The sequence below is a fragment of the Cinclus cinclus genome, chromosome 8 (assembly GCF_963662255.1).
Source record: "Cinclus cinclus chromosome 8, bCinCin1.1, whole genome shotgun sequence".
NCBI classification, from domain to species: domain Eukaryota; kingdom Metazoa; phylum Chordata; class Aves; order Passeriformes; family Cinclidae; genus Cinclus; species Cinclus cinclus.
Window position 1 is genome coordinate 12,337,727 of NC_085053.1, and position 72,089 is coordinate 12,409,815.

A 72,089-nucleotide genomic window follows, 5' to 3' on the forward strand; every position below is an offset into this window, starting at 1 on the left:
CTGTTAGCAAGTAAGAAAATCAGAACACTAAGAAGATGTCACCTGTCAATTTATTTGATTAATTTTAAATTAAGGTACCAGTGGAATGTAAACAAAGAGTAATTTTACAAAAGGCTCCTTATCAAATATACATGCAGAGGTCTGAGTTCCAATGTATATATTATTACACTTCTGCTCTCTAACGTAATATAATTTGATAAGCCATTATTAAAAACAGTAGCCTTTGGCACTTTGAGTAAAAAAGAATATATCAATATTTATGTATAGAACATAAGTTTAATGATTACACAAGAGCTTTAAAATCTTTTCTTAAGAAATAGGAAACTTTAGGAAAAATATCACACTGCACTTGAAATAGTGCAGCAAGTTTTAGAGTAATAAAAGCAACATATATGCCAATAGATATCTGACTAAAACCAAGGAATAAACAACAAACACTCCCACCAGGAATCCTGCTGTTTCCAAAACAGCTAAATTGCCAGAGGGAACATTTTCTAATCTTTGCTTTATTGCCATTATTCTCCATTTCAATTTTCCTTTATTTCCAGGTTCATCTACTAATGTTCTTTTCCCCTGCACTTACAAACTAACAAATGATTGCGTCTTATTTCCCTGCATTGATAGGCCAACAGTGTTTGTGTCTTACCCATTCCTTTAAAGCTAATCCTACCTGCTTTATCCTGTACCTAGACTAAACTAAATCCAAAGGGTTTTGTTCATGACAATCCAAGTGTTTGTAATTCCTTGGAATCTTATATAAAATTTCATATTAAATACCAAGGACTAAAGATACATCCCTTTGAAAAGAAAAAACAAATCCTGACTTGTAAATACTAGCGTCTGAGAACTTACTTCTAAAAAAATTACCTTTTTTTTCCTTTTTCTCCTGGTATCTATGATTATTTTTCCCAGCTGATGTACCTTAAAGTGTGTCTTCAACATACAGTGCCTTTATCATAGACAATATGCTGCAACCCTACTGGGTAGCTTCTTACAGGCAACCTGCAGAATACTTTCTCCCAGTCATCCTAAGTATGACGGGGTCATTTTGTATCAATAGCTGGAAGAGTGTGGTCACTTCCTTAAGGACTGACACTCTTCCACAGCACTGGGTAATGGGCAGGTGAGGGAAGCATTGCTTGGCACAGTTGGCTTGACAGCAAGTATTCAGTAAGCCTGGAGCACCTGAAAAACTGGGAATTATATATAAAGCTTTCCATTGACTCACAAACACCATCCTCATCCTTGTGAAATTACTTAGGTTTGGGGTTGGGTTTGGGATTTCGTTTTGGTTTGGAGGTCTTTGTTTTTGGGTTTTTGTTTTGTTGTTTGGTTTGGGGTTTTTTTGGTGTTTTTTGGTCTATGTTTGTGTTGTGCTGTTGATCTTCTTGAACAGGATGATTCTTCCTTCTACTTCCTACTTGGCTGGGGTAGGGTGGGCTTTTCCTTAGAGTTCTGTGGGGTAGGGTCTGTAGACAGGTTCTGACTATAGAGAATGCATCTGGTTTTCTGATACCCTAAATGAGAAAAGGACTTAGACCAAAACACTTCTCTCAAGAAGCCAGAGAACAGACTTGATCTGCTATTTCTTATTCAGTGAGAGGACTGCTAAGCCATTCCCTTCCCCTCTTAGCAGGGGAGCTGGCAGGTGTCTGAGAGTAGTTCTCTCTCAGGTAGATAAGGAGAGAATGAAGAGCTGCAGTGGGTGAACACTGCCCCTGGCTTTCTTCAGGGTTTAAGTCAGAGCCAAATGAAATGAGGCATTTCTTCTAGCAGGCCCATTCTAGGACATGCCATGTTTATTCCCTTCAGAGCTTATCCTTTCAATAATTTTTTGGCAATAGAGATTTTTAGCAGACAAGTTTAATCATTATACCCAAAGCTTGGTTTACAAAAATAATTCATGTTCTCTCAGGTGCAGAGGCCTTTTATATTCTTAAGTGGCAGTGGTGGGAAAAATATCATGCTTAAGAAGGCTCTGGAGGGTGTCTCAAGGGAGATGAACTGTAGTAGTGGCACAATGCAATGCTTTTTCAGTGATTCTGCAATACCAAGGCATTCCATTCTTTAAAGCAAAGCACAAATCCCCTACGTGAAGTGATTGGGGTGAAACTTGTGATTGTTTTTGTGGCATACTAAGCAAGTGAGGTGAATGACTGCTTCTAAGTGTGAGCTATGACATTAATTCCTGTCTCCTTGGAAGCTGGTCAGGAAAGTTGCCATCTATTTTTATTTATTCATGGCTCGCCTTTTACATTTGCACATCTTGCAGTTATAGGTGTCCTGCATTATTTGTTTAAAAACTAATAGAAAAATGGAAGGGTCACTGAAGGACAGAATAAGAAGTTTAAAAATGTGAAATCTGAATTACTTGTAGTACTTGATAAGACCCCTTAAAAAACGTAATTGAAAACAATTCTACAAGTTAGCCCACTAAGAAGCAGCCTCTTCATTAGTAGCACCTGTTCTTGAACAAAAGTTGAGCAGTAGCAGCAAAACTATTCAAAATAGATAGTCATTCCATTCTAATGGAATGTCACCCACACATTTTTTGTTGCAGTAGACATCTTAAAGAACTACACAAAACCTTTGCAATCTTTGAATGTGACAGATCCACTATAACAAAGCTGTAAATATTTCCTACGCTAAATGAATGCAGCCAGCATCATCATAGTATTAGCAATATTACTTGTAAAGTAACTGCACATCAATATGTCATGTTTGCAGAGTCTAATAATTATGTATTTTTTCAAAACATGTAAAGTTATCATCAGCACCATCCTGCATTAAAGATTTGGTGCAAATTCTGCAAAGGTGAATATATACCACTGATACAGCCTTTGCTGTGAAAAAGTCAGTCAATTTTGGACACAAATATAAAATAAAAAGTTGGCACATTCAGGAAATACAGTGTCTGTGTTCAAGACCATTCTTTGAATTGACATCATCGCCCTCAGATAAATGTTTTGAATCTGAAGAAACAAGTTGCATGAAAATGTTTCACATTAGTTCTGGCATTGTGCTTTTCCTCCCACCACATGCTTTTCACAGGCTCATGCACACTGCACATCAGCAATGCAGGGCTGCTGGTCAATAATTTGGCACATAAAGGTAAATATCAGCTCAAAACAAAGAGAGCAGAACCTGTGTCAAGATGTGTTTACTTTGTGGTGGTATGGTCCAGCTGATACGTCTCCTCTCAGTCCTTGTACGCTCGCGTGGGGGATGTGCCTTTATAGAAGATGTTTCTGGTGTTCTCCGGACTGCTCCCTCTCTCAGGGATTAAAATGATGTTACCTTTTCTTCGTAGAGTTGAGTCCCGGCTAGAAGAAATGGACAGAGTCTCTGAGCCAATCTCACTTCCCTCCACTGGAGTGACTCTTATCGTGGTGATTCCATGATGGTGATGCTCGGTGTTATCTATGTTGCTTCTTTTCCTGTCACCTGACCCATAACTGTCTTTTAAGGAGTCACAGCTCTCAGAGTCTCTGTTAAGATCATTTAGCTCATATGTTTGACGAAGAGTGACTTTTTCGGGACCTTTCCATTTCCATGACCCACTTCCTTCACCTTCTGATGGCATCTGAATTACAGGTCTATTATTTTCTGGATGGGCCTCAACTCTTACAATGCTACTTGGCTCATGGTCTGTTAAGGTTTTATATCTGATGGCTCCTGTACAGGTCACTGTGCTTCCCTCTGAACTCTTTGGACTGCCCTGAAGCACTCCTTGCTGCTTAGACATGGCTATTACTTGCATGATTCTTGGCTGGCTATTACTCCTGCATGCAACACTCTTCTCAGCAGCTTTCAGCCATTTAGCTCTAGCTGAACTACTTTTGGGTGATGTGTTCACGTTCTCCTGAGTCTCTTCAGGAATGTGTACTAGCTGGGATGAGCCAGGACGGGACTGAATGGAGACCCTTGGCCCGCCAGTAAGACCTGAGTTGTTACAACCTGGTACACTGCCAGGTTGGATTTTCAGGTATTGGCTAGTTGGGCCATGATGATCACCATTTACACCCACTCTGGAGGGTTCTGAGCTTGACCTCATTTCAATAGCCCTTGGTGGTGACTGGCCAGATTCAGTCTCTATTACCTGCAGTGACAACTTTCTACTTTCATTCTTGTTCTTCCACTGGGACAGCAATTGTTTGGAACGGGCAGAATCCATCGATGCATGTATTGTTGCATTTCGTCTTGCTGGATCTTCCAAGGATGGTGTGTTGACTCTTGGCAAAGTGTTGCTGAAAGTAACCATGTTTTCCTTTCCCATTGGGCTTCGTGGTGTTATTATTTCTACATCAGCATTTGCTCTCTTGAGATTGGTCAGAGAGCCTGAATCTCTGTGGTTTCTATTCAGGATACTTTCTGTACGGTGAGAGACAATTCCATCGCTGCTGCCACCATTTTTACCTGGCAGGATTCTGTTGGCATCTTGACTGAGGTCTGTCAATGACCTTAGAGGTTCTCTGTGAAAATTTGGGTGAAACACATTCTCGTCACTTGGTAAGAAGTTCCCCACGGCATACAGGCCCTGATATTTGGACAGAAGCATCAACAATCAGTTCAGTTAAAAAGGACACATTTTAAGGTACTTTAATTATATTCTTTTGCTTTTAAATAGAATTCAGTGACATAAATACTCCATTGCTAAAGCAATGGGTATTCTCACTTGCCTCTCCTTGCTAGTATAGCCTTAGTCTGAATTCTGTCCTCTATCTGGTACCTCTAGGTATGTATGAAGAAGTCTCACTAGGATAACTAGGGCATATTATTCATGGCAATAAACAGTTGAGGTATGGATTTAGCCTCCATGAGCTTTCTTTTTATCAAGCAACAGATACAGCTACAGAAATAATGTTTTTTTAGAAAAAGAGTAAAATAGATGTTTGCAGTCTGTTAGGCAAAGCTATTTTACAACTACACTACCATCTACCCTGATTTACTGAATCTTGTTACAGCTTGAGTTGTTCTCTGCCATTAGCAGATTCTGCCCTTTCTACTGCACAATAACCATGTAATACAATATCTACATCACAGAAAAACATATCAACTTTAAATCAATTGATTTCCAAGCTGTGCAGAACTTTAATAAGATTTAGTTATAAAACACCTTCCTAATCAGTAGACTCACAATAAAATGCTGTCATTTAAAAAAGACTCCACTGAGGGTATTCTGTGAGAGGGTCAAATATCTTACTCAATCACTTGAGTTACTTGTTCTTTACACTCCTTTCAGAATTATTCGTAGTTTCACATTATTTCTCCTTCCCATCCTCCTATTGGTGTGTAGTTTTGAGGGCAGATTTACTGAGCACTGGGTATCCAGGACAATATACTATCTGCTGTATAATGTCACACAACAGTATACTAACACCTAACAAAGCATACTTGTTTGTGTATTTCAAACATGGAGACAACAGCTCCATTTAGGTAAATCTGTAGCAGAGAATAATTTAAAATAATATTCTCAACAGAATGCTTTCTGCTCAGAGTGCAATCACAGAAGCACTTTAGTAGCTCATGGGGTTTCTGTTATTACCCTGACTGCTCTTTCTTCTGCCACTGTGAAAGGCATTTTTCCCTGGTCACCTTTGCAGACCATCTGCAGGTACCTCAGGTTATGTTATCACAGAAAAAAAGGAGCTCAGGAAATGAACTTATTTTAGTATTATACTAAAATTCATCATAGGCTGCTTGGGGTTAAAACCATCCCACTGGCTGTTACAACCCTTCTGTTCACCTGCCCACACTCTAGCAGTGGTGACAGCAGAAGCTCTGATTGCTCCCAAGCACCTGTGTTGCTCTCTGAGCAGCCAGGACAGTGAATTCCTGCTGGAGACATACTGAGAGCAGCAAGCAAAAGCAATTGCTTGATGAGCTTCCTACTGATACAGATACAATCAGACCTGACCTACGTGTTTCCTTACAGGACCCTTCCAAGGTGCTCCATCTCTTTCGACACAGTACAAAGGAAGAGCATAGGAATAACCTGATCTGAGCATCCTTTTTCCCCTGCATGGTTTCCCTAAGAAGTCCAAATAATCACAAGTGTTTAATATTGCCTTTAATTTCCCGAAGATTCAGCAATTCACTCAGCTGAGTTACTCATACTAATTCAATAATTTTTTGAGATCATAAAGCGAATACTGTCAGTATCAACTCAAGTCAGCAACAAATACCAATTAATCAAATATTTTTCTTGTGTTATGCTTTTAAGTGTAGATTAGAAAATATGAGTATTTAAAAGTATTTAATAAAGCACATAAAGTTAGAACTGCTTCTGTATACAGTGCCAGATGATTATATTCTACTTTATGCACTGTTCTGCAACTTCACATTGAAATGCTTGTTTGCTTTTTCCTGTTTGCTTTTAAAGTCATTATCCATAATTCATCATCTCCAACACGTATTTATTTATACTTATAGCATGTGAACATGGTGAAAAGTTTTCATAAAAATACCCAGTACTCTTATTCCGCCTTATAAGTTTAATTTGCTAGAACTTAATCACAACTATTATATTTACCAAATAGAGAGCAATTCCTCCTCCTATGAGAAAGCCACAGTAAACATCAACTGGATGATTCTTATACTGGGTGATACGAGTCAGACCGCATATAATTCCACAGATGATAAAGGCAAAGACCAAGAGTGGTTTAAGAAGTTTTGAGGAGTCTGTTAATGTAGAATTGAAGTACATCTTGAAAAATAAAGAAATAAAGAAGCAGTTGAAGACACTTAAATATACCTAAGTGGATGTTAATTTCTAATATTCGGTGTTTCTTCTATATATAGATCACTAGTACACAATAATATTGCAAGCAATCCATTTAATTTTACTTTACAGCCCTGCTGAAATTTGCTCACTTACTGCAGAAAGATCTGAAATCACAAGGAATGGATTTCTAAAAACATAGGCAGAGTTGCTTATTGACATCAATTAGGATAAGTATTTTGTGCCTCAATACTGTTCCAAATCAGCACCTAAATGTTCTAGAAAAAATGACTAAGGAGCCACCGCTTGTGAAATACAGAAGCCAGATGTCATGCCAGATGAACGCAATAACCTATTCCAACAAAAGCTACCACCAGATGCTTTAGAGAGCCATTTCTCAACTGCGGGCCATAATATCAAGGAGGTCACAAAAATTAAGTGGAGGTGGTTCATCAGTGTTATTCCAAATTCTGGCCTTTCTCTGGGCAGAATAAACACTGGCAAGCTCCCACTACATACACAATACTATTATCTAATGTCATTAACTGGTCCTTGCTGTTGTTTTCCTCTGATTTTTACAGCACAAGTAATGGAATTACTTTTTAAACTTCAATTAAGTTGTCTACAGTAGAAACACTGTGGGCTATAGTGAAGAAATGTTACTGCTCAGAGGTGCAAAATCAGCTGTGATTGCTGCAGCATGTCCCACAATTCTCTGCTAGCGACTGATGGGTTTTATTCACTTGCTTTACAGTAACACCTTGAAGGCCTCTGGGAGTGATTATGCCATTTCATCCATGCTGCTAATCTTTGGAGGTGAAACCAAACTACATCACATGAATGTACGGCCCTTTACGCTTCAAGTTCAAAAGCAGCAAATCAAGTGAAGACAGCAACAAAGAAAAGGAAGCATACATAATGGTTAAATTGACTGGTAAGTTAAAATATCACTCTGTGAGACAGATAAACACTGCATTTTATATGAGGATAATATGAGGCATCAAATATACTTTAACATAACACTTTTGTTTGCTTCTTAACGAAGGATATGAAGCAGTTGAATCTTTTCCTTATTCTTTAACAGCCACAATAAAAACAGCTTTATTAGTAGCTTTATTTTGCTTTCAGATTGGTAGGATAAAAGCATCCATCCAAGATATCCAGGCAACACATAATTTTACAATATATGGCAAATTACTTTATGACTTTTGTCTTGTATAAATGAAACTGAACCATTGGTTACTCACCGAAATGTACACTGCTGCAAAGGCTGCGAGGGTGGCATGTTGAGAAGGGAATGACTTTCTGCCAAGGAAGGACACTCAGATTATATTTCTCAGTTCAAATGTACAGTGCTAGTGCTCATTGAAAAAAACACTGGGTGGTACAGCCATCTTATACTTCCTAAGCAATATGTGATCTATCGATAACATTTGTCATTGGGTGACAATTTTCTCAGAGAGAGGCTAACTATATCTTTATTTGCTATGTATATAGGTTTATTAAAAAAATTCAGAACTTTACATCATGACAGAAGCTAATGGAAGACAACAACATGGGGAGGGTGGTTTAAGAATTACTGGGCCCCTTCTTGATGGCCAGAGAAAGAGAATAAATGAAAACATGTCCAAACTCTGGGACAGTAGGCAATATCAAGTTTGCTCTTGAAATTTTTGAGGGCCTTCTGCTCCAATTGAAAGCCTGGAGACTTAAATTATGTGGACTGGGTCTTGAGTTACAAGCTTCAGATATGAAATTTTAAAGTGACATCTTAGCTTCTACTTCTCTGACAAGAAAAAGAGGTATTGTGCAAGCAGGAGCTACATAGAACCATCACATGAGGCTCTCCAACATTTTAGTATTATTATTCTTCTAGACCCATTTCAGTTCTCTAAAAACAGCTAAAGAAAAGCGATGTGAATGCGAAAGAGGTTTTTACATAGTAGAGCGAAAAAAAGCTGGATTTGAATTCAGTAATACCTGTTCTATGGTGGACATCTAGATCACAGAAACCCTAAAAAAATTCTAGGTCTGCATGTCTTGGTGAAGAAGAGTGTCTTGAATATGTGACCTTGCAGTCAAAACAGCAACTTTCACCTGGGAAAGCTCAGCTTGGGATAAATACTTAAGCTATAATTCACAGATGGGTCTTGCCACCCTAACTGGGATCCACATACAGCCAATTTCCTAACAACACCTAAGTGAGCTAGTTTAAAATAGCAGAGAATTAAACACAGTCCTTTAACTTTAGACAGACATTTGTTCTGCAAAGCAGCAGAGTCTGCTTTCTAAATTTCTTTCCTACGCATTTTGCCTTGTCTGTTCTACATAATTAATTGGCAATTAAAAATGTGCATGTAGTTCACTGTGAATGCCATACTGCTGACCTGAATTTGAGCCTATGGCTCCAGCAGGTTCATGACTCTGGCCAAGATGAAATCTGCATGGTTCCTTTTGCATTTCTGAAGACAGACCTAAATTCTTCTTCATCTCATTTTATTTTTAACCTCCCTGAACAAACCTTTCACAAATAGTATTCCTATGGAACAAGCTCAGGGCTGGGGACAGGAGAATAAAGACATGAAGAAAAAAAAAGGTAAATGTTTATAATAGCTAATCAACTCCTTTACCCTGTGCAGATTTTAATGAAGCATAAATCTCCTTAGAGTCTCTGTGTAGCTAATGAATATATTTTAGTCTATGAACTTTTCTACCACTTAACCTTAATTTGATGGCATTTTTGTAGTATATAAGGTGTGTCACAATGGCACAGTCAATTTTCTCTTTATTCTCTTTTCTATTCACATGCTTTCAGTGCAAACACACTAACTGTACTTTCTAATGGCGTCACTGCTTTTATTCCTCTATTTGTTATCTTTTAATCTAAAATGAAAATAACTCCAGCTAAAAATATATAGGCTTTTTGTATGGCTCTGTATTGAAAAGGTGAACAAAGGTCTCAAAGACAATATGTCCTGAACTCTGATGACAGTATATCACTCTAAATGCTCATGCATAAGGATGTGTAGAGGGGGAATGATGAGAGAGTCCTACTGAGAGAGAGAGAGCCATACTGAGTCAGAACATCAGAGATGACAGAGACCTCACTGGAGAGCTGAACAAAAGTGACTGAAAAGGATCTTTGAAAATAATAGAGGAAAAAATGGGCAATAGGAAACACTGGATATTTGGGGATGTTGCAGAAAAATTATTTTATATAATCAGTTGGATAATTATGTGCTCCTCTCTATGCTATTCACACAGGAGTGCAGAGGCAAATTTCTGGAGCCAAAGTCTCTGGGAAGTACAAATCAAAAATTAAGGCCATTAGCAAACTCATAACAAATTCCTTCCAAACTGAAATTATTGAAGCCAAATTAACCTCCTGTACTGTAGAAGTTATACCATAGTTTCTATATGGGTGACTGAAGGAAGTAGCAAGTGCTACTGAAGAACCAGTAGCAAGTGCTGCTTGCTGTGGGTAAAGTTGAGACTGGCATAAGGAAATAACAACATAATAAAGGAAAAATGCAATAAAATTCAATTAAGGAGAAATTGTGGGTGGTGTCAGAGTATTATAGATTGCCAAATGTATCCTCTGTGATGGGAATAGCTTTGAGATATCAATATATGGTTGTTTTTCTAGGGAAATACCCAAAACCTGATTGCTTAGTCTTAAGATTTTACAATTAATTTCACTGTATTTTTTAGAAGTGATGGTATTTAAACTTTTGGGAACATGCAGATTTTTACCATTGTTGTATTTCCCCTAAAAATGAGATTTTTTTTCAGTGCTGTCAGTATAAAAAGAAAATTAGATAAACAGAAAACAAACTTGTTCAAAAACTCCCAAACACCTGAACTGTAATGTATGTTATACAGAGGTCTCAGACCAAGCACTTGGGAGACTTCTTCCCCTGCTTGTTCCAGGGAACTTACCCGCATACCACTCTGGAAAGCAGATGCTATACATAGTGACAACTCTACAGGAAATTGTCTCCTTTGAGGGGAAAGAACACCTGCTAATGACTGTGCTTTGGAACCTGACAAAGTCTTCCACTGCTAGACTAATATCTTTATGCAGAAAATGGAACATCACAAAAGGACATTTATACATTCACCTTTAACTCATTCAGACTTTAACTAGGAAAAAACATCTTGAAATTGGAACAGAAAATAAAAAATAGAATTAATACTTTAAAAATGTACACAATGAAGAATAGAACCAACCTTCCAGCGTTGATAATATTGAGATCAGCTCCTGAGCAAATATCTTCCACAACATATGAATTCTCTGAGCAGGATACATTTAAGGATGTATAGTTAGGCTTGCAAACAGTCAGGAAATATGGTGCCTGATATCCTGTTGATAGCTGTATAATATCAGTAACAAGAGCAGTTGCACAAAGACCAAACACGTGAACACCTAGGAAAGAAATAAACAGAGCTTGTTAATTTTATTATATGCATTAATTAGGTTAATTAATTGTGCAAACTACATTCAATAGAACTGTGATGGCTTTTGTTATTGGACTTGAGAGAATTTAAATGCAGAACAAAAGCTTACTGCAAAGTTGAATTCTTTATTATAAAAATTAAGATAGTTTATGCTCGTTCTTCCTGTTGATACTTAAAATTTTGTTTTAATGACTTGGTGTCCTCCAACCTCTTTTCATAAAACAGAGCTACACTGGAGCTCCTTCAGTTTAGATAGAAGTTTTCTGAATTGACTAAAGAGTAGCCAACTATTTGAGGAAAGCATATGTGCTTATCCAGGCCTTGGAGTTTCCCACTGGAAGACAGACTTTTACTAGTATGGACAACTGCCCATTAGATCATTGTTCTGAAGACCTGTTCTCTTTTTGCCACCACAGAATCACCAGCTGGTGATAACTTTGGCTACCTCAACACCTCTGATGTTTTTGACTATTGTGTCCTTGTCACTAATCCAAATATTTAAGTCTATTTCATAAGGGATCAGTGCTTCAGACTGATTAATAATGCAAATTCACAAGGCAATTGAAGTAATGCAATTGCTTTACTGAACATTTTCAACTTCTCTTCTCCTAAAGATTTACCTATAATTCCCTACTTTTATTCATAGAGATAAATTTGTTTTCCATCCTAAAATTGAAAGAATGTTAAAGACATTAAAATATGAAAAAACCTTCAAATTCAGAGTGGGAATTGGGGATAAGTTTGTGTGTCTTTGAGTTTGTTTTTTGGTGATGGAATACCAAATAGGAGAAGAAATGAACATGGGGTTTACAGTCCTCCTTGCTCATGGTGTAATCTACAAACCCTCTGCTTTTTTTCCTCACTGCTGCTCTTGTGAAGCTTCACTGGTCACAGACTGCAGAACCTCACTTGTCACTACCTCTTTGTTTGCCATTCTACCAAAACCCAGGGAATAGTTGTCCTACCAGGTTTTCAGTCTGCTGTCCTGCTGGTTGTCTTTGCCTAGCCTGCCTTCTCTAACAAGAGATTTCTGAAACAGAGGAAGCTTCTTCTTTAGCCACTCATTGGGAGAGGAAATTAACTGTGAGAAGATAATCAAAGTCCAGTTGCCTTTCAAAGTAGTGTTTTTCATAAATGACAATTAGAATAAAGTAAACTAAAAGATTTCAACATGTTCCTCTACCATTTAAGTTGCCAGATTCTAGCCCTTTTTGAGAGGCAGATAAACACATTCCAGAAAAAGAATGTCAAACCTACTGAGAGTTTCTGACTAGTGCTCACTGTCATGCTGAATAGTGTGACAGGTGGATTGAATCCTTATGATGCACTGAAGACAGGCAGGGGAAGCTATACACTGAAATTATTAAAAGGCAGCCAGCTCAAGGTGGGCAGGGAAGGAAACACAAATCACTCTTTTAGAAATACTGACAATAGTGCAGGATAGGAAAGGCAAAATGGAGAGTGTAGATGCTCCATTAGTGAGTATGGGGCTGCTCTGTTGCAGTCTGAGTTTCTTCTCACGTTTTCTAGCAGATCTGTGCTAGGGACAGCTCTGCACTGTTCTGAAAGTCTGTTTCAGAGAAGCAAACCTGCATGGTGAAAACTAACGTATGTGGAAATTGTTTCTGTGAGCAACAACTGAAACCCACCAACAAATCTGACAGCTCTTCTAAGAAAAGAATTGAAGTTGCATCCTCCTGCATTAATATTGGCCTCTGTTCCAATCCCATTTCTTCTTTTGGACAGGCAACAGTAGAGAATTCCTTCTCCTATCATTATCTGCAATGACAAAGGAGCCATTAAATTGAATGTAGCACTTACTCAGAAGATCCTGATGGAATTTAAAGGGCTGAAATAAAACTGTAACACAACTGATGTCATCCACTGACATGCTCTCAACTTTAAAAGATTTATATCAGTATGTAAACATAAAGTGATGCAACTCAGCCTGAATGAGGACAGGCAAGAAGATGGCCCTGAAATTAAATGCAAATGGCATACAGTATACAGTGCTCAGTGGTATCCAGGCCTTGATCTACAGCTGAAACTTATTGCTTCTACAATAAAAAAGCAGTAATTATAAAATATCACCTCTAAAATAATCTAGAGCCACTGCAATATCTTAGTGCTCCTGAAGTGGTTTTAGCATTCAGTCTTGGCCACAAGCCTAGCAATCCCGAGCAGCTTCTAATTATGTGACAGCCTGTTCTTCTGTATTTGTTTAATTTGGCTTGGGTTTTAACCAGATCCACAGCAGCAGAAAAAGTTCTGTCCTTATGGTCCTTCACAACACACCAAGCAAAACAGATTATGACCAAAACCCTAGACAAGAGTTTATAAAAGGGAGAATATAAATTAAAAATGGTGTCACTTGCTGGAAAACCCAGACACATTTCTACATTTGCAGTCTCAGATTTTATTGTTTTCCTTGTTCAGTAGAACAACTGTATTTGGAATTCTATACAGGGTTTGTACAGAGTTCAGAGTAAGGGCTGAATCAAAATACTGCAATTAATAAGGCAATTCTCACCAGCAAAAGTAGATTCACTTTGCCTATCCACAGCTGCACTGAAAACTAATCCATGCAATGCACAAAGCTTATAATGCAATGACATGCCAAATCATCTGAATTATGCTGAATATGCTGTAATTACCAGTGGTGATATCTATACTAACACCTCCACCCTAGGAAAAAGGAGGTAAAATGGAAAAGCTTAGTCTAACTCTTTATTAGCTAAAGTCACAATAAATTGAAATTTATTGACCTGGAATATCGAAGTAGTGAAGGTTCTCTTATGACATGGGAAAGCCAGTGGTAAGGGTTATTAAAGGTATTCTAATTAGCTGAGAACTATAGCCACAATTATCTGTCTACATTTGATCATTTTATTGCTGAGGCTTCCCAGAGAAACCAGTAGTATTCCAAACTTAATACGTGGAAAACTCTTAATAGTTTTTAGCCAAGTTTGAGGGAATGTCTGGTACAGGGAAAACACCAGACAGATGGATTAGCTTGTGTGATAGAGCAAAAGACAACAAGGCCTATGTCAAGGAAAATTCAGAGGCTGGCATTTTCACAGAAAAAGACTCCCAGAGTGGAGCAGGCAGTAGGAGTGAAACTGCCAGCAGTGAATTTCTCTCCTTGAGAATTGAGTTCCCAAAGCAATGCGATCTAATGTCCTCGTGGTGGCTGTTGGAAAGGACAATGTCACCTCTAAGCAGGTTTTTAGTCAGTGGCAGATAAAGAGTTTGAACCATCACTGATACCATTCAATACCTGGTCCTAACATTTCTGAATGAGTAACTAGAGAGAAAATCTATCAGAGGATCAGATTCAGAGTTCTTTGAAGCAAATTGAAATCATGCTGCAATTCAGGTGTATCTATGTTCCAGACATAAAATATCTGTCTTGATAATTTCTTCAAGTCCAGGTGTTCCACTCTTAAGTCTCCTGCAGTTTTTGAATACATACACAAAATTTCATCTATGCCACAAGCTAGAAGACATATATCAATAATACAGGTAGTTGTTTTCTGTAACCCTTCAGGGCTACAGAACAGACCTGTTTAAATGCATGTGCTACTTACTAATAATGAGAAAAAAAGCCCAAAGAGAAAAACCGAAATGCAAACCCTCAAAGCCAAACAGATCCTTGTGTAATAACGACTTGGGAAAAGAAATCATAAAATGTTCGATTTTTTTTTTTTTTGTATAAAAAATTAATCTAAAGTTAATAGATTTATATATGTTCTCCAGTCTTTGGAAAATTATTATACCAACAAAAATAACATAGAAAAAATCCTATTATAATATTTATATAAGGTTTTAAAGACGGATTGACACTGGAATTTTCTTGTCTCCTTCCCCATGTACGCTTTTTCTTTTTTCTTTTTTTTCTCATATATACTCTTTGGTAATATTTAAAATGTGGCTCGATCACACCTGTGTTTTACTGAGTCATGATGATCTTCTGCCTCACACTGCAGTATGTCCCCTGAAGTGTGGACAGAGGCCAGGATATGCAACATTACAGGAGTTCCTCAATTCCTCACAAAGCTCATGCTTTTTTTTCTATCTTTTACAGGTTTTATTAAGTGTGTCATCAGTTGAAATGTTTATGCAAACTAACTTACAAAATGCTAAACTCTGCAATATGACAGTGTCACAACTCTAATTTTTAACACTGAGCTTCACTAGTCTGTTTTTCCAAATGAAAAGAGAGGGATTGGCTAAAAATGCCCCCTAATTCCTTACTTCCAGAGTGGTATTGAATAATAAGGACTCAATGCCTTTGGTGCTCTCACTGAAGGAGGTTGTGTATTCTGCACTGTCACTGCACAGCCTCTAACTAACACAGGCATCACATTCATGCTCACACCAATACAAATGAACTTCCTAAGGCTTGCAGCTTTTAGCCACTTATACTTTGAAGCTTTTGGATTTACTTTCTTTATCAAACTTTCTTTTTTACAGTCATGCTCAAGTATGGGTTTGAGTTCCTCACATGGCATATTTGTGATTAATTTTCTATACTGCTGGTAGAATGATTCAAGCAAGAATAACATTTTCTACTGCAAAACGTAATGCAATGCTGAAGGAATTAAGTTGCAATCAAAGCCCTTAACAAATAATTTTAATGAAAAAGGCATCTTTTATCCTGATTTAAGACATTTGATATTACCTAGGCTTAACATAAACTCTCTCAAATAAAAGCCAGGTTTTCCTACCTACTGTGGCCCAAGTGAGCGTAGACAGATTCCTTCTACAGCTGTTTCAGAGAAGTCCAGTTTGTTGTCAGCAGACACACTTAAGAAACCCAGCCAAACCCTAATACTAACATTCTGCCTTAATCACAGTATTTGGTGTTTACAACAATCCTTTGCACCAGGATCACTAAGAGTCTTAGCTCCCAGTTCCTAAATGCATAATTTTTAGCCTGCTAGTTGTGCAAAATCCTTCAAAAATGGTTTCTAAAGCAACAAAAATCAAATGCAGTAAGAACTGTTCAATTAAAAAAAAAAAAAGACGAATAAAGAAAAAACATTCTGGAAAGCAAAGAGAGAACAGCACTTGATAATTTTTATACAGGCATCACATTTTATAGATTTTGTAACTGTAAATTGGATAGTATTATAAAATGAATTAACTGATTGAAGTTAAGGAAATTAAGAGGAGCTGGAAGCAGAGTTATATTTGCAGCTGGCCTTTGAGAAGTACCTAACAGAGATGCATAGTCACTGCTGTCAGGGGGGAGGAGAGATACTTTCAAAAGGGTGATCGTGTTTTTTAGGTGCATATAATCACCCACTCAAGGTGAATTTCTCTCTCTATTTGCCAGAAAGGAATAGTGTGAGAATAAGGCTCCTATCTGAATTGCTAAAATGAATTCCCTCCTATATATACATATATATATATATATACACACATACATATATATCATATACACTTTTTTTTTTAAGTGAATTTCCACTTTTCTTTCCTGTACAATACTGACCCATCTGCTCATTCTAACAGGATATTTCTGTTCTGTTGAAATCATCTCCTCCCTTTGGGTGAATGATTAAACCAGCCCACTTTTGCCTGCTCTTAATGACTAACTTATAATTTAGAGGTGTCTCAGTGCTATTTGAGAAAAAGTAATTGAGTTCACTGACAAGATTGATATACCTTCTCTCTGAATAAAGCTAGTTTTAACACAAGTTGCAAGTTCAGGGCTGTGAAAGGCTTGCATTTCAGATAAAAATTTTGCATTTTTGATGTATCTGTGAGTATGGAGATACCCTGTCTGTAAAAGTTCAAATATTTGTACAGCATAACAGAATGATTCAAGCTATTCTCATCCAACTACAGATGCTGTTTCTTGATGTTAAAGCCCACCATCAAGACAGTGAGAGTAGATGAAGTGCTACTTGGAATGTTCTAAGGAGTGTATCTCCTTTTCTTACAGAAGAATGAAACATGAATTTAAAATCCTAGGGAAACTAGCCTGGATGACACTTTACATCCTAACTGAAACCAAAGGAGCTATTTTTTTTATGCCAACTGAAACTCTGTTCAAAAATCTTTATTAAGTGACAGTAGCACTTCAAACTTACCGTAACTGATGGTCCGGCAAAAACCAGACTAAGCAACATCAAGAAGGGAACAGACTCTTGTGTAGGTTCAATGTATGGCATACTCAGACTCTTGTCATAGCAATTAAATCCAGAGTGAACTGGCTTGAAGACATCAGTAAGTTCAAGAAAATAGAGGCTAACAACAGAAGATGCCAATATGGGCAACTAGAAGAGAAGAAAGCAACAAATTACTATTTGGAAATGGAATAGCAATGCTTTTGCAAAGACAACACAGTCTGTAAATAAATCTCTTTGATGTTTGTTGTTTATATCTCACTGCTCCTTGTCATGCCTCTTTTACTATGTCTAAATAATTAATTCTCTAGAGATACAATACTGTTCAGTTGATATCAATAATCCTGCTGTCTACCAAGCTAGTCAAAACACCCAGCCCAATCTTTAGCACATATCATTTAGCCTTTTCATCTAGGAATCATTAACAGAAAAACTTTGATTTAATTTTTTTAAAGGAAAGTATCTGGACTGCAGTCTCCCCTGTGGGGCCTCAGCACTCTGCTATTCATCAATCACCCTTTGTGGTCCCTTAGAAACTCTCTGTCATGTATGACAGTCTTTACATCAAAGCCATTATGCATTAAGTTTCAAAGTAATAGTTAATGAAAACCAGTATCCAGTCCTTCCCTAGAATCTAAATATGTGATAATGCACATCTATTTCGCAAGTCTATCAAAAAAGCAATTAACTTTGGCAAGACTCAGTCTGTTTAGAACCTTGATGACTATGGCTCACAATTCTTTTATCCTCTAGCTATTTAGTTATCTAACCCTTTGCAATTACTTCTACTAATTTATTAAGAGCAAAGTTGGCCCTTCTGGGAGCCCAAATTCAGCTCTGCTCACCATGTGCTCCTTAAAGCACAGGATCAACCACTAGATCTCTGTGGAAGGAAGCAATTGAAAAGAAGATATAACAAAAAGCATTTCAAAGCTATTGCTTTATAAAGAGAGCAGCCCTGGTAACCTGGCAGATGGGCACTGGGGCACTGCAAGGTGACCAACAGGATGTGAGGTACCTATGGTTAAGAGCATCTGAGATTATGAGGAACAGCAATTGTCCTAAAAGAATTTTGAGCATACTTGATTATTCTTCCAATGCTCAGTTCACATTTACAAAAATAACTGATTGTTTAAAATCAATGTCATTCATCTAATTCTACAATGCAAACAAAAGCAGAGGGAAAATGGGGTCCATATATATTTTGGGAAAATGGTGAATAAAATCTCCTCTACATGACAGAGATGTTAATTGCATTAACAGGCAATTTTCTGATTTTTAAACACTGAGTTCATAAAATTCAGGCTCTTTGTACATAAAGTGTAATTCTGGGTGATTAAAGAAGGAGGGTTCTTGCTAAATTTAATCAAAACATCTTTTAACGTGAGTTTTTGTTTAAAAAAGAATGGGTTATCTTTGATGTGCCGATTTGAAAAGGGTGAATTTTGTCTTCAAAGTGTTCCAGGCAGGATCTGAAGAGGGTGGTGCGTGGAAGAATGTCACTTGTCTGGTTGTATCTGTATTCAAGTTGATTGCATTGTAATATCACACAGTATAGAGGCTGTGATTGTGTACAAAGGGAGGAAATGTGGATTGGCATTGGCATCCTTAAATGCTGTGAGCATAACAGAAGTAAGACATCTAGAAGTAGGCATCTAGGAAGTAAACAGTGTGCATATTTATATATATATATATATCTGTATAACCCAAACATCCACATTTGCACTCACATACTGCACCACACATACATATTATGTACAGCATATAATGTACACAGTAACACATATTATGTGAACACATATAATTATTATATAATCTGATGGAAATATGTATGGAATAATTATATACAATGGAACTAAAGTAAATGCTTCTTCTTGCCCATCACAGGAAGAAGTCCATTTCTTTAGCAGGATGCATTATATAATAAATATTTTATATATATATGTATATGTGTATATATATATATATAATCCTCACTTCGTGCTGGATGCAGCCTGATTGACCATAATGCAAGCATGCATGATTAGTCAACATGGGCTAGACTGCTTCCAGTCATTACATACATGTGCAGGATGAAACAGGACTTCCCTGAACTCTTTATATTCTGGGAATAATTCAGATTGTTGTGGAACTGGGAGTTCTTCTCTCAACGCTTGCCTGCACAGAGACCCTGCTGTCTGGGGTAAGGGGCCTCTTGACCAAAGGCTGCCACAGTGTACCCTGTCCTGGAGTGCAGGGAGCTTTCACTGACTGACTCTGTGCTGCTCTTGCTAGGACACTGGAATTCTGCACAGCATATGAGCTCTCAACTTCCCTTCTGCACTACATTTAACTCTTGAAACATTTGCAACATCTTTTATTATTAACTATTTGAAAGTCATACTTAATGACTTAGTCAAGGTCCATGTCCCATTGGGCAAAGCACTTTACAGGAAGACACAAACTTATTCCAGTGGGCTAAATGGAGAAAACAAGCAGATGCCTATTGTCCCTTCTTTTAAGAAATTATGCTCTTTTATCAAGATGTCCCCAAAGGTTAATTTCCCAGAACAAAAACACAGAGCAGGCCCACTCACGGAACACCTTGTATTAATTTCATCTTCACAAATTTTCCATTTCTCCAAGATCAGGAAGGGAAAGTATCTCTTGAACAATAGCTTATGAATTAACCACAAGGCAAACTCTACTTGGATCACAGTATTTTTAGGCACACAACTGTTTTAAATGGCAGTATTCAACTATCAAAAATAGGCAAATACAAAACACTAAAATAAAAGGTAGTGAGTAACTTTTTCTTCAAGCTACCATATGTATGATGCCACTATTATTAATTAAGAAACCAAGGAATTTTAGGAATTGCATTTTACTGTCTTATGACTTCTTTTATGTGAGTCTCTACAGGACTCACATGTTGTTTCTGACTGCAATTATCCATTCTTCTAAAGAAAAGATATAATTCTAAATAATTATGAATCTCTGACATAACTGCTTACAATACTAATGAATAGGTCTGTAGTAATTTTGCTATATACAGTATGTCAGATCCCAAAGGACATTTTTTCCCCATCTTTTTAAAAATACAAATATAAAATGTGTCCTCTAAAAGTCTAGCATTTGTAAAAGGAAAAGGCAAATGTTTCTAAAGTCTTCTAAACAGTAAAACTGGCTATTTAATATATGAATATTTATGGAGTGTTCTGCTTAAGGCAGCAGCATTTCTGTAATTATAGACTTCGGCGCCCAACACCTTGAAAATGTCAAATATAATTAGGTGGTAGAATGTGTATTGTTTTAATTACAAAATGGAATAGGAATTTTCCTGTGCCTAATTGCAATTCCTGTGCCCCACCGTCAATTCTTGACTAATCCTGACTAATAAGTCTTTATACTCCTACTTCCTTGGATGGATAACCAAGAAAGATCCCCATTTAGCTTTTAATTTAGACCTGTAAATTTAAAGTTTGACCCAAATGGTCAAACCCTATTCGGCTTAGAGTCTTAAAGTCAGAAGGATAATCAGAATAGCTATTGAAAAAGTTTGATTTGTGGTCTACTTATTTTTTAAAAAGATACTTATTTGTCTTTTCCCTCCTTGCTATTTTCTTAAACTGTAAGTTAAAAGCCTTCATTAAACCACAGAACTTTGCTATTAATAATAATTAATGTTATTAATATTTTAAAAGCTTTTGCTGTATTGAGTGAGGAATAGTCCAAGCATCAGAAAAGATGTTCTCTGTTCCCAAGAGCTGAACAAGGATGCAAATACTCAGAGATGCTGTAAGGAGAAAAGTTCCTGTGTTACATAGCGCAGGAGAAACCAAAGCAGCAATCAGCAGCACAACTTCTCTGAACTGATGGGGCAAAAAACCAAATCCTTCTTCTGGCCAAGAGCCACAGGACAGCTATCATACTGATAGATCACAGAGGACTGAAAGAAGAGATGGCTGGGAGAAGAGTTCAGAGGTAGAGGATAACACCTCTCCAAGCTGTTCATCTCTCTTCTGTGGCACGTGCTGTGATTGCTCTGGGGATCATTTTGAGGTGCTTCTGGTTTACTTGTGAAGATTAAGATTGTCCAGGAAGCACAAGTGTAAGCACAATTTGCTACAGGTCATGTGATGCAGCCTATGCACAGAAGCCATGCTGGTCCTGCCCAAAACTCAGAAGTTGGTTACTGCTTAATCTCTGGGCCCAAAATTGCTGGGGCACTTCCAGGTACATGGAGATGCTTTTGTTAAAACTTGCCTAAGTGTAGTTTTCCATGACTTCGGATGTATGAAACAAGGAACCTGTAGAGCTGTAGCCCACTAAATACAGTATCATCACTCCTACCTAACAAGCTACAGGTTTTGTAGTGAGTTTACAAGGACTCAGGGCTGAGGTTCATCAAACAGGCTTTGTCCTTAAACCTTAGAAATCAGGCTATGGCTAGTTTGTTTTACTTTCATAGCTTTCTAAGGTACATCTCTGCATGATTTTTGTATTTATATCTAGCAGTAACAAGAGGTTACTTAGTATAAAATGAGCTGTAATGTGATGCATCCCAAATACTTTCTCAGGAGCAGTATAATGTTGATGGGGATTTGGATTCTTCTTCACTTTAGGAACTACTTTGGTTCATTTTTATGATTGCTAATGCACTTTTATGCCTTCCTCTCTCTTGGTCTGTCTTTTCACATTAAGTCCCAATTTACTATATGTAGCATGGTGCACGTAAGCTGGATTCTTGGTTTTGATCTCTTTGTTATTCTTCAATTTTGCCAGTTTCAGTTCTGCATTTTTTTATCTTGTCATTGAGCAGTTGTTTATACCCTTGAGGTCTACAGTACCAGTACATGCCTTGTCTCCTACCTACACCCACATTGCACTCTCTGTAATGCAGGAATACAGGTCTGGTCATGCAAATGTGTCAGTGGAAGGTCAAGGCTTAGTATGGAAGTCTTATGGGAGTGAATAGAACCTGGGAATCCCTGGCTTCTATTAATTTTCAAAAACTATACACTGCTAGTTTTATATTTTACTCTCATATTCATACTTAACCAAGCAAAAAGTCCCTATTTCTCTTCAGGAAAATAACATCTTAAAATTCATGGGCTTTGGGAGAATTCAGCCATGGAACATCACATACTCAGATACCTGAACCTTTTCGTAGGTTGCAGTTCTGTGACTCTTTCTTTGCTAAATTGCACTGTCTGGGTGTCCTCTCTTAAAATGAACTCATACCCAGATCCCATGGTGAGGTTACCTGTATAAAAGGCAGGCAGAAAAGAGAGGAGCAGCATGGATGTAGATTTCAGAGAAAGACATGATTTGCCAGATGCAGACTGAAGATGGTATCACTAGCTCAGCTGTCAAAAGAAAAGGTTATGTGATGCCTGATACAATTTGGATATTTTATATTTTGTAAATAATTTTTAGACTTGGATGGCCAGGAACTTCTCAGATTCTTAGGTTGTTTTGCAACTCTTCCACAGCAAGTGAGGGCTTCCTGAGTATGGGAGCTGCCTCCTGAAGTTTCTCTTTTTTTCTGGGAATTGGGAATCTTTGTAAGCAATCAAGTAAATAAACAGGATTGCCTCAAAGAGAGAGCAAATGAATGCCATTGGTTTCCCAGCATGAAAAAAAAAATCAGCTAAGTCTTTGAGAGAAGGATGGTTTAATTAATAACTATGTTTAGTTCCCATGACAAGGCTGTGGCATCGTGGAAGATTCTATTAAATTTATCATAAATGTTGGTCCTTGTGCCAAGGAATTCATGGTCTAAATGACAAGGCACAACAGATGGATGAGACAGGAAAGAGGGCTGTAGTGGGTTGGAGGAGACAAGGTGCTCCTTAGCTAACTACAAACTGACTGCAGCTTTCCACCACCCTGGCTGTTGACCTGTTGTACTTTGCTGTGGGATTCACAATGGACAGGAGGAGACAATGGAAAGAGGACAGAACTTCTCTTATCCTGACAGGGGTGAATACTGAGGTAATTGCTGTGATTGAAGATGTTCCAGAATAGATCAGTATTAAGAAATTACATCAGCCAAATTCTGCCATTTTCTCATTTTTGAGAGCCCATGACTGTCTGAAGAGAGAGTATTAAGCATGGCATGACTATAGAGCAGGGGACTGGCTTGACAGGAAAGTGAGATTTTTAGATTTATTTTTATGTTCTAAACTTAATTCTTAAATGTCTCAGGCTTATAAAAGAAGGCATTCAGTCTTTTTAGAAATTTAAGGCTTCCATCTGTATAAAGGCTTTTCGCTTTTCTGCCCGAACTTGAGTTTCTCCTGCTCCTTGTCTCTTTTCTGGATGCAGGTTTCATCTGACCCAAAGCTATAAGAATTTAATCTTTTCTCTAAAGTACTTGTCCCTCACCACTGTCTAACTTTTATGAAAATTATGTACAGATACGATATAACAGTCTTTCTTCTCCTAGACTGAAGTTGATTTAATTTCAACTTAATGGTGAATTTCAAATCCCAGATGTCTTTGAAATCTATTATAATTACCATTTTGGAAAAGTAAGTTATCTGTATTTCCAGCATCGGTTTTAGAATTTAACTTAATTGTTTTGTGACTGCCAGTTACAGTCTAGCTTTGGAAATACACCAGCTATCTTCATAGAACTCTTCAAATTTTTCTTATCTTTTACAAGATCTTAATAGAAAGGTATCAGTATGTGTAAGACCAAAAACAGAGCTGCTATATCAGTGATACAATTCCTATTTATTTCAGAAATCTCAGTCATGCTAAATGCACAATAACCCTAAAAGTGCTTTTTTTCTTTTTTTTTTTTTATAAATATATGTAAAGCAGCAATCACACAGGGAAAAACCAACAAAATAAAAAATGTTTACCAAAAATATTTTTGGGCAGGAGTAATCTATAAATACTTTACATATTTTATGTATTATATATTTTACATATATATTATATTAAATATATGTGTTTAAAGTAAATTCTCAGGCACAAATTTAAAACACAAAAATACCAGCAATGCATTTCTTTTCAGTGTGACTTCAAACATAATTTATGACTCCTTATCTTAATTATTATTGTTTGATTACATGAATTATATGTTACAATTAATTAATAACTACATGCAATGAGATTTAGGATATTACATGTACTGGTTGATCACAAAATTTATTTTATGCTCCTGCTGCAATATTATGGTAATATCAAGAACAGCAGCACTTCAACAAAAGGCACTGTTTTCAGGTCAGTGTCACCAAATTTCAGCTATAAGTTTCTTCAAAAACCCCATCTTGAAGGGACAAAGCTGCTAGTCCATACACAATGCTACAATTTATTGTATTCTCTAAAGCATGATGATTTCCATACATACATACAAAAAAAAAATTAATCCTGTAGGTGCCATCCCTTCACCAGTGGTCTCCTCCCATGTTGTTTGGCCATTTCTGAACTCCCTACAAATAGAACTTTCAGGTGACAGGATCATCAGTCAAGATACCATGTTTGTAATAGCTCAGCTCCTGTGCTTATTAAGGTTCCACAATATGCTGTTTTTTATTAACTTTGGCTCCAGAGTAATAAAATAGATTTTTAAGAGCTATAAAAGAAGATCACAGGTGCTAGGATTATAAATTTTTGGAAGAGGTAGTAATTCAGAAAAATGTATCTCCATTAATTTCTAGCATATTCAGGCCTTCTTTTATGACTGGAAATATTAGGTCAAGAGGATGTTGCTGGACTGAAAAGGAACCAGGGCCTTCTTTCACTGAGAACTACTCAAACTCTACACTTGCCAAGCACATAGCCAACACCAGAAGTGACACCTAGCTTGTGGCATTTCCATTTGTTTTCCAAAGACAGCCTTGGCACTGATGTGACGCCTCCCTTTTCATTCCCCTTTTAGGGTCATCTCCTGCTAAAAGCTGGTATTGTTTAGGCTGTACTGCTCTTCCATAAGCACAGCAGTCACAGGGAGGATGCAACATTGATGATCTGGCCAATGAATTATACAGCTGCTTTGAATGTATAGCAGCCTCCTCAGGTCTTGGATAGCCCCCAGATATTTCGCGGATATTGGTTTGTAATGCAGCTTTGTAAACACATCTGTCATCTATCCTTTGACAGACACGTGACTAGGTCAGCTCAATGAGCAGAGAGCTAAGTGTATTTCTCCTTCTCCTCCTCTCACACATGGTTGACTCTTTTGAGAGAAAAATATGTATTTGGAAGATATTATTCTCTACTTTGAGAGTAGCAAAGGGACAATTTCATCTTCTGCCATTGGGGATCTTTGTTGTTTGGGTGCAGCCCCCAGTTAATTTAAGTATAACAGAAGACCAATCTAGAGAGGAATGTGACTACACTGTGCCTCTAAGGCAGAGCATTACATTTTAATTCTTGCATTAGATTCAAACATCCTGTTCTTAGGAAGAAAGATTTATTCCTACAGCCTATTATCTCTCTTATTCTAATCACTGCACTCCCCTGATTGCAATTTTTTTTTTTTGTCTTTTGCAGTTGCACCTATACAAGACTTGCAGGTCATTGTAATTTAAATATTGTTGGTCATGCTGAACAGCTGAGAAGCATTCCAGATGTGGCTAAGACATGCTGTTGAGTATCAAATGACATTTCAAGCCCAGCTCTCTCAGTGTATGTTAGAATAAAAACGAAGTAAATCATCTGTTACTGAGACACAGTGGCCATTCCCTACATGAACATATTTCAGTGGGGTCTCATGACCTCCAGCATTCTGCAGCCTGGACTTCTACAATGAGAACAGATCTTCATGCTTTCTGCTGGTGGGAATTCCAACTTCTTTGGGGAGCAAAGACAATAAGTGGTCTCCTACTACTGGAAGAAGTGTTTCCAAACTGATTAAGGCCTGGCTGAGCTCTGGAAAATGTAGCAGCTGTATCCATATGCATTCATAACACAGAGCCTAGAAGACAACATAAGGAAGCAAATTTAACTGCACAAGGGACATTTCTAAAATATCTCCAGCTTTAGTCCCTGGAAGTTACACAACCAGCAGATGAAGGCTGTGCTACAGCAACACAATTTATCTGGAGAATAAATGCATTGAGTCATGCAGATTGACAACACCTTGACCTTTTGCATTCCCACATATTAGGCACTGGATGAAGCAGTAACGCCACTGAAGTCAAAGGCAAAAATTATGCAACTTCCATGAGAACAGATTTAAACTAGGAGTTTTTGAAATGGGAGAGCTTGAGTAAAGACAGTGTATTTCCTTCACCAAGGGAAATCTGTCTGTCCTGACTCCAAAGTGTGACCACCCTGCCAGGAATGGAAACTGCGTATCTCTGGAAGTTTTCCAGACTGATATTAACATTCAAGACATCAATATTTCTTCTCTAAGTGAATATAATAATGATATACTCTGAATATGCTGAAAGCAAAGTCAGTTAACAAACCCCAAAACTTATTCCAGGAATACTCATTTTCAAGGTCTCCCAGAGGTATGTAGACTTTTTACCATGAAAAGTAATTCCCACTAGACCAGAGGAACTATGAATTTTCATGGAAAGCTTTTCTCAGCTATGCAAATAAAATTCAGATAACCCATACAGTCTGTCTACAGAACCCTAAAATGCCTTAAGCATAATTAGGAATAAAAGAGGCCTAACTGCCTGATGGTGATGATTACCATGTCCTTCAGGTAAGTGTGCACAAGGCAATCTAAAATTATTCAGCTCTTGGGAGTGTTTGCTAATCAGAGATTCTGCTAAGCAGAACTATTACCAGTCCTTTAAAATAACCTCTAAAAGATTCATATGAGACATAGGATAATTCATCAAGTTATTTTGTTTTATGAATTGTGAAACCTGAAAACATGTAATTGAAAGTGTGTTGAGATTTACTTCATGTTTATTTGCCTCTAATGCTTTTAGAGGATGCTGCGTCCACGTTTTCCAGAAGCTATCTCTTCATTTTCTTTCCATTTCCCTGTCTTTCAAAGTTCTAGCCTGATTCTCCTTTTGCTTTTCCTGTATAAATGAAGAATAGCTCTAATAATCTTAAGAGAAACATGTTAGTTTTATGTCTTAACTCTTTTGTTGGAAACACCTGCCAGTTTGAATTATCCATCAGTTCATAGAATATGTCCTGAGTTGGAAGGGACCCACAAGGACCACTGAAGTCCAACTCCTCCATCCCCAAGAGTCATACCATGTGCCTGACACCATTGTCCAAACACTTTTTGAACTCTGTCAGGCTTGGTGCTGTGAGCACTTCCCTGGGGAGCCTGTTTCAGTGCTCAGCCACTCTCTGGGTGAAGAATCTTTGCATAATATCCAACCTAAACCTCCCCTGATACAATTTCCTGCCATTCCCTTGGGTCCTGTCACTTGTCACCAGAGAGGAGAGATTGGTACCTGCCCCTCATCTTTTCCTTTGTGAGGAAGCTGTAGGCAGCTATGAGGTCTCACCACAGTCTCCTTTTCTCCAGGGCACTTGGCCTGCCTACATTCTATGTAATCATATTTTTATCAAAGCCTGAAAGTCACTGCCACTAAACATATTTGTTTACTGGAATTAATCTCATTCATAACACATTCTTAAGGATCTTAACAATTGAAACCCCTTAGTGTCAGAACTGCATTTATGTATTGCTGTTTCTAAGGTTCTTCATGCTTGCCTTATTGGTTGTTGCATGTATTATTTCACTCATTTCACTCTTTAAAACACATTTCATTCATGTAACATTAACAGATCCCTTTCCTACTGTGTTGAAAAAATTTCAACTCAACATGTCTTTTTTCAAGTCTATGCTTTTGTCTAGCATTCAAAAGAAAAAAAAATCAAGCATATTTTTAGAAATATTTTTTTTAACAATGTGCTTTTCCTTGGGCCTAGACCTCCTAAATAGGTCTTGCTGGAAGGTGGTTGTCAGAAAGCCCTACTTTTCTTGTTTGATGGTAGAAATTTAATGGGCTATGGGGCTTTTTTGTTGCAATTCAGTGTGGGACGGTACTGTCCACTATGATCAGGAGAGGGAAAATAAAATAGGATGAATACCAAAAAGGAGAAAAAAATAGAAGAATTAACAGCATTCTAAGGCAAGAGATTGAAAGACTGTTTCTTACCATCCATTTATGAAAGTAAAAGCTTTAAAACTCAGAAAGCCTTATTTAAAGAAGGTGCGTTTTGAGTTTAAATAGTTGGTTGTTGCTGGATTGCATTAGGACCTTACCTCATGCTTACAAAGGAAATCCTTATGACATGGTAATGCCTGCCAACCACACTGGGTGACTCCTCTATCCCTTACACCTGCAAACTTCTCATTGCAATTAAATGATCTCTGAATAAATCCCTCTTTATGGAGTACAACTTAATCTGGTTCTGTTTGAGCCAATCACAACAGATCTGAAGTCATGTCCTTTCCCTGATGCTGCTGAAGTGCTGGCATTTGCTGTTCTCCAAAGCTTTCGAAAGGCATTCTCGTTAGTCTGATTGGAATTAGTGTGCATGTGTGCAGAGAGTGGGCGTTCACAGAGAACATGAGCTACATGCTCCTTTCAAGTGTCACATGAACTGTTGTTACCCTTTCACCCAAGTGATTTGAGTGAGAAGTGGGAAATGGTTTCAAATCCTCCTGCTATGTAAAGGGACAGGGCTGATAATTCACCAGAAAGTTTCCTAATCAACGTTTAGGTGTGGCTGTATTGCAGCCAGTTTTTTCTCCTCATGTTGCTTTTACTTTTCAGTTCAAGAGGGGCTGTAAGTTTGCAGTTCAATAATTAGAAATTACTCTTGGTGGGGAAGGGCTCAAGCAGGCTCTTGACTGCTCCTGGGACTGAAAAATACAGAAGTCTTAAAAGTTCATTAGGACATCTCTCTGTTAGTTGAGGACTTTGACTCAGAGCAACTGGGTGTTGAAAAGATCTCCACCTGTTTTTAAATGAAGCTTGAGGGAATGAAATGACTTGCTGAGGGAGCTAACAGTCCAGACCTGAGTGGAGAACTCGCCTGCTTCATGTGGGAACTGTAAGCAGAGCTCAGTGTAGGTTCTTCACTGCTCACAGAATCCTTTACCTTATTCCTTGTAACAGCTGCAGGGAGCTTCTAAGGGAAGTATATGTATACAATGAGTATTACATAAGGCAACTCTCAAGAGCAGCAGGCACACACTTTGTGCTGTTGCTCTGAATTTCATCCCATCTTGCTGCAGGCCAAAGCGCAGCCCAACTAACAGCACAAGTTTTATTGTGTCTTGCAGGACCTCTACATCATTTCCAGCATTAGAGCCCTGCTCAGGCTGAGGTACAGCAACTTCCCTTCCTGTCTGGATTCCCAAAGCAGCAAAGAGAGCACAGAAAGTGAAGAAGCCCCTTCCCTTTTCTTAGGGGCTTCTCCAAGCTTAACCTCTCCCTCCTAATCAAAGCTAATATAAGATATATGGCACAGCAAGTGCCTTCCATCAAAGGGCTTTTCTTGAGCAGGCCTAATCACATTGTAGTATGAGCTTGATGCTTCCATATTACCAGTCTCTGTTAACCTTTCCAGTTGGTGCATCTTAGTGTTGACCATATCCAGTTGGTGCTGACCATATGTTGTTGCTGACCATATCCAGGTGCTTACAGAACAGAAACACCCCACTGTTACCTAAAATTCCTTCTGAGCCCAACCCCATTCCACCTTCTAGAGAACCTCCAAAGCCCTTCAAGTGCATCTGAGAGAAAATACATTTTGTTTTATATCTCACGCTATGTTTATATTTTTGTTTATATATATATATATGTAATTTTATGATGCTTTTGAGTGCTAGGTATAGTTAACTTACACTGTATTTTACCATTAAGTTCTTCACATTATTTTAACAATCTGTTTTCTACCTACGTTAGGTACCTCAAAGCGCCTTAGGCTTTCTTCCCTATGAGTAGAGTTACATGAAACACTTTACTCAACCCATAAAACATTTTTACCTCCCTCTTTCTGCTGTGCCATTAAACAAATCCACATCACAATGGTTTCTTTAAGCTTAAGCTGTGTCTACTCATGATATTCCAGAAGTACCCAAGTGACTGGACTTTCCAGGAAGGCTAGGTGTCTCCAAGTGACACACCAAGCAGCCAGTGTCTCTGCAAGTCCACCTGCTACCAGCTGAGCAGCCATAGCAGGTTTTGCCCTAGAAAATGTGCCAAGAACCTCATTCTGTTTTCCAAACAGACAATTTTAGCTCTCATAGAGGAAACACATACTCCAGGGGTCAGCAAAAATGTATCAGTGATTACCTATTTGAGAACATTTCTATTTTTCTAAGCATTCCCTTGTGAACGTGATTTTTTATTCCATCAGAGCAATGCGAGCGGCATTTGCCTGGAAGCCAGCCCTTCTTGAAACATGTCTTCCTCCCGAGAGGTTCCTGTGCACATAGCCCCATTTCCTTGAGCAATCCTTTCATGTCCTCAGTGATTCTTAGAAATAATTTCTGCTTCAAAAGGCTCGAAAGATGTGATTAATTTACGCCTGCTCCTTATAGGGAGCCTCGATGCTGATTTCGGCGATATAAAGCATCACGTAAGGGTTTTGCATCAGATGGTGCGGACAGCGCACCGAGGCGAGCGAGCTCTCCGCGGGCTCACGGCGTTCCCCGCGGATCGGCTCCGCACCGCTCTCCGCGCCCGCCGCCAGCCCCCGGCCAGCCCGCTCGGGGCAGCGGCCACTCACCTCCACGAAGTAGAAGCAGGGCAGGAGGGTGACGCTGTCCTTGGTCACTTTGCTCTTTTGCCGCTCCTTGGCGGACATGCTGGCGGGGCTGCGGGCGGCTGCCCCGCGGCCAAGCGCTGCCCCGGCCGCTCGCAGCCGCCCGCCCGCCGCGGGTCTCCTCCGCCCGCCGCCGCCGCGCCGAGCGCTGCGCCGTGCGCGGGGCTGACGTCAGGAGCCTGCTCGGCGGCGGGCGGGGGTCCCGGCCGACTTAACTCCTTCGAGTCGGGCCAGGGACCGGGGGGCAGGGGAGCCCCGGGCGGTGCGCACACACGCACGCTCGGGGAGACTTTGGCTGCGGCAGATTTGTACGCAAACCGTACAGGTTTGAGACCTGAACAGGATCCCGGCGGGCATCGGGGTGTTCGGGACGCTCCTCGTGGAGTCTGCTGCTTTTATCTTGTTTCTGGGTAATATTTTTTCAGGAACAGAGTAGTAGAACGTTCCAGGCAATTGCATTCCTGTACAACCAATGTTCTCTTCTTGCAGGTGTGTTTGTTTTGTTTTTTTTATAAATCAAGATGCTAATGACGGTTTACCTCAGTGCCAGTCAGGGGGAGTAGTGTGACTGGGACTGAGCCAAACTGAGCTCTTCAACCCCATGTGCAGTACTGAGGCATGTGATTTCTCTGATATGTGAAGTATTTGGTGCAGTTCCTGCTACAGTCTTGAAGAGAACAGAATTAACCAGAGCAATTGTTTCCATGGTGAAATGTGCTAAGATCCTATTTATGGATCAAAGTTTGCAGCCTTTTCTCAGGCAAGCTCCTGTTGATGTCAATAAGAGGTAACCTGGATAAGGCCTGCAGGAATTCTCTGTAAAAGATAGCATTTTGATTCTTTGTGGCACATTAATAAGGTCTGCAAAATTGACTTGTCCCTATAAGCTTGTTCTTGCATTGTGATGTTCAGCTTTAATGCAGGAGAAAAGTGTGACTCAACCAGTCATTTATTTCCTTTCTCCTTTTAGGGGAAAATGGGAATTTACCTGCTGTTCCTGTTCAGATGATTGTTAGTATTTTGGCTGCTATGGCAATGGGGGTGAAGGTTCTCATCAGCCCCTTTTCTCTTCTAGCTGTTCTCTTTTCATTTATCCAGAGTGGATATGCGAATCCGTGCTCTGCACTGAGTAGACAAGCTTCATGAGAAGGTAAAATCAAAAATGTACTTCATGCCTGCAGGCAGGTGTGGAAGGCAAATCTGTAGTCTGACTCCAAATCATTGAAAAAGACTTTTCAGAGCTGCAACGCACGTTGCCATACCAACACATATTCTTGTCTTAACCCTATTAGGAAAGATTTACAGGGTTTCTGCTGGCTTAGGAGTCAGGGCAATTGTTGGTAGCCTTGTAAAAGGTAGGTCAGGGGCCTCCAGGTAGTACAGGTGGCCAGGGGGTTTACTGGGAACAGAAGAGCTGTGAGCAGAGGAGGTTTGTGCCTATCTATCAGTACTAAATTCCATGAAATTACTCCAAGCGATGTGGGGATGTCCAGTAGTGGTTCATTCCCATCAATACAAGTCTCTTTTTGTTAACTTCACTGGTGGGTTATCCCAGGTAAAGCAGCAGGAGTTGAGGAGCAGTTGTAAGATTTTGTTCTTGCCAAATACGTAACTGTTGGGGAGACTGGGTAATGAGTGACACCACTGAAACTGTATTTCCTGTATCAGCCTTGATTGTTGTGAAATCATGAATCTGGCTTGAAAATAATCAGCAAACTCTAATAAAATTATTTAAGAGTACTTTTTCTGCCCATTTCACACATAATTGCTTCAATCTGGGAGAATCAGGGGGATCCGGTGCTTCTCTGGTAAAATGAAGCAAAAAAACTCACATTGTGATGTAACTTTAGAAAGTGGAAAAATTCCTCCTATAAATTATATTTTATCATTGGACTGCCTAAAGGTCAGTTAAGAGTGCATTATGATAGGTACAGTGAAACACAAGTAGTAGCCAGCTTCTATTCTACAAACTCACTATAAAGCTGTGTCTGGTGGGAAGGATACCATGTGAGCTGTGTAACTGCTGTAAGGGCAGGAAGAGTTGTGCTAATTCTCTCTGTTTGTTTCTTTCAGAGCTAGGAGAGGGGTTTTATATGAGTTGTTAGTGAAGTGAAGTAGTTTTTGTCTGTGACAGACTGCCACAGAACATGTTGAGTTGGAAGGGACCCACAAGGATCATCAAGACCAACTCCTGGCCCTGCAAAGGACCATCTCCAAGAGTCACACCATGTGCCCGAGAGCATTGTCCAAATGCTTCTTGAACTCTGCCAGGCTTGGGGCTGTGACCACTTCCCTGGGTCAGTCAAACACTGAGAAGGAAGATGAGCCTTCCTCCTGGTATGCACAGTGACCCAGTTCCAGCCTTCATCTTTAACAGACCCTTGACTAACAGTCCTTTGACTAATTACCCTGTTAGGGTTCTAAGTCCACCTGCTTCTCCACTACACTGGAAGCTCAAGACTCCCAAAAGTCTTGAGAGTGTAGTGTCTCTGAAGGCAGTCAGTCTATCTCTTGCTCATTCATTCACATACTGAGTAGCCTGTCCACTTCCTATAGCTCCTTCACCTGGTGACACAGCTCCTCACCCGCAGCACACCTTCTGCAAAAGAACTGTTCGTCATCCCCAGCCTCACAGAGAGACATCAGGCATTCCTGGAAACCTGTGACCTGGACAGCTACATGTACTGTCAGCATGCTCTGGCATGGCTGGCTCAGTGACTCTCACAGCTACATGGGATTCTAGTCCAACAGAGGAGGAGAAGGCTCACCAGTGCCTGTGTCCCAGCATGGGGCAGGTCTGTCTCACACTGGTCTAAAGGTGACATTAATGGGCAAGTATGGACATTTCCCACCTTTCTCTCTGGGCTTTCACTTAGGTCCTCACTTGAGACTCAGCTAGAACAACCACTTTCTCAGGAATAAGTAACCAAGGTACAGCTAAGGTTCCACTTCACCATTTCTGTTGTGTTGCCAGCAATGGATTCCTAGCTGCCAAAAGGGTTCACAATAAATTTACTAATAAATTGATAGTAAATTAAACTTATTTCCCCAATCTAGTCTGTTTTGCCCAAGACAGCAACTAGTAAGTGATCTCTCCTTGTTTTTATGGAGATCCATGAGCCTTTCTTACGTTTTCTGTCCCCTCTCCAGCTGAGGAGGGGCGTGATAGAGAGGCTTTGGTAGACACCTGGTGTTTGTCTAGGGGCAATTCACCACGAGTGTCTGATCCATATGATCTCCTAAAAGAAAAATGTGCTGGTGGAAACTAATTCAGAAACACCTCCTGTCCATTTCAGTCATGATAGTCTTATCAGAAAATGTGGTGATGTGTGATTTATGAATGCTTCTATGTCCTGGACAGTCATATGGACAGGATCTGCACTATTCCTGACAGCTTTTCTACCTGCCTTCAAGAAAACTCAGAGGAGTGTCATGGAACATTTAGCATAAATCATAAAATTGTTTTTTTATGCTTTGCTTCAGCAAAACCAATCAAGTTCATAAAAACATTTAAAGGAGTTGGGGAACTAAAAGATGAAATTCATAGATGTGGACAAAAGGCCTCTTTGACTCATCCAGAATGAGTTTTTAGGAGTGATTTATTATTCCGTCAACAAAAAGAAAACTTGGCAATCAGTGGGTGCCCCTGGCCCCTGGTGACTGCAAGCTGATATTTTAGAGCTCAGTTTTACCTAAGACCTTTGCCCCCTTAGGCATTGTTAGTGAAACTTCTTTAGGTGAAGAAAGAACCTTTCTTTGTGCTTGTCAAGCAGACAGTAGCTGCCACATTTGTTAAAAACATGATATGAAATTCTTTTCCAGTACAATCTAGTGCATTGGCAAAGTTGCAGTGCATTAAATGTGACTGCAGGTCATTGTCTCTTTGTCCAGGTGCTCTCTTCCCCCTGCAGCAAAGACTGCCTTTGCTCCCAGGCTTTGGTAAGTGCTGGACACAGGCAATGGCTGTGGTTTCATTGCTTCCATGGCAACAGAAAGCATACTGCAGAAGCAGGGACCAGTGTTATATCTGTGAATAAACCCACTTGCAAAAGCAAGATGAAATAATATGACAAAGATTTACAGGAGCTGGTGAGTCTATGGCTGTGCAGATTACCTGGTCAGAGAGTGGCTCTGGGCATTTGTAGCAAGCAGAAGTTTGGCCAGAGGCTGCAGCAGCAGCTGCAGTTGCAGTTATCATTGCTTAGTAGCCTAAACTTGCTTTCTTCTGGTCACCACACAATTTCCCTGCAGAAAGGCCATTTCTGGGGCTCTGTGCATGGATCAGGGTTAAATCATATTGTATAGATGGATTTTTTTTGTGTGTGTGTGTGGTTGGTTTGCACACCGAATGCAGAATAGATGATGTGAACTCAGCATATTAAAACAGTAATCCTCTCTTGAGAAAGGGTGGCATATGGGAGCTGGGCTTTGCTGTGTGGAATTGACAGATGTTTTTTGTTCTGCTTTGCTTGCCATATCAGAATTCAAAAATGCAGCAGTGTGTGTTTGTATATATATTCTTCTTTTCCCCCCCACACCCCCAGTCCCTCAGGAAAATCTCTTTGGGGGAATTTACTGTATGTATTGAATTCACATGTTATTCTATAGGTAAATCTGCCCTGAGCAAGTGAGGGCATGTTGCTTGTTTATTGTTGTCATTCATTTAAAAGATTGTTCTGGTCATAAGACAGATACATTTTTATTAATATTTTATCAACAGGCTTTCTAATCTTTGGTGCAACTACCTCAATATAGTCTGTTATTTGGAGGAATAAAACTGATGGCTTCCAGGACAAAGCTCATGTCAGACAACATGGCAGCATCTTTTCCAGCATCTAAACAAGGTAACTTACATATGAACCTGATAAATGCTATGAAAGGGAAAAATTGCAGGATATAGCAAAATTGGATAGCTGATTGGTATCAAGGGCATCCGCTTAATTATCAACTTGCATTAGCTTTCTTCAAGTGCAGGATTTTTTTTCTTCTTTTTTCATGTTAGTGCAAAATTTTCCTCTTTGACCCATCTGCAGATCCCATGTTGGCAGCATATAGCACTCTTGGATAGATGGCATGTGACAGCACTGGGGCATTCATACTGGGACAAGTTCAAAACTTACAAAAGAGATGCACAGTGCAGATGGGAGAGTTAAGTTCTGCTTTGAAGTTGTAATTGCAACAAGCAATTGTTTCTCTGCTATGCCTAATAATCTCCTGTTGTTGTAAAGCTCTGTCTTCTAATGTCTTTTCCTTGGCTGCTAGATATAGGTCACAGCTTTAAAGTAGCAGATGACTCTAAATGATTCCTGGCTTTCCTGCTGCCTTTTCCACTGTAGTGTTTGGTTTGAAAAATGAATTTTGCATATTTTCATGAGTCATGCTAAGACAATTTTTCTGAATCTGTGGCTTTAAATACTATTTATGAACACATCTGCATAGTATTTTGCAGCCTTACATGACTGTGCTTTCTGGCTTTAGTCAAGTTATGGGTTGCAAGCTATGTGGCTGCAGAAGCATAATGCTGGACTGTGGTTTGTATGAACTGCTTTCCCTTAAGTCAGATTTAGCAACAGGCTGAGTGGTTGTGTGGCTTTTTAGTGAAGGTGCCTTGTGGCTGGCTGATGTCGAGTCTGTGTTCACTATGGACTGTGCCCAGGGTGTGTTTATTTCCATGCTGATAATGATAGATTCTTGGTTACCTGCACACGTCTGTATTTAAGATCTTAGTTACAGTCATGAAGGTGTGAAAGCGTCACAATGTGAAAATCACAGCCCATTTCTGGAATATCAATGACTCTTTAAAGCAACTTTGTGTAGATATCAACAAAAACCAGATCTGGATTATTGCACAATGACCTGCCACAAATATTTTGCTTGAATCTGGGCAAGTTATCACCAGCTGATTGATATCAGCCATTTGGTGCATGAGCTCAGGCAGAGAGAGGTTCAGTAAGAAACTACAGTCATGCAATTAACAGTATAACCTTTTTGTCTAAAGGGAAATGCTGGAGTCCCAGCAGAAATTCTCTTTGCCCTGCAGTCTGTATGAAATACCGTGTCTGAAAAGGACTGGCATACTTGTCTGACATTTTCAGGACTACAATAGCCTGTTGATATTTATTAGTCCATTCCTTTCTAAACACTTCACATATTTGCTTCTCAACATAGTCTTGCCATATCCAAGGATCTGATATCATGTTTTTTCAGCTGAAATAAACACCCTCTCAAAATAGAGAATTTTTATGAAAAATGCGTGTTTCAAATTCCTTGAGAAAGGAAAACTGCATGCACATCTTTGAGAAGGAAATTTAGCAAGTGAATTGTAACACCAAAAGATAGTCTTATTCATAGGAGGTAATGGAAAAATATCTAAAGTACTAAAACGTGTATTTTTCTGAGAGTTCTTAGATGCTCCAAATTCAAAAGAGACAAAAATATTTTATTTTTACAATATTGAAGTCCAGTATTAACTTCCATATTGGTGCATCAATTATTTTGGAAGTCTGTAGTCATAGTACTATTCATTGTCAAGGACACAAGTGAAGCAGCCTCACAACTGAAGGAAACTCCTGTCCCACACTATTAAATATTAATTTTTCACTGTTAGTAAAACTGAGGCATAAAAACCCTATGTGTACATGTGCACATAAATATGGGGGTTTGTATCTATGAGGTCTTAAAGCAATGTGGCAATTTAGTGAAATCGCGTCAGCTAAAAATGACTGCAATTCCACAATAGCACTCAATATATATCAGGTTTAATATTTATACTGTATAGCACCAGAAAACTCTTACTGAGCTAACAGGAAGGAGAAAACAATGAAATATTTATTTTATTATTAGTATAACATTTTCCTTGAAAAAAATCAACATCATCAGGCAGCAGAAAAACTCGTCAGTAATGTTTGAATAAATGCAGAAATACTGTGGTGCAAGAATCAGTCAGAATAGCACAGTGCAAGAATCATCACCTTGTTAGAATAAAAGTGAATAAAAACCTGATCTATGAATAAGTTGAGTAGAAATACCTGATGATAAAAAATAGTTGAATATTCCCAGAGACAGTGTTCTTTATAAAATTAGCACTTGGGCAAAAATATTAGAGGTTTTACGATAATTTTGTTCCTTGGTTCTGAAATGTGAGAGTGAAGAGCTGTCGGGTGGCTTTCAGCCCCTTTGTGATCATGCTTAGAAGGCTGTTAAAATCAACCATTGCTGAACTAAATATGGAAAAATCTGTTAAGAATGGAAATATAGATGTGAACAGTCAACAGGTATTCACCATAGAAACATCTTATAAAGTTCAGAGTGCAAAGCCAGAACAGATTTATAAGGGCAACTGTAATAATAAGTTATCTATCATGTAAGTGTGTGATTCTCCTGGTGCAGTTCTTCATGTCTTCTGACTGGATTTTAAACACCTTCATGCCATTATGAGTTCTCACTGAATTTTAAGGATTGTAGGGATTGTATTAGATGCAACTTGCAAGAAAAGATGAAGATATGTGGAAGATATAAGATGATTTTGCAACAGTGCGAGCAGAAGTAGAGACACTATGGTTGACCTGTGTGCAGGTCATGGCACAATGTGGTAGTAAGTTCTTGTTTTGTGTAGCTGCTCCAGTAAACACAAACAGTAGGATAAATAGGAATGGGGGGAAACAGGGAATTAGACATATCTGATGGCTCAATAAGTGCTTTTAGCTTCAAATTCTTCTATCAGCACCTGTCTTTCCCTGGGTGGTTGCTCCTGAATTTGACAGATTCTAGAAATAAAATAAAATATTGGGAAATATCGTGTTACCTACGATAAACCAAAGTAGCTCAAATGTACTTCGACTTTGTTGCCTGAACAACAGAGCTTCCAGTCTGTGGAAGCATTCAGGATCACCAAATATTATAGTAAGCATAACTCCTGCAGGCCTCTGCTTTGTAGACTGGCTGGTGGAGAATTCTCCTACTGGCCTTATATTTCTGCAGTGTGTTCCTCAGCCTAGTGAAACGCCTCCAAAGGGAGATTTGACATCTTTATGGCTTTGGTAATATCAGTGTAAGAAGCTCCCAAATGAGGGACTAAAGCTTTGCTCATATAAGTTTAGAGCAATTCGTTTTTATTGTTTATTTTGCAGATGTGTAGAGGGGAGAAGCTGTATAGCCCAAATTCAGGAAAATTCAGCTGCTATTTCCGGGGAGTTCCACCCTGAGGGGACACTTTATGAATTAGATGGTGCGATCTAGAAAAGGGGAGAAGCTCCTTTTGAATGCTGTGGGAGTAAATGGCTTTTATGGACTGACAAACAGCTGTCAATTAAATGAGGAGCAAGGAGCTGTGCATTGCCTGAGGCAACAGATCATTGTAGTTTAAGGGAGTCCTTAGTGATTTGCTTTGGCAAAAACTATTGAGCTAAAACAGTAACTTCATCCAAGCACTTGCAAATCCATGAAAAATAAGGCATTCCTTCTTGGAGATATTATTTTAAAAGGTCCACAGCATTTTACGTACTAGGATTTTAAATTGCAGCTTAATTAGAGACCAAAAATCCATTAAAATCTGCTTTCCTATTGTGGACAAAGGGATGTCACTCTGACCAGTTTTCAGCAGTACCCATGAATTGCACTGAAATATAATTATTGATAGCTTTAATCTAACTTAAATTAAAAAGCAAACTGTTGAATTTTCAAAGAAGCAAAACCTTACAAAAGCGTTATTAATTCCAAATTAACTCGAACACACAATTGTGTAGTTTTATTCATCTTTCCCAGGAGTTCATTTGTGTTGATTGAAGGATTTCTTTGTTTGGAGTTTAAATGTCTTTGATAACAGAATATCAATAGAAGTACTTACTTGGTAGAATGTAATTTTCATGTGTTTTTCATTACTATTATTTGCCTTCCTGCTCTGGTAGAATGCTTTCTGGATACAAATTCTAGTAATAAATAGGGAACTGTGACCAGTGACAAATTACATGTCTAAACCCAAGGAAAATAAATGAAGGAGGTATTATTTTTGTAACTGGTTAATACTTGATTTTATCGTTCTTTGAATGAACTCATCTGTCTCTCTAATGGCAATAATCTATTTCAACTATTTTTTTCTACATTTTACTGCTTTGGTAACAGAAAGGTTTACCATTTTGATGTAAAATTCTACATTTAATTGATAATAATTTAATAAGAGTGTGGGAATAATTCCTTTCATTCACGTTGGAATTTAGTTCAGGGAGTATGATCTGCTTTTAGAAGATCCTAATGTTATAAATTTCACTATAGTAGAAGAAGTAGGGCAAGTAATCAGCAAAACTTTATTGTCTATTTGCATGCAACTTGATGAATATGCAGATGAATCCTGTCACCATCTTTGGTACCAGAGGAAAATTGTTTATGACTCCAGGATATCATCAGCTAGATTATTTACAGCACAAAAGCAGAATTGAAAGCAATGAATGCCCCTATAATCTAAATTAAACAGGTTAAAATGCTACATTTTAAATTGCTCTGAAGTCAAGATTGTGATCATTGTTAAGAGGATGGAAAGTATTAACATTTTCCCAGGACTTCAAGTGTATCCATTCATCTGTAAATGGACTGGTGGCTGGAATAATAAGTATTGATTTGTCTTGGGATATAGATGTGAGATTTGGAGATTTGATGTGATGTTCCAGAAGCAGGTATTACTGCCCATAATATGGATTACATATTTCAGTGTTTCAGTTCTTGCCACACATTTTTCTATGTTCCCATTTTATTTTATTTCTTTATTTTATTTATTTTATCTAAATACTTGTGCATCTCTTGTTCATATCTCTTTCACATATTTCCCCACTTTCCTTGCCATTTCACCACCCCAGTTCTATCACTCAATTCTCTATAAACTTTTTCTTTTCTTCTACTTCAGTGTCTTGTTTGCTCCCTCCCCTACAGTTTCTTACTTTTCTTGCCTCTCCCCATCCTCCCTTCCTTGCCGTTTTCTGTCATCCAGCTCTTCCAGTCTTCCATTTTAATGTTTTCATCCTCCTCTGTTTACCATTGGCATATCTGTTTCCAAACTCCTTGCACCTCTCTTCATAGTGCTTCAGTTCTTTGTTTTTTCCCTATTGTGCCGTCTCCTGTGTCCTGCCAGCCAGCAGCTCTGCTTAGGGCAGCAGTTATTTGAGACAGAAAGCAGGAACCCGGAGACTGAGCCTGGAAGTGATGAGCAATATGACACCCTTCTCTTTACTTGGGCCCATGCCCTGTGCTTACCATACCCTCGAAATATTACCTGTAGCCAGGCCACCGCTGTGCAGTGGTACCGTGCCCTGCTCACCTGCAGAAGTGACGCTGAGGAGCTGTCCAAGGTATGGCTGGCAGTCCCATCCTGTCCTTCTATCTCTTTGTCCTTCAGCATTTTAGCATGGAGCTTTTCAAGAAAGTGACTGAAGATGTAGCCAGGAAGCCTCTCTTTCTCTCATCTGTCTGTTACCTGTGACCAGCTAATAGAATCCAGGATAGCAAGCTCAAGGTGCTGGAATCAGTAGGATGTTGCAGTGCAGGCAGCTCAAACAGCACTTTAGCTGGGTAACATAAGGAACACAGTGGAAAGCCGTATCTCTTATTGCAAAGTTTGGCAGAAGAAACGTGTAGATTATGCATGGAGATGGAATTCCAAACACATTGCTGGTGTCCTGCTTCTCTAATCCCTTGCCTAGTTAGATTTCTCAGATACGCAGATACGTTGTTCTGCATCAAATTCATACCATCCAATCTGATTATTTTTAAGTGCTGGGAAAATGCATTTAAAATGTGCTTCTGTGCATTGCTATTAATATTGGGGACTGACACTTAAAGATACTTTTCCAGTCTGTTGACCCAATCTTTCATTTAGAATATATGTAACAGATATCTGGTGTATCAAAGATGTGGTGAGAGATATTGACAGCTACAGGGGTTCAACCTTCTCATTGTTCAAAACAATTTTTTTTTTCCATGGACATTCTCAATTAAGTAGTTCGCAACTCTTGGCTGGAATATTTTCATCATCTGTTTGATGAAGTAACGTCTCTACACAGAGGGTTAGGGAAAATTTGCCTGTTGTTCAGTTTGTTTAATTTGTACATTTGAGAATTCCTTGTGTGTATGTTCCTCAAGAGGCTCAGTTTTCTGCTCCTTTATGTGACTCTTTCCAGGAGTGATATTCTCAAAACCTAGAAAAATCGGGTTATAAATTCACCTTCTAAAAAGCAGAAGTGTGGCATTGGCAAAGAATATTAAAAAATTATTGTTTCTGTCATTAACTTTTTTCCACACTTTTTTTTTTTGTCTCTCATAAATTCTCTGTGCTGAAGTTTATGCTTTTGTAAAACAGAGATAATGTCCTTTGCAGTGTTAGGAGATGGTATGAGTGTTATGTAAACCATAATTAATTCAGTAGTGTGAGGCCATTAGAAGGAAGTCTGTTGTTGTTATTGTGAGTTACTGTAACTCTAAAGATACTCACTTGGGTACAGTTTCTAACAACATCTACTGAGTCCCCTTCCCAGAGGAGCTATGGGACTCCTCAACTGTCCCTAGAATTTTTAGGATCAGTTGTGGTAGCAAGAGGTTCAGCCCCTCCTCTGTCTAATCTGTTCCAGTCACACTGTCACTGAATGACAGCACAGCAATTCTTAGCTGGTATAAAAATTTTTAGGTGGTATAAAATAATTATAGCCACTTGTGATTTTTAAAAACTATTCCTAAAAACATACCTGTGTCATGTAAGAAGAGAAGTTTGCCAGGTTAAGTGTAGTAGTCCTCTGTGGGTTTTTACTATAGGAGTTGTGTGGAGTCTGGGGATAGGGAAGAGGACAATCCCCACATGGCTCTGTAGATGAAAGTTGTATTGATTTAAAGCTCAGCCCTGCCACCACAAGATTTATAAAGAATAGGTTACTTCATAATAAAAAGGAGAAGAAATAGCATTTTTCTGAGCTATTTGCTACCAGTTAACACCAAGAAAGAAGAATTTCAATAAGATACCGAGCAGAGAGGTGCAGATTACACCTGACATAATGGGACATGCGTTAATATTGCATTAAATGCAAAACTTAAAAGGAAGTATTCATAGCTATTCCTCAGCTTTGACCTTTCCCACCTCCTCAACCTACTCAAAGTCCTGGGAGTGAAATGCTACTTTAAGTGCTATTTTTAGCTGAATGGATTTTACAATAATCAGTATATCAGGACAACATAATTTCCCTCAAGAGTTTCTCTGTAAAAATTGTAAAAAAACAACAGCAGTTGTTCAGTCTTAAGTACTTAACCTGGGATGGAAGAATCCTGTTGAGTTCTTTGCTCCAATGAATCCTCACCTGCAGTTAAATGCTGCAGATGGCATTATTCACTTATACTTGATAGCATCAATACCTTCAAATTATATTAACCTGCCCCCTGTGCTGTGCTGTTTGCCTTCTGCTGGTATGTGAGAGTTGTTGATGAGAATTAGGCCTAAGCAACTTGTTCTGTACAAGTGCAGCCAGGGTGTGTGTGGAAATGTTGGTAATTGCTCAGTTTAGATGCTAGAAGTTTTACTGGAATCCCTAAGGGAAACTTTTACATCTTCAGTTAGTAATTCTTCCTTCCAAATTTTCAGGCAATCATTCTCTATTTGGTGCCTGGGATGCTAATGGCATTTAGTAAAACAGCCACAATCCCTTCAAAATGTGGTGCTTAGTAAAGAATGGTGCTGAGCAAGATCAAACAAACAAAAACATGTGTTAGGTTCCTTCATGTTTTCATAGGACATGCAAAGAAATAAAGGAAATAATTTTGTGACTATGGTTAATGGAAACTACCCAATATTTCAGTACAGGTAATCCACCATGGAAAACCTGAGTATTTTAACACAATCACTTTTTAGATTAGTACTGTATTACACTTAAAAGGAAAAAATCTGGGCCCAATTGAAGGTAAAGACTTTAGTCAAACTGTATTTTGAAGTATTTCACGAGGAACTGCACTCCTTTGTCTTTCTAAAGAAACAGATTGCTGAAATGATCCCTTTCCAGGCTGAAAAAAGGGTAAATGGGAGAAAAAAGTTAAATCATACATTCATAAAGCTCACATATATTTGCTATACATACAGGGCAGTTTTGTCTAGAATTGCCTGAGTTGTTTTAATGGTATCTTTTGACTCTTCCTTTCTGAAATTTGGATTCAGCTTTCAAAGCATGAAACTTTGCTATAATGATATTGGTATTTCCTGCCACACTGGTATTGCTTACATCACTTCAGTACCATATAATGTTGGATCATTATTAGAAAACATACCTTTTTAAGAAGGAAGGAAGGAAGGAAGGAAGGAAGGAAGGAAGGAAGGCTCAAGAAGACATAGCCAGGAGAAAATGGTTCTGTGTCTCTTCTTGAATGAAGGGAAATATCACAGATCAGACTGCACATGCATAATGTATGTATTTTTTCCTCCTATTTTCTCTCAATCAAGTCTGATTATGAGGGGAAACTAAATAAATAATGGACAACTGGAAATTGATAGACCATCTTGGTTTAGAATGCTTTGATTGTTATTAAATGAATTAGGCCATCAGGGGGAGAACAGCTGCATTCTGAAGCAGAAAATAGCCTGATTCTGCCTTCATTTTTATTTTAAGCCAGTGAAAATAGCATATGACTGAAGTCAATGCATCTAATGAATCTTTCAAAATACCTTCCTGGCAGGAACTACTCAAAACATAGCCACCTTGTGAGCAAAAACCACTAGAACCAAATATTGCTTCCTGATGTTTCAGAGCAGCTCCTTTCATTTCTAGTAGGATTTGGGAACATAGTCTAGTGCTTTGTTTTTTATGTCTCTTCAGACTATACATTGCAGAAAGAAAAGGTTACCAGTTCAACAAATTTGTAGAGCTCCACATAGGAAAGGAGTTTACTTAGTATGGCTATAATACAGAAGAACATTTGAAACACTTCATAAGAACAAAATACTAATTCCCCTAAATGTGTGTTTTGGACATTTATTTATTTATTGTATATTTTAGGTCATATTAATTTTAAAATTTGAAATAGACAAAGGACCCTATAAGGTCATATTTCTCTGAATGTCCTGTGTGCTTGCCCCAAACATGAGATCTGGGAAAACACGGACAGTTGCTCTGAGGATGCAGCATCAAAGGGAATATTTACTTTGAAATATATAAAGCTGTCTTCATCTTCCTCTATCAGGATTTCCCCCTACTACATGAAAAGGCAAGACTAACTTGGCACCTATAATGCAAATTTCTTAGGGATATGTGCTGTGATGAAAATTCATAGGGTCATCTGGAGAAGAACTGCATTTTATCATTTATATAAATGCTGGAAAGAAAACCGGTCATTACAGAGTGTTTGATGGTCAATTGATATTTTTTTAATGCTATCGGCCCAGCAGTGCAGTGATCTATGCTTAATGAAAGTAGCTGTGTAAGGAAAAATGTACTCATGGTAAAACTGTTAAACATCTTTCACAGAAGAGGGGTAATTTTGCTACCTTCCCAGTGAGATGGGTACTGCAGAGTTCTTGGATGCCTCATGTTCTGTTCTCCCATTCTTTGTCCAACAAAAATAACTTAGTGCTGTATTCTTCCAGGTCACAGGGAGGCCACAGATATCTTAGGCAGATGCTTGGGCACAGATTAATTCTGCTCATGTTTAGGTACGCAATGCCCAAGTTCCCCATATAGTCAATGGAATGAGTGGGGGTGTTCTGTGAGACAGAGGCATCTCCAGAAATCAGTTCAGGTTTTAGGAGGACTTAATGTACTCCCTGAGTTCTGTTGACTTTTGTAGTCAACAAGTTGTAGTTGGAAGTCCTTAGCTGAGGTACTTCAGTTAAATAACTAAATTTGGACAAACCCAGGCCTTGGTATGTGTTTTATCCCTCAGGTTATGCCAGGGAAAATCTATCTCTTAGTGTGTCGGGCTTAATTTGAGAAGAATGCAACCCACATAAACAGCACTGAACTAAGGTCCACTGCGAGTTGCAGTCTTTAGAATGTATCTTCAATTAATGTCATGTCAAATTACGTTTGTGGTGGGAACACACACATATGACATTTCACAGGAAATATGAAATCACAAGCTGGTATTTCACTGAGTAGAGTCCTCCTTGTTACAGCAGCTTGTGTTTGTGTAAAGGTTTATCTGCTCTGCAATTGTGGAAGCACACCAGGCAGCACTGATTTCATGGCTCTTTGCCCCACCATGGTAACTGCTACATTAGGCTCAGGGCAGAGACCTTCTTCTTCCTTGTTCCAAAATGGACCCTTTTGCTGCCCACAGATTTTGCAGGGATAAAAGATGTGATAAATCTGTGGGGGTCAAACTTTTTGTTGTTTCTCAGTAAGAGCTGGGCATTTTAACTGCACTCTAAAATTAAACTCCCAGGTATGGACTGCATTGTATGATGCAGTTTCAGAGCAGAGCTACATTTGCTCTGAAATACCTAATAAACTGCTACATTTCTTTCTCTGTAATAGAATAATGGACCCCTTAACAATTACTGGCTTGGTCCTGATAGTTTTCTGTTTAAAAAGCAGAAGAAAAATTTGACTCCCATTACCACAGAAACAAAGCTAACCAAATAGGAAAATCTGCAGGATATGACACTGTGTTTTTAGCACCTTAGCTCTAAAATGAACTCTAAAATGCTAATTTTCAATTTGAAATTGCTGTTGGTGTAATTAAAATAGACATTTTTACTGGGGTTACATACTACTTCTTTTTACAGTACCATGATATTTTAATATATGATACTCTTAAGTCCTGAATGTACTAATGTACTACCGTGTGAAAAGCTATTATGGCTATATTCACTCAAAGAAAGTCTCATTTGTGCATATAACTATAACGGAAACTAGCTATAACTATAACTAAACTATAACTAACTATAACTATATATATGTATATAGGTATGTATATAATATTTTCATGGCCTACTTCAGATATCTCTATTAACGAAAACCAGACAAAGAAGAATAGGAAGACACATTTTAAGAATTATGTGTTTCAATTTTTCCTGCTTTAATTTAAATAGATTTCTTGACATAAATTGAACTTTCAGGCAAAGGAATTAAGAACTCCTGTTTATACTGTTTGTTAGAGATATGCTAAAATTCCAACATTCCCTGGAATTCACTTCTGCTCCAACGCTTCTTTATTTTTGCTTCTTTCTAACCTTTCAAATTCAGCAGGAAAATAAATATACAAATCTCTCCTGTGTGTAGTCCAAAGAGAAGGGATGGTAACCATCCCAGGCATTGTATGGATACATTCCATGGCTGCTGCCTTGGCAAAGCCTGCTGTTTGTAACCTGCTCAGAATTGTGTGCCTGCAGTTACAGTTGTGACACTGGGGCATCTTCTGCCTACAAACTGGCTCTTCGTAGCCCCAACAGCACTCTGCACCAGTGGCCTGTTGTATTGCAGGGGACATTAGACAAAGACTCTTTCCCTTTGGATTTTTTACCTTCTGAACAAATGGTTTGCCACATATGTCACTGAACATCGTGAGGAGCAAAATATCCCTATTTTGGACAATATCTCTGCTGGAGAAAACCTTCATCTTCAGGGTACGAATCAGAAATTGAGAGTTTCTCAGTGTGATTTCAGCCTTGATAGAATGTCTATTGAAGGCTTGTTTTTGCAATAAATACTGAAGAAGAAAAATATTAATAATATAAGCTATCCCATATGCAAAATTCTCTAAATTTGGATAAAGCTGAAAACGTTTATTTTCAAGTGGACAATGCCACAGAGAAATAGCATAGAGTTCATAAAGAAAATCAAAAATATGCGTAATTCAGTAGGAATATCATTGCTGTTCTAGAGTAAATCCTACAAAACTGTACAAAATGTGTTAATATACACTAAATTCAATGACATTTTCTCATGGGGGATCAATATATCATCTGAGTCCTTGGGGTCTCCTTTACAGTTACAGCTGCAGACAGCTTTCAGTTCAGATAAAGTGATGTCTGCCTCTGTAACTGCTGCATCTCAGTTGTGCATACTGCATGTGAGGGTCGTCCATGTATGTGCTTCACACTCCTTTGTAACTTCGCCCAGTTTCGTGGGTATCAATCCATATTCATCTTGAAGCACTTGCAATTAGACTGCTTGCTGGAGCCCTGAGAACAAAAACATTAGTGTATAAAGGGAAGTGAGGGAAAGGATGTACATTTGTCCTCTGTTGTACAGTTAGCCTCTACTGTACAATTAAGGACCCGGAAACAATCAATGGGTGTACCACTAACTGGATAAAACAGACAGCACTAAGCACAAAGAAACCTTGCTCTTTTTTATTTAATATCCAACAACGACTGTAATAAAAAATAATAATTGTTTTTATTACCCTCTAGAGAACATATATTGCAAGGCACAATATAAAGGGTGGGGTATAGACTGAATATGCTTGTGAAGAAGGTTTAATTTAGAATTCAGCTGATCTACTTGCAGTAGCACACTTCAGAAGCAACTGTACTGCAATGAAGGGAGTAATCCCAGCACACATTCAAAATCAGGCCAGTCAGATTGCTTCTATATTTCATGTTAGGCTCCATTAAGTAGCTGTTTCAAATGTTTCTGAGGTGGTATCAACAACCTCAAAGATAGTACCGCTCTTCAGTACTAAGGCTCATTTTTTGTCTGCATTTGGCTCCTTCATTGTTTTTCTGTAGCCTAGAAAGCACTCAGTGAAGGAGAAGATGGAAGCAGACTGACATCCAGGCATGTTTATTAACAGCATCTTTAATAAGAGAGAGAACAAATATTTCACTCTGTTCACTCAAGCAGAACCAGTTATGATATGTCACTAATGCAGAGAGCAAGAGCACATGAACCCAAGCATGCTTCCTGCTCTGCTGTCTGCTTTTATCTCTTTATCTGTGTGGTGGATACGGCACAGAAACAAAAAGGACACGAGCCATTTTATTTCAGTCTCCGCCGCTCCTCAGCGCAGGAGCACCTCAGATCCCTTTTCTGCTAGGAAAAAGATGATCTCCTTACAGTTGTATGACGAGAAATAATGCAGCTTATTTATTCTTTCAAATCGACAAACAGGTTAGCCCTGCCGTGCAGGCAGGTCTGTGTTTGCTGCGCCTTTAGCCCGTGCGGCGCTCCCCTCCCGGGAGCGTGTGCGGCTGCGGGCGCTGCTGCGGGGGCTGGAGCCTCTCCCGGTCCCGGCGGGCTCTGCCGCCTTCCTGCTCGTGCCTTTTCATGGTGCAAGAACATTCAGCAGTGTTTTTATCCAGCTGCCCGGCTGCTCTTAGGGGCTGAGGCCGAGGGTGAGCAAAGGGAGGGCGGACAGGGCTGCCCGAAGAGCGACGGGCCCAGGCTGGGGCTGCGGGGACGAGCATGGGCGGTGGCGGCATTGCCTGGGACACAACACGAGTGACGCCGAGGCCCATGTCCACCTTGAGCCCTGGAGTCCCGGCAGACAAACGGGAACTGTGCTATGGGAGGTAGAAGTCTGCTGTCTTTTGAGCGTAACTGATTTATAAAAATCAATCAGCAGTGATTTGCATTGCTCCTTGCTTGACTGTGAGGGACTCTCAGTCATGTGTGCATAATCCTGTTCCAGTTGGCACCAGCAATTCCTCTTGGGATCTTTCACTGCATCGACACAGTGCATTCAGAAGTGATTGTGCATCAAACTTGCTCAGTCCAAAAAGACTCAAATATTTGGCTTTTATTTTTTTATTATTATTTTTCTCAGTAAGTTGATGTACCTTAGAAGCAATCACATGCTATTAGAGCTTTTCATGTTTATCCCATTATTCCTCTTACTCCTGGCAGCAGCTGTGTGGGCAGGCAGCACCGAGAGCAGCCCCTCGCTATGCTGCCCATTGTCCCGACTTTCCCCAGCTCAGTGCTCTGTTATGCCCTGCCTTTTCCCTTCACTACCTTTTAAAAATACTTTGGGCACCTCATTTTCCTTCAACACAAAGTTTTCATTCCATTAAAAGAGTGTTAAGGTAGTTTGTTTACATAAATGCCTAATGCATATGGATACTTCCTGAAGACTCTTGTTACTTTGTACCTGGTTCTATTAATGTTGATTTAACAGGCATAATGAGTAAGTGATGTTGCTAAGGATGGCAATAATTTTTAATATTTTTAATTACCTGAAATTATCTATCCTCTGGAAGAAATGAACTAGAGATTGAAATATGCAGTGAATTTTTTTTAATGCATTGGGGAATTGAATATATTATAAGAACTCACATAGATGAAATGCTGATTAGTATTTAGGGAGATTAATTATAGCTAAAGATTGCTCTGCAGAGCAGAGGTTGGTACAGAGCCTTGCTGCATCTACAGAAATCTTAGAGTGCAGGACATACAAGAGACTTTACCTTTTTTGAAGTCTGGTACATGTGTATTTGTATCACTTACAAAATGCTTTTTGTATGCAGTGAGTGATGGATTGGTATGTAAATAAGGAGCCAAAGCATCACACAGCTGTAGCAAAACTGGGTACAACTTCCCTGGAAAAATGGAGTCTGATTTCTAAGGGTGTTCATCTAACAGGATGAAACTGTGCAAAGCTTGCAGGATGTAAACAGGAACATTTTTGCTGATTTCAAGGGCTTCATGAGTGAGGAATAAAGTGTTCTGGAAGGCAATATATGGGATGGCTTTAAAAATCTATATTTTTATATATTTCATGTATTTTTATATTTTTTTATATTTTTATATATATGTATAGATTTTTATATATATTTCAAGTAGGTTTTTCTACTAATACACAGCTGCAAACTCACAAATGATTTTTGGATTTTGGCAGAAGATACTTTCTGCAGTAGAGCTGTTCTATTCTATATATGATGCTTTTCCATACTGAACTTTACATATATTTGCATGCACTGCAGCACCAGGAATGTTTAAGCCTTGGGGCATACAATGAACTCATTTTAGGAAGAAATTCATCCTTCTACCAAACAATACATTATTGGAGTTAAATATTTTCTGGAGCAACAGTGGTTGTTCAGAAAAGATATAGAGCTAGATAGGTCTTTCTTACACAGTGCTTTGAATGTTTCTAAATTGCTATGGACAGCTAAAATTGAAAGAAATGTTGCAAATGTTGGTCCACAAAATAGTTGCTTCCTTTACACAAAATGTTCCTCTGAAGGCAGCTGGGTAAATCTCTGAAGTATTGGGATTTGGTTCAGAATATTAGTTTCATAAAAATGTAGAATACTAAAATAGTGTTGAGAAATATTTATCAGTAAAAGAATGGTAAAGCATATTTCATTTTACAGCCACCAAAACCTCCCTCTCATAAAGTCTTTTTCTCTGAAAATAGAGAAGGAAACAGAAAATCCAGTAAATGCCTCAGTGGCCAAAGCATTTTTGCTGAAGTCACTGATTGATATTGATACAGTGCTGGATGGCTATAATTCCCTTCTGCCTAACACAGTCCCTCACTCTGAGCTAGACACCCAGAATGGGATCCAATGAGACAGTTTAAAAAGGAAGAGTTTAAACAGTCACTAAAGTGACCAAAAGAGGCCAAATGGACATACTCCTTCTGGTCAGGATATTATTTTTGTATAGTAAGTAGGGTAACTAAACCAGATGTATCATTTCCATAGTTCTAGAATATAATGCTTCCCAGATTGTAGCAGGTAAAGTGAGAATTTTGTGTCTCAGATGAATGTTAAAACAACTGCTTTCCTAATTATTATTAAAAGTTTCCTTAGAAACCAGACTGAGGTTTTATGGGTGACTGCCTCCAAATAGCTGTATCACATAGAATTTTTTCTCTAATTTGCAGAGGCACACAATACCATTCCTGTCACACAGAAAAATTATCTGCCCACTACTCACCCATCCTCCTGCCCAACTCAAACAAACTTTATTGATTTTTTACTGAATTCATCCACTATAATCATGCTTAGGGTGTTCTTCCTATAGAATAGGACCAAATTAGGGAAACATATGCATCTTGGTTTTGATATGGGTCTCTGGGCAGCCTATTGTGGCACATCATCCCAACGATGATTGAGTTCTTAATGGAAAATTAGCATGTGGTCTTTGGCCTGTCATGGAAGAACAAAGAAGTTTGTTTGCCCAGAGCTTCGACCTCTGAGAAACAATTATACCTTTGTCATGGTCCAGATACAGAAGGAAACAAAAGGTGTTGGGAACATGAAGAGATGCAGGAACAGATAACAGCAATGGATGGAAGTACAAAGTTCACAAGTTCTAGCTTCTTTTTCAAATTTACCCTTATGTAGCTATAGCTAAAATATCTTGATCTCTGTGAAGTCTTTCTCGAGCCACATCCCTTAGCCTTAGTTTCTTGGGAAAAGAGTTTCAATAATGAAGCTGACAGGTGCTAAGTATGTGTGAAATACAGGAATATGGGCTCTAAAATAAATGCCATTCTTTGTAGTAATGCCTATTGGGACAGTATGGCTGTAAAATTTTACAGAATTTGTTTTCAACTTCCTCTTACCCAGCACCTCCCCCAGCCTACTTCTACAGTACCACTGTCTAACATGTTGGAAACAGCCTTGACAACATTTTATTATCCAGTAATGACAATGCAATTTTTTTTCTACCAGAGATATTTCCTAATGCATGTCCCTGGTCATGTACCATTCATAAAACCCATATACAAATGGGTCTTCTTATAGGAATTATTACCTTCAGGTTCCTACGAGCTTTCTACGACTTATCTATCATGAAGTTTCTTTTATGTACATTAGAAATATTTAGAAAAACTCATTATTCTTGGTAATCATCAATTACATGTTTGTATATCTTTGGATAATTTGAAGAAAGTAATTATTCCAGCTAAAATAGAGGGACATCTTGGTAGATATTGACTGGTGAGGAAGTAGTGGGAAATCAACCAGTGTAAGACCACCCAGAGGAAGGCTCACCTGGTGGACCTGTGGTGTCAGCAGTATTTATTCCCCATCTTTTTTTAATCCATCATGCCCATTCCTAGCTGCTGTATACTCTTCAAAATTTTTCTGATGTACCTATTTGAAGTGCCAGAAGATCAATCCATTGTCACTTAAAATCTCATTTTGAACAACTTGGAAATCTGGTTTTAAAATTCACTCTAAGTAACAAGCAGGTTTTCAAGACAGCTGAAGCTAGCACTTCATTAACAAGTAAGTGTGGATGGACACCAATAAAAACAATTCCAAAGACTATTTTTAAAATGTATTAATTATATCTCAAGAAATCGTATTCAATTTTATATATTCATATTTGATTTTATGTACAAAAGTATGGAAAGTGATATACCCAAAGTAAAGCCACAGACTTGTTCAGAAAATAGCAATATCTTGAGATCTGTCTTTCTGCACATTAAGGCCAAACGTCCAATTAATTTCAACAGCAAAAGCAAGGTCATTAGTCCTTCGTTTCTAAGAATGACAAGAAAAAATAAAAAAAAATGTCCTTATCAGGAATCATTAAGTTCACTTCCAGAATCTTTCAAATATCACAATTCAAGTTGTCTTTCAAATATCAGTGTCAGGTTTCAGTGTGATGTAGTCACTGCCTGTTCTATTATTACTACTGCTGCCTACCTTGATCCAAGTCTATTCATAATACACTCTTTTTAAAGAAGTGCAGCAAGATGTTAATTTGTCTTTCCATCTATCTCTTGTACTGTTTTTATCGCAATAGCATCTGGACCTCAGGAGCAGCCACTATATTAATGCTAGTTAAAACAAAATCAGAAAAAAAATTGTGGCTGTCTGTGACGGTGGGGTACATTTCCACTCTCTTTTACCATGTGACATTTAGCATTTATTCATTTTGTTTAGGAAAGTTAGCTAGAAGCGAAGTAGAAATATAACTCATAGCTGTAGCTAAACTGAAGATGGATCATGGCTATATCCATAGTCTAAAACTTTTTAAAAGGCCAGTTTTCAACACAGTGTGTGTGAAATTATGAACTGTATACTTAATTGTGTAGAAGTCATTTTGGGTTGCATCCCTCTTTGCCCACACAGTTGTTCTCCTAGAAGGCTAAAGCTTTCAGTGGTTCATTCAAATGAATACATGTCATTGCACATTTTCAAGTACTGCCATTGTCCCAGTAGTCTTTGTTAGCTGCCTGCAAGCCTTGTAATTTCTAGTAAGTGCCTTGAGGTAAGAAGACTTACATGGACACTTTCTGATCTCACAACAAAGAAATGGTTTTGACACGACTCTCTAGAACTGCTTTTACACACTGATTAGGCCCACCTAGATTCTGCTTCATCTACAGTAGCCCTTCTTAATTCTTTAGAATCTGTCACATCTTTAACTGAAATGTCATTTCACTTTATTTACATTTATATCCCTTTTCTGGTGACCAAGTCCTTTTTGATGCTGGTATAATCATCACAACTGCTATTTCAATAGGCTTTCCCTCTAGAGGTTCTTTTTTTTTTACACAAATACTTTTCAGATGTTGCCTAATGTTGGGGTTTTTTAAACTACTTTATCTTCGAAGTCAAATTTTAGCAGCTATCTCACTGACTCACTTGATGATACCAGTTAATATTATCTTTTTTGTTTCTGCATGTAATCCCTTCCTTAAAATGATTCTCATCAGAAAAATGTCCTCTGTTGAATGGCCGAGCAACCCAGATCCTTCCTTCTAAGATTAGACATTGAGTCACCTTGCAATTTATTTAATGCTGCGTTTCATATATGTTCCTTCTCCTGGGTCTGGAAGAATTCCATTAAAGACCAGAAGAGGTAATCTTTTCCGTCTGGCAGCTCTTTGATCCTGTCTTGATGAAACTTTGCAGTGACGTTTAGCAGCATGAAGTAGGATTAATGGATGATTCTTTTCTCCCATGATAACTTTTTGTTGCTCAGGACAAGTATTGTTGCTCCTGGCATACTGTCTTTGCTTTCCTCCAGATCAGCTTTGGTGACTTGCTCATAGACTCTTCAATGAAAATCCTTGATCATTCACACATACCTGGGTCTTGTGTTGTAAATCTGCTTCTCTGCTTGTCCTCTATCTGCTATTTCTTTATCCTTTTTTGTCATCTTTTTCTTGTCTCTGTTATGATTTCTGTATAATGCAATTCATTGTCCTCATGATCCTGCTTATTTTCATTGCCCCTTCCTCTTCTTATGGAGCTAACTGCTCTTCTTTGCCTCTTGGTGTGCCTTCCAGTTTCTGCTTTTTATTTCTCCACCTTGATAACAAAGTGAGCTGTCTTTTCTCTTATGTTCATTGCATGAATGGCTACTTTTCTTTTCTTTTCTTTTCTTTGTCTCTGTATTTCAGATCATAATTTTCTTCAGGCGTCTGCAGTTCCTGAATCTTCCATGATGTGTTGTCATTTCTCCTCCTTCATATCCTTAAATCCCCTTTAAATACTTGATTCTATGTACCCATAGCAACAGCCACTTCAGATTCTGTGACCAAAGTAAGCACTGAATTAATTCTGCAGTGCTTTTCTTGTTTACCACATCACATAAAAATGGGAGAGCAGATTTTTCTTATGTGATGACTCATAACTCTCCAGTAGAACTGATGTTTAAACCCTTTTCTATGGAGCTGAGTGAACAACTGCCAAAGAACAAGTAATTCAGTGAAAGTAACCTTTTTTTCTTCTTTACCTAGTTACCGTGAAACAGAATCTGTTGGAATTTTACGAAGAGTAAATATTGAATGGTTGTTCAGGGTGTGTTGAGGTTTGGAATATTCTTTCACCAACCTTTAGAGAAGAAAGTCAGAAATGGGCACCACATACCTGGTAGGGTGAGGGAGGAAATAGGATAGACCAGCTTGGTTAGCAGCCATCTGTAACTCCCACAGACACTGCCTCTTGTGAATGAGTGACTGAACACATGTGAAACAATGCAGTAGGTTCAGTCTGAGGGGATGGCTTTGCAAATCCTTGGCAAATGCTAGTAGGAAGCTGCAAGCATCCCTCAGTCAATAAGGACAGCTGCTGCTTAGCTGATCACAGCACACTGAATGATAGAGAGCAGCGACTAATGTGTTAGGAGAACTGCACAGCTATTGCATGTATAACATGCATGATAGCAATGAGAAAATTAACAGTGACATGCAGGAGTGGCTGTGATACATAGAAGGATGTTTAATTAAGCAGGGGTGTAGGTGTATAAAGAGTTGATCGAACTTGTTCTGGTGCAGCTTCTCATGATAATAATACTAGAGAGAACCTGCTTATCTGATTATACAGAATTGAAAGACTAGTTCTTTTAGCAGAACACTCTCCTGCAAATAAGATCCATCTTGACCATCTGTTGCCAGATGGAAGTGTTCTACTTCTGAATCACTGGCTGCAATGACATATTTAGACAATGAATCTTTCATGGTTAGATCCAAAGCACAAACACATATTGAGGTTATGTTTTCTGTTTACTTGGCCTGAAGTTATAGTATGGCTATATACTCTGTGAACATGCTGTTAGATAGTAGATAGAAAATCCAGCAGTTCACACCGACCCTTAGTGATGTATGCCAGTTGCTTGAATAAAAAATACATACTTTATCACCAAAAAATGTAAAGACAACATAGGGGACTTATTTCACTTTTATTTTGATATCTGTAAATTTGTTTGAGGAATCTGAATGATTCAGCATGGCCAGTGTAGGCAGTGTTTTGGTATTCAGGCAGGCCGAGAATGCAGCTCATCAACTCATATACCTTCACTTACAGGTCTATTTTTAAACATCCCTGATGAAAATAAAATTGCACTCATTTTTCCTGCAAATTGTTTTCTGTGACTTTTTGGGTTTTTTGTTGTTTACTTTTTAGTGAAGAGAGAGCAGGAGGAAATAAAAAAGACATAAGCTAACTGGGAAGTTTACAATTATGCAGTAAAATTTTAAATTATTGCTGTTTTAATGAAGTATAAAGGTGATTATCATGGTTAAGTTCTTTGAAGTTTAAATGTGACTTTTTGCACACTTTTTTATGCACAAATTAGGTTGTATGCAGAAGTTGAGAACTGTCACTGAATTTTATTTCAGCAGAAATAATGCCAGCTTTTAGTCTTAGATTAGCTGAGTCTGTTTGGCCTGAAGAAAAAGCAAACAAGTGGAATCTGAAGAAATAGCATATAGAGATTTATACATGCCAGCCTCCCTCAAGATTTTCTAAATGGGAAATAATTGATAAATTATATGCAGCAATGTCATAGAGACTCTCATACTGCTGACATTCTGCACCACTTTGATCTTGAAAATGTAGAACGATAGCTACTCCCATCTGCAGTTGTACCACATCTTGTTGGCAATACAGAATTTGCTTAGATAGTCACATGTGCTTAATGTATTTTAGGATACAGTTGAAAGAAAAACAGCAGCTAAAGTCTGGGAAGAAAACCATTACAGTGTATTCAGCCCAGCTCCCTAAAAACCACCATCAGAAATGCTGTAGATCAGCAGTTTCAGACAACTGGAGATGCATCTATTCTTAAATACAAATTATTTTGTATTGTTCTGATATACATGTGATTGTGGTGACTCTATGCTTCTCCTTCTTCTTCTTTGCACTTTTGGTGAACAGTGGGGAAATTGACTTTTTCTGAAAAAAAATATTTGGAAATAATAAGTTTCACAGGCTGAGCTAGCTTTTAATTAATACAAGGTGGAATTGATCCTTGCAACAAAAACAATAATGTGTGATATTTATAGCTACTCATAACTAATCAGCATTACTCAAAATTTGAATATTTGGCAATAAAGGGAATTAAAAAATCAGGACAGAAATGTCAATACTAAATAAATTTAGAGAAACCACAGTATGGCCTCACTCTGCTATAGTTTTGTTCTAACAGTACTGTCGATGAGACACAGAAAAAGTGCATTAATCAACGGGATAAGTTTTATCAGCAGCTGTCTGACATCTGATTCCAGATGATGACAGGCAGGTCAATGTCCATTACTCACAGTGGGTCAGCTCAACATCCACTGTTGGACATGGGCTGTGTCTGATCAAGCCTGGAGCTGAGATCAGGAATGCCCAGACCCGAAAGAACAGAGAAAGTGTGGCTTGCCAGAAAGCACTTCAGCTTTCTGAACACTCAGCTGAGCACTGAGTGAGGCAATGAACTGTGGGACAGAAGATTCTTATCATATGTAGGTACAACCATGGATACATCAGTCAAGCTTGACTCACCCACTGCCTCCACAGCACTCCAGCTGTGCCTGTGAGGAGCCTTTGGCAGCAGTAATTCTAGTGTCATCAGTGTGTAATTAAAACAAATCTCTTTGAATCTGCATGTTTTGTTGGTGAGTTACTTGTTCAGAGCTTTCAGAATTGAAGACTTGGTTCCAGTGGGTTTAAAACCCAATACAAATACCCCGTTGCATGGCTGGTGTCATTCATAGCTCCCTGGCCATTGGTAATGCACAGAGAACTGCAGCTGATTTGACCTTGCATTGTAAATCCTCTCCTGACTGGAGAGCAAGCTTCAGACTAAGACATAACATTCCACATATTTTAATATTTTAATTCTAAATCAGAGAGCAAAATGAAGACAAAAAGACACTCCAAGACCTATATTATTCCAGACGGTTACACTACACTAACTATTCTAGTGAATTTCTGCAGAGATTCCCACAGTCAGCTGCCTGTGTAGGAAGGTGTCTGTGTAGATGCCTTCTGAGTGGCAAGGGCTTCCTGTTATTATGATAGAGTTGCTGCCACATCCATGGTGGACGGGATTTTATGTCAGCACCAGAATTTTGCTCTTTCACTCCAGTGGGCTCTTTCTTTATGTACAAAGTATAGGATTAAGATTTGCCTGGATTTCACAAATGGAGTAATTTTATGGAACTCCTTTATTGGTTAATCCCACATTAATTTGTCTGCTTGCAAAACAAGTGCATTCTTTCTTCATCTTCTTAACAGAAAAATGACCTTGTTATTTCTGATACTGCAGCTTGTTGGGCAAAACTTAATCCTGTCACTACAAACATAATCCCATGAATCCTCTTCTTGCTGATAACACTTTTTACTGTCTGAACTCCTGTGGGAGCTTTTGATTTGGCATTTGACAGGATTCCAGGTCCTTCTAATGTTAATCGTCAGATAATGAGTAATCTAAGAAAGAGAGGGATATAGTTTCTCTAGTTCCTAGCATTCATCTTTCATGGTAATAAGATTGTCACTCTATGCTGTTCCAACTGTTTTACATCTTTTAAAAACTAATTTTATTTAATTTCAAGAGAGGACAGCACAGTTTAGCTCTCAGCATCATCACAAATGATACACCCATCAGAAGGTCAGCAAAGAATAAAGAAACAAAACATTTGTGCAGCATATGTGGAAGTCACTGGGGAAAATACTGTGTTGGTATATATTGTACTGCTTCCAATCTGCTGGTGACATTTCTCCCCATATTTCATTTACCTTGACATAGATGTTGCTGTGTGTTGGCAATTACTGACAGCCTGGCAGATGTTATGGGGACCTTGTTGCCTGTGGATTAATACACTTGTGAGGTGGAAGGTTATTTCGAGGAAGGAGCAAAGAGAGTAAGGCCCTGGGCTTCAGAGGGAAAGAGCATCTGAGTTCATTACTAAAGTTCACCAGTTAGTGGCACTCATGAATTTTCAGGTGGCAAAAGCAGCCAAGTGTGTCATTCCCTGCTCTAATTCAGCTGATTTGCGACTGTTCTCTCTCATGTCTCTCTCAGCTGATAGCAACCTGTTCTTGCACATTTCATATGTCATTGGTTTCACACTTTACTTTTGGAAATGCATTAAATGCTGAATTTATCTGCATGATCTTCATCCAGATTATCTTAAATACTAATTCTTCCCCAGCATCTTTACCATCAGTACGTATTTCTTCTGTTCCTTTTCCCTGTTATGTATATAGAGTTAAGGTCTCTCCTATTAGAGAGAAATACTTCTCATGTATTTCTCTGGCAGATCTAAAGCCTGAAAGGATCATCAGTCCTAAGTTTTCATTTTACAGTATTTTTTTGTAAGAGAAAAGCAGTTTGGAAATGTCACATATTTGGCTGGGAACAAACTCCCTAGCATTTTACATGAAAAGGTATAGACATTAGTGTACAAAATTCTCTGTTTTAGCAGTCCTATCTGCAGATGAGTCTTTGATATTCTGTAGTTTGGTTTGATATTCAGGTTGCATTACATACCAGACTCATCTCTGTTCTGTCAGTTATTCAAAGAATGCCTTTACTATTCACAGAATTAGCTTCCCACTGCTCTGTCTGTCCTCTGTCCTTACACCCTGGGATCAAAACTAATATGCATGTCAGAGAAAAGAGACTTCTGGTTACTGCAGCACCAAGCTTAAAACATAAGAGAAATCCTCTTCGAGAAAGAGGAATAAAAGTATGAATATGTGGAATAACTTGATGAACTGTCTTCCTGCAAGGATTGTTCTGAATATACACTTCAGTATTTCCACCATGAATATGGTTCAGGTTATTACAGTATTTTTCTCTGATAGTTTGTTCAGCCTTAGCTGATTTTTGTCAGCTTTAGATTATGTAAGAATTCTTTGTGATATAAGAATGGACATTTTGTTATCTGGGAAAGCCTGAGTAGTGTCTGAAAAAGCACCTGTCTCTGTGTATATGCATGGAACTGAGAGGTAGCTGGAGCACAGGTATTAATAGAAAAGGAAGATATTCACTAACAGTAGCTTCCATAAGTAGACTATCAATTACTGTAAAAATTATTTTTTTTCTCACCCCAATGACATTCAGCAAGAACAAGAGCCATGAAATCCAAGTAGCAAGTATAAAACTCCTCGAGTTTGCGCAGCTTCTCTAATTCCTGTGTAGCTGGGTGTGAGGGCTGTGCCTTTGTGCTCACCAATCTACCACCACTGGGGGCTGCAGCAACTCTAAATCCGACCAACTGCAGAGACAAAATAGTGGACAATTTAAACAATGGGCTAACATGTGATAAAGTGGTTGATTGTATTCTTAGCCACCTTCACAGCTAAGCGTTTGACTAATTAGTACAGGAACTATCTTGGTGGATATTTTGGACTGTCCCAAAGGCTTCCCCAGGCAGCTCCTGCCGTGCCCAGAACAGTTTGTGTGTTTCAATGTGTTGATAGCAGCTGGGCAGGAAATCTGGACCTTCCAGGAATTCCTCAGCTGGTTCACCCTTAGAAAATTGATCAAAGTGTATACAAAGACTCTTTAGCCCATATACTCTAAACTCTTCTGCATTATATTCATGCAGCACATTCACCTCCTGACTTTGATATTGATGATAAATAGATAGATAAGATACAAAAGGGAGATAGAAATGTCAGTAACTCAGAGGAAAGCATCAGCATTCTTTATTTTTTTTTCCTTTCTTTTCATTAAAATGTCATAATCTTCTCTATTCTCCATTATCTCTATGAAGACTCCATAGATTTGGCACGTAAAAATGGTTTCTTACCATGGATATTTTCTTCACAGTAGTGACCTTATTTCTTTTTTCTGTGATTAATTCAATGTTCCCCAGACACATTCTATGTTTAACTTCTCACAAGCCAGTACATTTTTACCACACTGGGGAGCATAAGTGCTACTGATAGTTTTATTGAGCTTTATTTGAATGTCAGTAGGGGTTTTTTTTTAAGTTTATAGCATATCTTACATCTCCTGGTTTATTGGTAAGCACTTTTTCATTGATATAGGTGAACCTCACCCATAAATGGAAAGAGGCAAATGAATTAGAATATGCCATTTGTATTTCTAGATAAATCATAATTTACAGGGAAACCTGTGATGAAACAGACATTTTTACACTAGTGCCTTAGATTTGCTTGGAGCTTGTATAACACACTGTCTTTCACCAAAAATGCCAGAAGATGGACATTCAAATAGCAACTGTGGATAATGGAAGTAGCAAAATAGTGAGATTAGGGAACTCCGTTTCAGAACCAAGGATTTCTGAGTTATTTTTCTGCCTATGAAATGCAGTATTAAATAAATCCCTTCAAGACATATTCAAGCTATGAGCACAACTACTTCCTCTTCTGTTTCTGAGTAAATTGGAAGTAATTAAAATCTTGACATCTTTTTGCATTGAAAGTTGTTCAAAGTTTTCCAGGGCTTATTGCTGATGTTAACATCCTTAGGGGATATTTCCTTGTGCATCTGAAGTACCTGAGTCAGTAGATATGCCTAGAAATTTCTAGAGTGTACGCAGAGCAGTGACTCCTTTTTTGTAAAAAACATTCTGTTGCTGTGGCCCTGGCCTTGCTGCCCAATTCCTACCCCCTTTACAGGAGCTGAGTTGGTGGTTTAGGGGTAACAGTCATAGTGCCAGGTTGATGGTTGGACTTGATGTCTTAAAGGCCTCTTCCAAACTTAATGATTCTATGAATCTATGAAAAACCCACCCTAGAAACACGAGTGCAATTGTCTCAAGTTGAGGATAGGTATAAATTGAGTGAGTTTTGATCCAAGCGGGATCAGAAACACTGAGAGCAGGTTTGTATCAACCGTACTGTGTGAGGATGTTCAGCTGCCAAGCCTGAAGTTCACCCTTGGCTCCCATGCTGCCGTTGTTCAGAGCTGCTGCTGCTCAGCCAAATGCTCTTGTCCAGAGCTCCTCCTGGAGGTGTGTTCTTGCTGTCTCTTCCCAAATCAGCACAGCTGTGAATATGACACTCTAGTCATATTCACTCTAGGCAGCGAGGCAGATTGGTGATGCTATGTGGCAGGGGTAGTCTTGTCTGGAGAGGGATCCTGTAGGTTGTTGTTATGCATGCCCCCAGAGCAGCAGCTCCAGAGAGACAAGGCTGCCTGATGCATACAGTGGGGTACTGCCAAGGAAACTGTCTCCTAGGCTGCCTAGTAACTACTTACATAAAAAGACTTCATATCACTAAAACAGAACTAGTTCCTTATTGAGAGATATTTATAGGGATGCTTGTAACATTTCAGCCATGCTGTCACAGATGGCTTCTTGATGTCTCATTCAGGCTTACTCATCTTTTTCCAAACTCATAGCAGCAACCTGTGGAAAGGCAATTTCATGTATTGGGTGCATTTATCCTGTGTAAAGAGTGTTCCAGGCTCTGGCCAGCCTACCTCAATGCCATGGAAAAAAAAATCTGGGGTACATCACAGGCTCTAGAGTTCATCCCCATTCGAATGCACTGAGAGATTTTGACACTGGCCAACATACATCTGCAATACTTACACAACATTAACAAGAACATGATGCTCCTTTGGTGCTATTCTGGAGAAGATGAATCTTAGTCCCTTTTTATTCTTGAGCTAATAGCTGAAGAGCAGACACATACTGGTCCTTAATTCCCAGAGCTTGTTCCCTTTCCTTCAATGTATTGTTAGCACTCAGTAAATAATAAATAACTGCTATGTTGGTGTCTCTTTAATGAACTGAGCCTATAGTCCCAATGTGCAGTAGCTGTGCATGCACATCTCCATATGCAATATTAATGGTTATATTATGTAACTGTATAATGGAGTGTCAAGGAGTCTCTGGGACTCTTGCCCGAGAGAGAATTTGAAAGAAATATGAACAACAGAGTTTGGCCCTGGATTCATTAAAGTGAACTGATCAACAGTAGAGCACCATTTTCTATTTACTTGACAAATAAATTCAGCCTCTAACAATCTGGGAGAAATTTCAAGAACGTATGCCATATTTACTTGCTTGTAATGCACTTTTTTTTTTTCATTGCTTTGGATAAACACAAGCTGAATGCAGATAATTGCTGCTGTGTTTTATAGCATCAAACACATGGTTAAAGATGCCCAGAGTGACAGGGTCACAGCTAAAATTCTCCCAGCTCCCAGTGAGATGTGTCTGGTGCAGGCCTACGTCTCACAGAATTGAGCAATTGCTCTGTTTCACATTGCTACTAACTCCTTCATGAGGGGAGGGAGGCACAGTGTCAGGCTGCTCCAGCCACCTTTACCAGCAGAGCAGGGCATCAGAGGTGGTCAGTGCATTGCTGGGAGCCAAGCTGTACATGCAGAGCAGTTTGGTTTTTTGATATTGCTTGGAAGCATCTGCTTTCTCTTCTCTTTAGCATGCTGACTCCTGGACTTGAGCCCCAAGCTCTGTGTGAAGTATGCACATGAACAGGCAGGGCATCAGAGGGAGAAAGAGTCAGCTGCAGTTTACTAAAGCATCAGAGGAAGAAAGGGAATCAAAGATGAATTTGGGAGGCCATGGAAGAGAGAGAGAAGAAGGAGATGCAGGATGCTGAAAAATATGCCACATGCAAGAAACTGAATGAGGGAAAGGGAGTTTGTGGAAATATTACAGAGAAACTGGAGGGGGAACACAGGGACACCAGAAAGAAAGAGCATAAAAATGGGTGAATGGTGAGATGTAAATGAAGAATGATGAGGGGAACAGCTAATGGACTATTTCGGTATCTTTTGGGAAGAGCCTAGAGGGAAGTTTTTGAAGTAGAATTTTAAAAATTAAATAATCAGAGAAATAGTGGTTATATTGGTTATACAGGGTGTTTTTAAGGAAGAAGAGAGCGACCTAGAGGGACTACCCAGCATTTAGAAGTTTTCTAATTCTTCAAGTTTCTAACTTCTCTAGGGGTTGTAGTCAATTTACTGTATCAGTCATGGGCTGTTTCCTAGTATCATTACATTCATAGTACTTTGTTTTCTGCTCTACTTTTTCCTATAGCAGAGATTAGTAGTGCCAGTTTTTCTTTTAGACAGTTACAGCTTTTTTGTTGTTGTTGTTTTAATTTTAACAACAGAGCCTAATTTTCTTGCAAGGGAATAGTAAAGTTTTTGGAGGTGCAGTGCTGAGAATAAGGATTCTGTGGATCCTTAAGAACCAAAGACCTACTGCACTGAGATTACAAGACACAACTTCACAGCTTGGTACTCCCTTTTAGTCATGTGTTCCAATGCTTCTGTAAAAGCCTGATAGATTAAAATTTAAATTTTGAAAACCTTTAAGCCTTCAATTAATGCCTCTTTGGCAAAGTCCTTTTGCTTATACTTTAAGTTCATGCTTAAGTTTCTTTGAAGTCAATAGAATTAGAAAAGCTCTGCCACGAAAGAGATAAAGGATTTGTTTCGCTGACATATGCAGCATATAATTAGTACAATTTTAAGTACAAATCTTCATATAGATACTATTATTTGGAACAAAAATAGCTGTAATTCATGTTACAAAATAGTAAAATCTAACTAGCTTGAAGATCTTTCACACTGGAATAAAGAAGTGCACATGAACAGTCCTCTTCCCTGATGTAATGCTCACCTCCTTATTTTGGTACAAACCTGTGTTTCAAGCAGGCCTTTTCTAGTTTACTGTCAGCACATTATTATAAACAAGGACAGCTTCTGACAGATGGACACAATATCCTGTGTTTCCTTCACAGGTGAACATGATTTCAAGCAGCAGGCATCAGTCTCAAAGAAGCCTCACGATGTTGCCGTGTTCCATATTAGTGGAGGTAGGAAAATATAGTAGATATGTTGCTGGTGTATTTTTTAGTAAAATACTCTCATCAGCTATCAATATGTTTATGTTTATGGGCTGCTCTCTGCTAGCAATCACTTGTGACACCTGGGAAAATTCCTGTTTCTGTAATATTCTTTCATGAGAGGGAATGGAGTCTCTATGCCTGCAATTAAATTTTAAGTGATTGTGATGTCCTGAAGTGCCAGAATACAGGGAAGTGAAGTACCTCTGAGCTGGATCCATAGTTTTGGTGATTAAATCTTAATAATACTCTATAAGTCTACAATTCTTTTCATTCTTGAACCAATTAATATTTGAGAGTTGCATATCTTGTGGAATCCAATAAAACAGTGCCATGAAGGAGAATGTAACTCTTCATAGGCAGGTTTTATAGGGTAACTCAGTTTAGAGTAGTTGTGCTTGTTTATATCAGCAGAGGTTTTGTTCCCATTTTTAAAGCCATTTCTCCATCCAAAACATTTGGATCGCACAGAAAATTCAAGCAACATTTTCCTTATCTTTTAGTGTATGCTCATTATAAAGAAAAATCCTGATGGTTCTTCTCAGTTTGCCAGCTGACTTGGTATGAGGGAGCCTGAGGGAATTGATTAAGCTGTATTTTCAGCACAGTCTTTCCTGACTTGCATGTGCACGCTGGCATCATTGGATTCTGTGGACTGCAGATCAAAATGGAACCTCTTCAGATAAACATTTCTTGGGCTGAGTGAGAGTGGGATATTTGTGTTTAATTTTCTGCTCAGCTGCAGACTCATGCACTGTACTGGACGCGTGCTTGGGCCTTGCTGCGGAGGCAATTAGGTATTGTTATCCCTGGATTTCAGGCAATCACTTGTTCTAGGAATTTCAGTGGTGCTCAGTATTAGACTTCAGAAGTAAAACTTGCCAAGTTTTAAGATTTCCCCGTGAATCTAATTCCTAGACTCTGCATCTTGGTACCTATCTCCTTACCTCATACTGGTACTGAGAAAGCAGTGTTTTGGTTCCCATGGGATGCATAGATCCTTCTGTGATACCTTTAGAGTTATCTGATAAATGGAGAGTGGGGGATGTCATAAATTGAGGGAGAATACAGCAGCATATCAAGCAGAAGTTTTTTATGGTGTAAACATTATGACTTTCCTAAGGAAATTCTCATCCTCAGTGAAATCATGGAGCCTTCTTTGCCTTTTGAATTAAGGTGTTTAAGGGTTTTTTATCAGCACATACTGGAAGTTATTTCCATGTGGATAGAAAATTGCTTCATTGTCTGGCATAATTTCTGTCACATAATTTCAGCAAGTTTTGTAACTCGGCAATTTATGTTCACTGTTTTCAAGTGATGTTTGTGATCCATTGTGACAGAAATCACTGCAGATCCACTGCCTTTTCTTGCTTGTGCTATGTCACACTGAGACAGCAGCAAGACTCATGGCCTCTATGTCATCACATCTAATGGCATTTGGGGATCCAAAACTCTGATAATGTCATGATGCCATTATATATGTTTGTCATTAAATTTATTAGGGAGATCATACAGAGCAACTAGACCTATAAATGGGGATTAGGAAAAGTGATTTCTCTTCCTGAATTTTGGGGGGAATTATTTAGCCTTATTCCAAATCTGGCATAATTCGAAAAATCTGAATAAGAATGCTACACCCACATTTCGTAAGATATCCAGGTAGAAAAAAACAAATATGTTGTAGCAGATTGTATTCTACAGTCACTTGTTATTATCATTGTTCTCTGGGATCAAAAGGTGATCCAAATGTTGTATCAGCTGTAGTTCTTTTTCTAAAGCAACTGGATAGGACAAGTATGCAGAATTTGCACAGCAGGGATTAGGTATTTGGGTGATTCAAAGGTCTGTGAGCTTTCTCAGCCTCCCTTTAAAAGCCTCATTATGGGTCCTCCCTACCATTAAAATGGAATAGCAGCCATGAGGTGCCAGTGGTAGCAGTGGTAACTACTTTGGTGGTTGCTTGGAGTGAGCCGATGTGTCTGCAGTTTATAGGACTGGGCTATCTGTCAGAGAAACTGCTTATTTGCAGAGGCACAGTAGTAACTACGTGGCTACTAAGGTGTGGCTTTGCCAGTCTTTATTTCAAGTACCTGTTTTGCATGGAACCCAGTATAAATCTGTTTTTCTGAAAATCTGCCAGTCTTTCTTGGCTTGACTATCAGAGTATTTGAGCAGCTGTAAATGGGGTACAGGGTATGACACTGAACTGTATGTACTCAAATCCTAGCTTGCTTCTCAGAGAAGTGTGCCTGAGATGCTGCTGCTCTCCATGCCACTGATGTGCTGGCAGCACTTTCTCCTGAGCTCTCCAGCAGTGGGTAAAGAGGGGCTTAGCCCTCATCCAGGGCTTGGCCTGGCACTGGTGGCTGGAGTTGAGCAGGGCCAGCACAGCGTGGGGCAGTGAAAGCTGTGTGATGGTCAGTGAGTACTTCAGCCCAGCAAGGAGATGGCAATGTGCTTGTTGGAAGTTACAGCAGGGAATAGTTACATACAGGCTAGTCAAGTTCTATTTCACTGTCCTCAGAAAAATATTGCTTTTTCATGAGTAGCCTGCAGGTTAGGAGTAAAAGAAAAGGTGGAGATTGCAGTGATTTATATTAGATGGATACTATGAGTAGTTTCTCTCTTGCCATAAGGCAGAGCTAGGTTTTCTGCACTTCTTAGAGCTTGCTTACAAGCATAGCTCATCTGTTAAACAATGATGTTATAACAGGGAGATCTAATTTCTTTACTCTTGCCCTTTTTAAGAATATTTACTGAACTTTTTCCTAATTAATTTCTAACTCTTGTGAGAGAAATTATCTAAGCAGGTGTACAGAAACTTTGAGGGATAAGAAAACCAGGGTCTCTGCTTGATTCTTTTTGTGAATCTAAAGTTTATACCTCTTAGAATGTCAGCTTTTCTCCACTAAAAAGCCTTGTAAATTACTACTCGCTGCATTTCTTTTAAAAAATTCTGTCCTATATAATCAACAAATGATAGAAAAAGTGCATCTGGGTATTCTATCTTCTGTTTCAGATTCTTTCATTAGTCAAGTCAAAGAAATGAACCTCATTTCATCTGTTGATCCTAGTGGATAGAACTAGAAGTTTATAGCTGGTTATTCAAGGTGGAGGAAAGAATGTAAATTCTGTAAGACTTTGCAAGCTCAAACCTGAATCTGCACATTTGGGCTGTACAGAACCTGAGCTGTACAAACATCTGCTATGTTCTATTGCTGTTAAGAGCATCTGCTGATTCAATGCATCATTTATGCACTTTCTTCTGTAACTTGTGTTCTGTATAACTGAATTCTAGGGGTATGTTGTTGCATTTGTTTATTGTTTTCTAGCTAGTACCTTTTACATCAAAGAAGTTAATGTAAGCATTAAGTTTTGAGATTTATCTCCTAAAAGCCATGCAAAAGTTTGTTTCTCCAGCCCTACCATTTCATGCAGCAGTTATGAGAGACCATTTCTTTAGATTCCAAAGGCCAGGTATATTTCAATTTTTCTTTAACCTGAGTTTTCCCCACCTTGTACATTGTTATACAAAATCTGACTTATTTCTCTTTTCTCTGAGATGTTTTAACTCATATCTTGAAAAATGAAGTATTTTTTTCTACCATGTATGCTGAAAACAGATGTCCAGGTAGCAGCTGTGAGGCAAGTTTATCTCTCTGTCTTTTAAGGAAATACATGGGACAAGGCAGTTACCTGTCTGACTGCCTGCTGGACTCAGCCTTTACTGCCCAAAACCCAGTGATCTCTACTTGGAACTTCTGAGTGTCACCAGGTGCAAATTTTTGCTGATCTTTAACATTTCTGCAATTTTAGGCTTAGGAATTCTCATATTAGAACAATTAAGTGTATTATTATCATCTAGTAATTTAAACTATATTATATTTTTTTCCCTGGCTTTCACTTTTTTTTCCCACTTGTGCCAATAACTATACTCATTGGAATCTCTAGAGTAGGTATAACTTTTTCACCTGTTACTAACTTTTAGAAATTCCTAAACTTACCTTTTCTGACTGAAGGAATTAGACTAGTACTGACTCTGTCAGCAGGCAGATGGTTTAATATATGTATCTATAAGAATATTAACTTCTGTGTACTTCAGATATGTCATCAACCACATATCTAAATTTTGTGAAAAATTTATGGTAGTGTGTAAGGAGCTTCTGAATTCTTAGCAGAGAGCTATGAACTGTGCTTAACTACACTGATAGGCTTTCTCCTTTTTAGGGTTTTTTGCAGGGAATATGTTTTGTAGCAATACAGCAATATCTTATTTTCATGCTTCTCAGGAGATGCTGACTGACATTTCTCTCTGCCCTTGGATGTACAGTCTGCAGAGTTCTTTATGTAATTTACTCTCCACTGAATTGGGAGGTTTTCCATAGCTGAGAATCAAGATGACTCAGACAATTTAGAGCTGATTCAACAGCAGAAGGTCAATCTTAGTTTCTCCTTTACCCTTTGGATTCTAATGATTTATTTTCTGCCTAAGAAGCACATAATTTATAATCTCTCTCTTGTGCAATTTTTCTCATCCTACCATTTTCTTCTCCTTTTTTTTTCTTTTATTTCTGTTTCCAATATCTAAGTAGCTTTTCAACAGTCTTAAAAACTGGCCAGCAAGCCCTCTAGCATAGGATGTAAAAACTAGTAGTGTAAATTTGTGGTGATGCTCGAAAGCCAACAGTGAGTATTTCACACAACCTATCAAAATAGCCAGCCTTCAAAATACCAACTTTTCAAATTATCTATATTTGAATTTATAACTCTAAAAATTTATTTTTTTCTTTCAATCTAGAATTTGCATTTTTTGAAAATGGACCTTAAAGATATTGCATTGAAGTGAAGCACTAGGTATGTGTACTGAAGTCTGGCCTTAGAAAAATAGAGTTAAAGTATGGTTTCTGCTTCTACTAAGTATTTTTTGTGTGTTCATTTTATTTGTGTATTTATTTGCATTCCTAGACTTGTAATTCCATTTAGGTGTGGAGTAAGAAGTTTCTTCAATATGACATGAAACAGCACATGAACATGGCAGAACAATTCTGAAATGCTATGCAGATTTATTTCTAATAATTTCTAATAATACTATTACATATTGGTGATTTTGTCCCATGATTTAGCCCTTAAAGCTTTGCATGACAATTTGAATGTAGATTCTGAAGGGAATTACAGAAAGTATAAATATTATTATAATAGCAGATCTTCTGTAAAAGTAATAAAAATATTAACAATATTCTTAAAAGATATTCAGCTGTTTTATTAAGTATGTTGTAAAAAAAGAGAAAGCCATTTCAAAACAGTGTAGTGGTTTAAATACCATAGATAAATGTAAAATAACAAGACAGGATAAAATATATACAATATATATATAAAATATATACACACGTTGGATGGAATTGAAACTATATGGAGATTTAATAGAAAATAAATAAACTATAGCTGAAAACTCTACTCCATAGCTTTCAGTGACTTCAGTTGACTTTGGTTTAGAGTTGCTCCTTCAATTAAAAGTAGCCCTTTGGCTCATTTTGACTTAGGGAAAATATACTTTTGAGTGTCCTGCGTATTTCTTAGGGCATCTGGCACAAAGAAGTTGCTTAGGGAAATACATGAGTTTTGAACTAGGAAGTGAATTGCTTAGGCAGTCTTTGTCATTAAATTTGTCCAAGGTGTTCTAGAGATCATCTTACACGACAGCTCTTGTGACTGACTGTCCTCTTAACCCCATTCCACAAACAGGAAAAAAAATTACTGGGCCCTTTAAAATAGTGCTGTATTTACTGTATCAATTCTCTGTCAAAGAGCATGGAAGGAAGCTGTGAGTTTCCCATTCCAGTCGATTCTTCTTTTTGTTTGTGAATATAGCCAAGTTTACCAACCCAGATCCTGACCTTTGTGAAGCTTATTGCCCTAAACTGATTAGCCTACACTTACTGAGTTGTTCCTCTAAGGGACATTTGGATTGAAATTACCCTTCATGGTAGTAATTCCTTCACAATTCTTTTCAGTTGGTAATTTCTATTATTCATTTAAGAAATGCTTACAATGAAAAATATATGTGCCATAATACAGATCTCTTCTGTCACTGCTAGAAAGGAATAACCTGCTGTTAGAAACAGGGGAGGCTCTGGTTATCTGTGTAGTATTTAACTTTGAAGAACTGCAACACATTTTATTTGACAATGCCCTGAAAAATTAAACTTCCAGCCGTATCCAACAGGATGATAAACATTCAAAGAGAAGAAGATTTCAACATTAATCATTCACTGAGAGCAATGCAACTAAGTGAGAACAAGCTGATACTGATGAAAAGCACAAACTGTGCTGATGAAAGTTTTCAATGTCTTCTACTGATGAGGCAGGCATTGTAAAGCTTCTGCTGCTTTGAAATGGATAAAGCATAGTAATTCAATAAATGTTCTTTACTTGTTGTCTTCCCAATCAATTTCTGAGCTTAGCTCTCTTAAGTAACAATAACACCCTAGTAAGCATTTGCACCTTAGCAATCTGTTTAAGACTTGCATAATAGAGACCCAGGTGCACTGAAATGTCCTGTGTGTGAGAGCCATGTGTGTCACCCCAGGCAATGCAGGAAGAGCCACCTCCTCCTCCTCCTCTTTGCTCACCCTCCCCTGCTGGC

The 72,089-nt window shown here is 38.5% G+C and overlaps 1 protein-coding gene across 2 annotated transcripts; it reads right to left on the reverse strand.

The window, feature by feature from the left end:
* Positions 1–3,199: 3,199 nt before the first annotated feature.
* Positions 3,200–31,050, reverse strand: PLPPR4 (phospholipid phosphatase related 4). 2 transcript variants are annotated; one of them, XM_062497560.1, is made up of 7 exons: positions 30,973–31,050; positions 17,275–17,460; positions 12,829–12,958; positions 10,952–11,147; positions 7,969–8,026; positions 6,533–6,706; positions 3,200–4,537 (listed from the first exon to the last, which is right to left on the reverse strand). In XM_062497560.1, exons 1-7 carry the CDS (start codon positions 31,048–31,050, stop codon positions 3,200–3,202), a joined length of 2,160 nt encoding a protein of 719 aa, XP_062353544.1. The 2 variants fall into 2 exon arrangements, with proteins under 2 accessions (XP_062353544.1, XP_062353545.1); XM_062497561.1 differs by lacking the exon at positions 6,533–6,706.
* Between the last annotated feature and the right edge of the window lie 41,039 nt (positions 31,051–72,089).

Bases quoted from the DNA above. Each gene is read 5' to 3' on its own strand.
- PLPPR4 (XM_062497560.1), bottom strand. From the start codon at position 31,050: ATGTCCGCCAAGGAGCGGCAAAAGAGCAAAGTGACCAAGGACAGCGTC. The intron at 8,027-10,951 runs GTTGGTTCTATT...CTTCCTTGGCAG, and splicing joins AATATTATCAACGCTGGAAG to AAAGTCATTCCCTTCTCAAC. The intron at 4,538-6,532 runs GTAAATATAATA...TCCAAATATCAG, and splicing joins GAGGAATTGCTCTCTATTTG to GGCCTGTATGCCGTGGGGAA.